Below are 72,089 nucleotides of genomic sequence, written 5' to 3' on the forward strand. Positions count from 1 at the left end.
ATGCTCCCTGAAGCACCTTAGTTGGATTGGCTTGATGGGCACTTCTTACTGTCAAGCTGTTCCCACAACTTCTCAGTAGGGTTGAGAGCCAGTGACTGTGTTGGCTACTCCATTGTAGACCGAATACTAGCTGACTCCTTCCCTAAATAGTTATTGCGTAGTTTGGTGCTGTGCTTTGGGTCATTGCTGTGCTTTGGGACATTATCAAGTGCCGTCCACATAGTATGCAGGAGTCATTAACTCTGGCCCTCGAAGCAGTTACACAGCTTTTTTTTTTTTTTGCAACCCTCTAATCAGGGACTTATGTTGACTTGAGACACCAGGTGTGTCCAATTAACGATGAGGTAGAACAGAAAACCAGCAGGCTCTTGCCCTTGTAGGGTAACAGATGATGATCCCTGGGGTATGGCATGGCGTTGCAAAATGGGGTGATAGCCTTCCTTCTTCAAGAGCCCTTTTACCCTGTACAAATCTCCCACTTTGCCACCACCAAAGCACCCCCAGACCATCACATTGCCTCCACCATGCTTGACAGATGGCGTCAAGCACTCCTCCAGCATATTTTAATTTGGTCTGCCAGTCACTAATGTTCTTCTTTTGCCCATCTTAATCTTTTCTTTTTATTGGCCAGTCTGAGGTATGGCTTTTTCATTGCAACTCAGCCTAGAAGGCCAGCATCCCTGAGTTGCCTCTTCTCTGTGAATATTGAGACTGGTGTTTTTTTTTGCGGGTACTATTTAGCTGCCAGTTGAGGACCTGTGAGGTGTCTTTCTCTAACGATGCTCAAATGCATTTGTCCTCCTTCTGGGTTGAGCACCGGGGCCTCCCACTCCACTGTAGATTTTCAGTTTCTTGGCATCTTTTCACATGGAATAGCCTGCATTTCTCAGAACAAGAATAGACTGAAGTTTTGTTTTTGGTCAATTTTGAGCATGTAATTGAATCCGCAATTGCTGATATTCCAGATGCTGAACTAGTCTAAATAAGTTTTTATTGCTTTTAGTCAGCACAACAGTTCAGCTTTGCTAACATAATTGCAAAAGGGGTTTCTAATGATCAGTTAGCTTTTTAAAATGAACTTAGCAAACACAATGTGCCACTGGAACACAGGACTGATGGTTGCTGATAATGACCCACAGTGCACCTACACAGAGGCGGAGCTTTAATGGGTGCGATGGGTATACGGCACCAATGGCAGCCAATCACATCTAAGAAGCTCCTTATGGTTGAAAAAATTATAGCAAACTGTAAAATTATATTATGATTAATTTGCTACATACTTATTTAGTTGACATTGATCTATATTTTTTACCATTCCATAATGGATTTGTATGATTGACTAATCTGTGACTGTTGGACTGTAGCCAGCATTGCCGATGGGACAGTTTCCCACAATAATTGGGCTATTTTTAATGACTATGGTTTTTATGTGGAATCTGCGGGTGATTGGGCCTATATTGTCAGTGAATCTGGCAACCCTGGGTATAACGTCGGATTTTGTCGTCTTGCTTGCGATCTTAACAGTGGGAATTAAGCAACTAAACATAAAAATGGAAAGTATATATGTTTGCCACTCAGAGGACAGAAAAGCAATCCATTATCAAAATATCCGCAGCTGAGGTACACACCGCTGCACCTACAGTTAGGTCTGGAAATAATTGGACACTGATACAGGTTTTATTTGGGCTGTTTACCAAAATATATTCTAGTTACTGTTAAATAAATATAGGCCTAAAGTGCAGTCTCAGCTTTAATTTGAGGGTATTCACATCCAAATTGGAGTAAGGGTTTAGGAATTACAGCTCTTTAATATGTACAGTAGCCCCTTTTTCAAGGGACCAAAATTAATTGGACAGTTGAGACTCCAGGAGGTAGGCATATCATTATCGAAGTCTACCATAAAGAGAAGACTTCACGAGGTGCAAACCATTCATAAGCCTCAAGAATAGTAAGGCCAGATTTTGCCAAAAAACATCTAAAGAAGCCAGCCCTGTTCTGAAACGACATTCTTTAGACAGGTGAAACCAGTAATAGATAATTCTGAACCGAACTGTATGTAGATATTTCCAGCTACAATGGTAATTTACAACATTAACAATATCTACAAACTGTTTCTTATCCATTAGATTTTATTTCACTTTCAAAAACCTTTTCAAAATGACCCCATTTAGGTCTTTGGATTGGTAGTGGGCATATATGTAATTTAATGTTCTGGTGAGATGTGCTGTATTTTCTTGTTGTTACAATTTGTAGTCGGTGATTAAAAAAAACTAAAACATTTAAAGTGTTGCCTAGGCCCTCTTGAGACCCTATTCTGCCAATTCTGTCAGGAAGGAATGGGGAACACTGCAATCCAGATGACAGACAGTGAGTCAGAGAGGTCAGAACATTTGAATTGACCTGATCCATTAAAGGTTCTAGTTGGAACTGATTCTCATTAGCTTTTGTATTGGAACTGGTTCTTTGGGATTCTTACTCTCTGTAAAGTTTGATCCCCTGATCAAATTTTCATGACTATGCTGTTCATGGTGCGGTGACTCATGGTATTTATAATGCACATATTCCAGGAATCTATGCTGCATGAGCACAGTACAATTTCCAGTAGTCTCTAAATGGTGTGGGCTCTTAATTTGATCAACTTTTCTTACGATGTCGGTGATTCAACAGCAGTATTTTTTAAATGTAAAAAAGGCTTCCCGAGATTAATTGGTCAAAGTTACTACCTTGCAGTACAGCTGTGTCATTGAGGCCTGGTCTTCAAAATACTACTGTTGTCTTGGCACACAGAGTGACCGAGGGTCCAGCAGAGAGTGGTGCGTTTTGGCTCACAGTCGTGGGGTGAATGGGTAGATGCTGGACATGGCTGTCATGTCTCATCACTTTCCAGAGACTCCTTGTGGAAGGTCTGGCGCCTACATGCTCAATTCTGGTTGGTGTTTGCGGAATTCTTCCTTTAGTCTGTGTACTCCCTGGTCAAGTGAGACATGTAATAAGCAGATTGGCTTGGTTGGATGTGCTTTGGAGGACAGATCTTCAACTCACCTGAACCTACTGTGAGGTTGTTCAGATGAGACAAAGCCATAGTTCCGTGGTTGCCATGGTGCTGTGAAACAGCCTAGGCAGAGAGTTCCACGGCCACAGTGCCAGTTGGACATCTTAAACGTAGTGAAATGTGCTGCCTGCCTGTCTGCCTCCAGAGGACTCGTCTCTTTAGTTGACCACATAAATCCTCCCTCTGCTCAGTCAACATGGGCTCCTCTTGACTGTCATTCTATCTGCTGTATTGAAAAACCTCAAATCTGGGTGGGGGTGTGCGTGTGCATAACACAGGGGGGTAGGTTTTCTATTATTTTATTAGGTAGCCTTTTCTACCTTAACACTCAACCTTTAAACTCTGCTGTCTCAAACCGTCCTCATCAGCAGCCTTCATATTGGTGGTGTCAATGTGCCTCTGTGTTGGGGTACTTTGTAACTCATTTCTTTACGGCAGCAGGATGAAAATGTCATTTTGGATAAAATGGTCTGTTCATTGGCTTAAATTGTGAATTGTATTTGTATTTTTTTATTTGCCTAGTTTAGGGCTTAGTCTAGACTCAAGTTTACTGCAATCATTTTCTAACTTTGGACAAACACGTGATGTCACAAGGAGGTCAAAAAAAGACCAAATACAGGGAGGGAAAGAGAGTGAGAAACAAAGGGAGAGAGAGGCATGTATATGAGGGACAATATAAAAGGGGGAAAATTCACATCTGCTATCACTGCTTTCCAAGACTGGGACCGCTGAAAGGGCTCAGCAGAATTACACAGAAGGCCAGGACACTGAGGACACTACATGAACTGTCTCTAGCTCTGACGATTCCTATCATCGGACCTCGACCTACTTAAGCATGCGGGATCAGTTCAGTTGCCGGACAGCCTTTGCATGGTGCCTGGTGTTTCTGGTGTTTGCTCAACAGGTAATAATGCCACTGCACATTTGTTTTAATCATACCTGGGCTTGTTATCTTATTCACCATGTAATCTTTTTTCGCTTTTTTTAATATAAATCGGTTTAACATATTTGAACATATTGGACCTTACTAAGAGTTTTTAAATGGGGTTATGCAGTTTTTTTTGTTGAGAAATATTTCTGCTATTGCCCTGCTATTGTAGCTTGGTAAGACAAAATTACAAGTTATTGAAAACATTTATTTAACCTTTTCTAGGGCTAGGTTAGCTAAATGTTTTCATCCAGATTGTATTTGTAATTTGTGCCCTTCTAAATGACAACTACATAATACAGTTACTAAATACCAAAAAACAAAAGGGTTTAGTAATGTTGTATTTAATTTTAATACAGTATGTTACATTAAAGAATCCATCTTAACCAACCTCAACAAACTTGATATGAGTTGCTCCCCAATGTCCTTTTATTAGAATAAATTATATTTCTGTATTATGCTATATAGACCACAGTACATGGCAGTGAAACACAAATTACAATATACCCAAAGTAGAAATACTGTCTTAAAAATAGGCTTTCTAATTTTTCAATGCCTGATCATTTTAGTAAGTTTAGCTGCAGAAAAGATTTTCTGGAATTTTTATACTATCCAGCATTTACTTTTTAATTTATAGTTATGTATGAAAACATTTTATTATAATTCAATAAAATAAATTATAGCTCATTCCAAGTTAAAAATGTATCAAAGAAACAAACTGTTATAGTCCAAGTTTTAGTCATTAATCTCAAACAATCATTGGCATGTCTGTGTCTGTCAGGTGTTTGCAGGCCCATTTCCCTCTGTGGATTTTCAGCCCAGCTCTGGTCGACTCCGCCCGAAAGGTCAGGGAGTACTGAAGAGGATAGCCCGTATGACCCCTGTGTGGAGGATCATGGGCATCAAACCCTATGGGGCATACTGTCATAACAACTATGAGTGTGCCACTGGAATCTGCAGGTAATTTATCAAACGTGCCTAGGCAACAGCTATGGATAGTTATAATGAATTATAGTGGATAGATTAGCTTGGAAGACAATCGAGATTCAGCAATGATTCATTTCATTACATGTCTGTATTCACTTTCACAATTTGGCTCCAAGGCTATTAGCTTCAAGAGTCCTAGCATGTCAGTCAAACACTGAACATGTCTCTGTCTCTGATTCATTCTAAACTCTCTCCTCTCCTGTTCTCCAGAGATGGCCACTGTAGGTTCCAAAAACCCATCAATTCATAGAAGATCCCACCATGTTCCCAGACAGATCTCTATAGACAACCTTCCTTCCTTCTGGATAGAGCTAAACCTGCAGACATTCTAAAATATATGCATGGAAACATTTGTTCTTGAAGGTTTTGCTCAATTATGAGAATAATTTAAAATATCCTAAAGAATATACAGTATATTCCTTAGGATTTTGCAAAAGCAAAGGGAATTTTGGATCTTTTAAGTTGGCTTAGAAATAACAAGTGCAAAAAACAAGGCTTTTATTTAATATTTTATGGTTAATTAAAAAAGGGAGACATTACTTCGAAAATATACTCCTTAGAATTTTCCTTAGGCAATTTGATTGATGAGTATTGTACTTTTCTGAAGTAAATCACATGCAAATGTCATTTGCATATGGATTTTGTTTTTATCATTTATTTTTTATGTTTCTACCAAGATTTCATACAGTGCTGTTAAGGAATCCAAACCAACAATATTTTTTTTGCGTTTGATGGTAGGAGGCATTGGTTTGCCAGTTGCCGTCTCCTTGTTGATTGCATCTGGTCATTCCATGCATGGTTACTGTTTGATTTGTCGTCTAGGTATTTAGCCTTGAACTGTGTCCTGCATATGTAATCAGTACAACCTGATTTTATAACACAGGTTTTGATTGGCACAATGTGCATACTTGATAGTGCTAATGATGTGGTGATGTAGACCATTCCTTATCAAGTTGCAGGTGTGATGGTATGGGATGTCAGACTTTGGAACATTTTGGTGAGCAAAAAAGAAAAGTGAGGGAGGGAGCAAAAGAGAAGGAAGAGGAAAAAACAAGAGAACCTGTAGTGTCATTGAACTAGAGATAGGAGAGGGAGGGAAAGAATGAGAGAAAATATATGGAGCAAAGGTTACTTGCAATGATTTATCTCACACTTGCCCTCTAGGGTTGATGTTTCACATTTTACACTTCATGTTTTACATTTACATTTTAGTCATTTAAGCAAGCTCTGTTACCCAGAGTGACTTAAGGTAAGTGCATGCATTTTAAGACCTATGTGAAACAACCAAACAGTTTAGTAGAAATGTATCAACAATGGTCAGTGCTGGAAAGAAGACCACAAAAATAATAAACATGAAACCTAAAACGTTAACAAGAGACAACAGACAGGTGGTGGAAGTTAAACTATGATCAATACAAGCTCGTCAAGATTTAAAGATCGTTAAAAGACTGCTATCCTAGCCCACAAAGGAAACTGATTATAGATTACACCATTAAGGTGCCAGGACAGAGAAGAGTGTTGTCTGTGTGGATGGGGAACTGCTCAGAAGAGCAGTCTTGGTGGTGTGGCCCATTTTGAATCCTGACTGGTTAGGGTCAAGGAGACATGACAGTGTGAAACGTCCTTTGATTAACGTTCTTTATCCAACTCTGCTCATCATGTTTTTATCTTTGTGGAAAAATAAATTGTTTTCAGATATGCACATACTGTATTGAGTTAAACAAGTGTTTATATAATTGTTTGTACTGTGTAAAATCACAAGTGTTACATTTGGCTGTTCTCTTAAATATGTGGTTTGATGAGCATCAAAGATTTGCTTACTATTTACCAAGAACACTTTTTATACCATTTATCATCACAACATAGTTGCCATGAATACCAATGTACTGGACCTCTGGTCATGAGTCAAGACACCATGTGCAATTCAAAATAAATGATTTATTTTAAATTAACACTGTGGCAGAGTTTAATTATATATGACCCCCATTTCAAACAGAAACAAATACTATGAAGATAATTACATAACTTTGACAATTGAAATTCAGTTGTTTCTAACTTCAGTGTCCAGTCCCAAACACTTGCAACACCACTGCAGAAGTTCCAAGTACTTTAAAGGCAACCACCGAGCGTCCCTTAAAGGCAGAGTTCATAACTGTCATAAACCAATTTCTATCATGCCTTGTATTTACATTTTTCCCCCTGATAAGCAAACCGATCAACTCTCTATTTAGGTTAACTTTTCTGTTAATGGGATACATACCCAATTACTAAGTGGTGAAGTAAAGAATTTTCCATTATAACAGAAGCCACCACAACTCATTAGTCATAGTAAGGACCTGCTTACTTAATAAAAGGCACGAGCCATTATGATTTAGATGTTGCACTCTGCTATCCCAGCTTTAACAGGAAGCTGTTGGGTTGCCAGGAAAGAGAAAAGTCTTGACTTGGCTGAGTGGAAGCGGCCCTCAAGTAGCGTTAAGCAGTGGTTAATTTGAGCCGGATCCTGCTGAAACAAGATCCAGCAACTCTCAGATTTTCCTCAGTTTTTTCCGGCATCTAATTTTCACAGATCTGGTCTGCTGCGCATGACTTGAGTTTTTCCATCTCTGTGTTTGCTTTGCACTGTAAACATTCTACTAAAAGCGTTAGCTTTTTCCCCATTTGTGCTACTGTGCTATAGCCTATTCGTGTCGATTTGCCAACCAGATCCATGTCTGTTGTGTGACCAAATGTGTTCCGGGACCTCCTGATTTACAATTTAAGCACTCAAGGTAAGGCATCAAAAAGACCAGAGCTGACCGGGTAAAGTGCTTGAGTAAGGATATAGAAGAGCCAGTGGCTTGAGTAGAGGAACTGGTTGACATGACTAAATTGTGGTTGGATAAGTTGCAGGGGTTTGATGGTACAAGCCGACATTGAGTTACCTGTATTAGGACCTTTACTCTCCCTCCACCCTTTCACCACCCTCTTCTTACTGTTGGATTCTAGGATCGATCTGGGTTAGATTAGGGACCTCTTGTAAGCTTCAAGCATGCTGGTTGCCTCACACAGTGTTGTCTTCTCAATCTGCACTGCAATTATAATCTCATCTGATTCCCTATTTAATGCACAACATTTACCATATGTAGGAAATATGTTGGGATTTGGAAAAAGAAATTGGGACTAACTGTTCCGTAGACCTGTGGAGGGGCTCATGGAAATGTCGAGTCATCTCATATTCTTACTGGTTGGTAGGTGATCAAACACTTATGTCATGCAATAGAATGCAAATTAATTACTTAAAAATCATACAATGTGATTTTCTGGATTTTTGTTTTAGATTCCGTCACTCACAGTTGAAGAGTACCTATGATAAAAATTACAGACTTCTACATGCTTTGTAAGTGGGAAAACCTGCAGAATCGGTAGTGTATTAAATACTTGTTCTCCCCACTGTATATACACATACTAAATACTTGTACATTTTCTGCCCTCCTCTATTTGCACTTCTGGTTAGATGCAAACTGCATTTCGTTGTATTGTTCAATGACAATAAAGTTGAATTTAATCTGGATTCTGTTATGCTGAGTCTCTACACCTCTGACGTTCCATCACTGCCCAGGAATCAAACCAATCCTCTGCTTTAATTTTTATTGACTTGGCCAAAGCTTTACACACAGTAGACCATTCCATTCTTGCAAGTCGATTAAGGAGTACTGTTGTCTCTGAGAGGTCTTTAGCCTGGACTGCTAACTGGCAAAATTTTGAACATCTGTCTTTATCTAAAAAATAAAAACTCAGTTCCAACAGCTCAGTCATCCGTTCAGGGTATTTGCAGATGACACAGACATATACTAAACTATCATTCAGTGTGTGTGTCTGAGAGATGACTCAATATTCCCATTTGCACCTTCATGAGACTACAAACCAATTAGTCACGGATTGAATCCCAAATCACAACCTGTTTCCTACCTATGGTAAATACTGTATTAAATAGGAAATTAGGTGCCAATATAACTACAACACAGACTGGAAAGACAAACCAATGAGTCAGGAACCTGCAAGCCTGAAGCTTAGAGGTCATCCCCCTCTCCAAACCAGATCCATCCTGCAAATCATTAGTGAGGACAGAGGGATAGAAGGCTAAAGGAGTGAAGAGGGTCAAAGCAGGTCCTAATCCAAGTAATTCAATGCTTGCTTGTGCTATCAAACCCCTGCAATCTATCCAGAATTAATTAAAGTTTAGTCATTTAGGAGACACTCTTATCCAGAGCGACTTACAGTTAATGCATACATTTTATGAAGCTTAGTGGAGCACCCAACTACATAGTAGAAAGTATAACCTATTCCATTATTTAGTTATTGGCAGAAGTCAGTGCCGTGTAGAAATTGTAACAATGTCAATAAGGTCCTCTGCTCACGCCAGTGGCGTTCAGTTAAAGCTCACATCTACTACAAGATTATGATGCTTGCCTATAGAGGGGAATTGCCTTCCTGCCTTCAGCCAATGCACAAACACTATATCCTTACTTAAGCACTTTGCTCTGTCGCCACTAATCTATTGGCTGCTCTCACCTACACTGAAGACTTCACTCCTTAGTAACTGGGTGTGCATCCGGCTGAGGCAGCTACAGTTGCACTGGACTGACCTCTGGACTGTGATGCTCCAGACCATAGGTCTTCAACCCTCTCCTGGGAACCCCCCAGCCATCTCACAGTTTTGTTTAAGCCCTGAACTAGCTCACACGATTCAACAGGTAAGGGCTTGTTGATTAGTTAATTAGTTAATACAGGTGTGTTAACTCTGGGACACATCTAATATATGGAATGGCTGGGGTGTACCCAGGAGAGAGTTGAAGACCTATGCTCCAGACTTTGCTGATGCCTGCACGTCTTCCATTCCATGCATCAGAATGCAGCTATTCCGCAACAGCAGATTGTCAAAAATATTTCCCAGAATGCCTAATAAGCCGGACATTGCTAATTTGGAAGTGGGCTGCTATTTTGATTGCTTCATGGAGCAGGCTTTTTTAGAACAACAAAATAACAGACTCTTCTCAAACTTACGACAGCCTTGAAAAGATTAGCAGGATGAATGTAATTCAACTGATATTTATCATTCTCAGCCACACACAGAGACATGTTGTTCGTGGCCATGAGATTGCAAGCCTATCAAAGCCCAAGGCAAAGCAGTTGTTTCAGGACAGAATTAAGTTGTTTAAAACACAGTCACCAGAGCACCTCAATATAGCCTGTAGCCATAGTATATTGGTGAAAAGGGTTCTCAAGAGAAATACAAAAGAGCTTTGATACAAACTCCACTTTTGGAGATAAAGATAAAATATATAAAAAGATATCTAAGAGGTTCCTGCATGCAATTTCCACTGTCCAAAATGTAATAAACAAAGGGAAGTGTTGATGTCAAGAGAAGATCTGGAAGACCAAGAAAAATTGTAGGGTAGTTACCAAAACCTCCATCAAGCGTTGCACAAACATGATCTGAATGAAACAGTCACCAGAAGGAAACCTTATCTACAAAACCATCACAAAAGTCAATTTCTGAAGTATGTAACACAAGTGCTGTCATCTGAGGTATGTTTGAAGGATTAAAGGAGAAGCATTTGAAGAAAATAATACCATACCAACTGTAAAGCACTGGGGTGGATCTATTATGCTCTAGGGTTGTGTGGCAGCCAGTGGCACAGGAAACAGTAAGGGGAGAGGGGAAATTGATTCTACGGACTATCAACAAATCCTGAAAGCTAAAGTCCCACAGTCAGTCAAGGAGCTGAAGCAGAAGTTAAATATTTCAACAAGATAATCCAGAACATACTTAAAAATGTTTTACCATGAGTTACTTCTAGTACCATAAGAAAAAAAGCTTTGGAATGGCCTTCACACTCCCCAGACATGAACTATTGAAAACCTGTGAGTAGATTTAAAACAAGCAGGGCGTGCAAGATTGAATAAGAATATTTCTGAAGTGTTGTGTAAGGTAGAGTGGGGAACACATTTCTAAAGCAAGAACAGAAAGGCTGTTAGCTGGCTTCACGTTATGTTTGAAAGCTGTCATTTCTGCCAAATGGAGTGTTACTAAGAACTGACATGTACTTATATATGGTGCCCAGATGTTTGCACATGCCACATTTATTGCTTTAATTAAATGTTTTACTCTTAAATTTAGCAAATACATAGTAACTGCATTAACATTTGCAGAAATGTGTCAACTTTAAGTTTGTTTGCGCAGAGGTTATGAACACAGAACATTTTTCCTTATGCTCTGAGAGTCCCTCAGACGGCATGTCATATACCTTTTACTCAGAAGTGGCCAAGACCCGGTTACTTAGGAAGAGTCTTGGTGGTAACTCTTACATTTCACAGTCATTGTGTCTACTGCGCTCCTGGGAGCTTTTCATCTAAACTCGCAATCAATATTAAATCTGTAATACATGGAGTATACACTCACCTAAAGGATTATTAGGAACACCATACTAATACTGTGTTGGACCCCCTTTGGCCTTCAGAACTGCCTTAATTCTACGTGGCATTGATTCAACAAGGTGCTGAAAGCAGTCTTTAGAAATGTTGGCCCATATTGATAGGATAGCATCTTGCAGTCGATGGAGATTTGTGGGATGCACATCCAGGGCACGAAGTTCCCGTTCCACCACATCCCAAAGATGCTCTATTGGGTTGAGATCTGGTGACTGTGGGGGCCATTTCAGTACAGTGAACTCATTGTCATGTTCAAGAAACCAATTTGAAATGATTCGAGCTTTGTGAAATGGTTCATTATCCTGCTGGAGGTAGCCATCAGAGGATGGGTACATGGTGGTCATAAAGGGATGGACATGGTCAGAAACAATGCTCAGGTAGGCCGTGGCATTTAAACGACGCCCAATTGGCACTAAGGGGCCTAAAGTGTGCCAAGAAAACATCCCCCACACCATTACACCACCACCAGCAGCCTGCACAGTGGTAACAAGGCATGATGGATCCATGTTCTCATTCTACGCCAAATTCTGACTCTACCATCTGAATGTCTCAACAGAAATCGAGACACATCAGAACAGGCAACATTCTTCCAGTCTTCAACTGTCCAATTTTGGTGAGCTTGTGCAAATTGTAGCCTCTTTCCTATTTGTAGTGGAGATGAGTGGTACCCGGTGGGGTCTTCTGCTGTTGTAGCCCATCCGCCTCAAGGTTGTGCGTGTTGTGGCTTCACAAATGATTTGCTGCATACCTCGGTTGTAACGAGTGGTTATTTCAGTCAAAGTTGCTCTTCTATCAGCTTGAATCAGTCGGCCCATTCTCCTCTGACTTCTAGCATCAACAAGGCATTTTCGCCCACAGGACTGCCGCATACTGGATGTTTTTCCCTTTTCACACCATTCTTTGTAAACCCTAGAAATGGTTGTGTGTGAAAATCCCAGTAACTGAGCAGATTGTGAAATACTCAGACCGGCCCGTCTGGCACCAACAACCACGCCACGCTCAAAATTGCTTAAATCACATTTCTTTCCCATTCTGACATTCAGTTTGGAGTTCAGGAGATTGTCTTGACCAGGACCACACCCCTAAATGCATTGAAGCAACTGCCATGTGATTGGTTGATTAGATCATTGCATTAATGAGAAATTTAACTGGTGTTCCTAATAATCCTTTAGGTGAGTGTATAACAAAATGTGGAGAAGGTGAAAGGATCTGAATACTTCCCGGAGGCAAAGTATATGTTGTACAATACAAAAGAGAACCTCACATGACAGTTTTTCCCTTTTCTTGGCAAGAACAGTATCTAGATCCAGTCATTTATTTAATACTTGCGATGTCTGGTTAATTTGTCACTCACATGCCTTAATGATATTACAAATGGTTACCACTGTAACTGGACCAGTAAGAAGTGTTTTGTATGTACTCTGTAATATACAAAGGCTTTTCAGCCAATCAGCATGTATAGGTTCAGATATCTGATTTATGATATCCAACAAACCTTGGCTTTCAGTCAATCAGCGTCCAGAAACCAAACTAAGTCTGTAGTGTAAGGAAACAAAGTTTTATTAAGTTGAGGAGTATATGTCTGCCGCCACCAAGTGGCTAACACAATGTGGTGAACATGCATGCTGACTTCTCTTTTTCAGCACATGGCATAGGAGAGGTTTCTGCGGTAGCTTAGTCTATTTAGTTTAAACTTTATTACCTACAGTTTATTGAAAGATTTGAGAAATATTGAAGATATGTGATGATATAGATGATGATGTTGGTATTGCTTGCTGGGAGGAACAGTTTTGATAAATGGCTCCCTGTATAATACAGCAACACCTTATTGCCTTTATAAGGAAACCTACTTGTTAGTCAAATGTTAGTGCACTAGGATCGTCCCTAAACACAGACGGATGAACACAGACAATGTATACAATGTTTTCTTAAAAATATATTTTTAAAGCTAGCCCTAACGTTTTATATACTGTTAAACTCATGTCTTACCGCAAACTTAAATCAAGACCAAAAAGCTATAATATTTGTTTAAATTCTGACTTTGTGGCAGTGTACAGGGGATGTCGTTATGGAGATAAACCCACTTGTTATATAACCTTAAATACAACTGGAAGAGCTAGCCCCTTCTGTCCTTGCAGACACCTAAAACGTATTTCTTATACATCTGTTAACACGCCTCAATTATCATAACTATATAACTATACTATATCACAATCATATCTTAATCAATTTAGAATGCATTACTATATTTTGTTATTTGGTTGTTAGTTTGACTGTTACATCGTTGAATGTTTTCGCTCTCTTCCTGGTTGTAGTTTGTCCCATGTTAAAGAGGTGACAGTTCCGATATTTTTTTCTCTGCCGAAACCTGCTGTTAGTATTAATCCTATATCGATGGTGCAGGCAAGTTAGCTCATCTCTTTTCTTTTTTTCCCCACAACATTAATCTTATGACTTCAATGATGTGATAATGCAACGCAGTAAAATCCGAGGAGAGTTTTATCCGACAGTATCAATTGTGTTCATATTCTGATGCCATTGTTGCTAACCAGAAAAGTTGAGAAACTACCCTTTCGAACGTTTTTGGTCGCCTCTAAACTCGATTTTTTTTCACGGTGTTTTGTAACTTGGGATATTTGTAAAGTTATGGCAAGTCAAAAAAACTACTGACGTTCATCTTTTTCTAAACCACGGGTTTGTATGAATATTGTTAACCCAACAACATGAGAAGTCGAAGCAACTCGGGGGTCAAACTTGACAACTACGCTCGGATAGTACATCAAACCATACTTCAGTATCAAGTAAGTTGGCGTTCTAACTATTTTTCAGAACCATATGCCATTCAGTCTGACATTTAAACTAAAGGAACTGAAATGTCCATCACGACCTGACACGCTAACTATTGTGGAACACACCAGATCGCAGAATATGCATGTTGTTTACATACGTGTTCATATAAAGAAAGTATTATTGAAAAAGTATCTAATTTAAAACGATAAATTGTGCCTTTTTATTCACAGACACACACACACAGAGAGAGAGAGAGAGAGAGAGAGAGAGAGAGACAGCTTTGTAGTGCATAACACGAGGACCTTAGGGGAATAACAATGGATTTACATTTACAATCCTATTTGACCTAACCTTAAAACCAGATTTCTAAACCTTAACTTAATTCTAACCATAACCCTAAACATAACCCCTAAACTGAAAATAACCTTTCCCAAAGTCAGGATTTGACAAGAGGTTTTCCTTGGTGTGACACTTGGGAAGACTTATGAGGAGTTCTGGTCCTTGCTAGTAATTACACTTGTTCCCCACCAAAGAACGCACTGGGGAACATTGCTGTGTTCGTGTCTGCAGTAAGGTTGCCTATCAGTGCTTCTTCATGGCTCAGAGGCCTCCTATGCCCTATTTAGAGCACAACTTTTCATCACTGCCTTATTGGCTATAGGGTGACATTTGGGTTTCATCCTCAGAGTTCCTTCCTACGAGTCAGGTTTCACTCACTGGGCATGAAGGAACAGTGGACAAAAGCAAATATAGTGCCCTTTGTACTGGTAAGGAAATGTAGACCTCTACAGTGAATGTCTGGAACATGCTCACCATAATGTGGTAATAAGGTCAGATAGAACAGGAACACTGTCCTAGAGGTAGGACTAATTGTCAGCCACTGTCATCCACAGAACACTTCACCAGGTCTAAGGAGGATACACTGCAATATTGCAATAAAAAAAAAACAATAGTGGGGTTAATTTGCTTTAAAAGTACCTTAAATCTACCTTAAAGAGCCTGCAGCATTCTGGACAACGGTACTGTGGATGGATTGGGCCATTAATAATTTGTACTCAGGTGATTGGAAGAGGGAAGTGGAGGGAAAGACGTGTCAATTCCCCATAATCTGTTAAATGTGGTGGAAGTGATGTTATGATTTAGACTAGCTATGCACTTATGAGTTTTATAAAATAAAGTGCAACAAGTTGTTCTTATGAGATGTTTTATTGGAGAGCAAACAATTCCTGTTGCTTTCACATCATTGCTATAAATCATACACAGTAATAAATACAGGCCATGTGGATTCAACTCTTACCCTACAAGGTCTGGAGCCTGCTGGTTTTCTGTTCTACCTCATCATTAATTGCACCCTTCTGGTGTCCCAAGTCTAAATAGGGTCTTGTCCCAATATCCTCACTTGCGCCCATGTGTCCCTCAATTGCGCATTCTCGCTAAGGGGTGCAAGACGGGTCACTAGTGTTTATTCTTGTAGGGTGTCCCAATTCTGTAGTCTTGTTCTCCCGGGGTGATCATCAGCACCCTCTTGTGCAAGTGTGCATCAGACCTGATTTTACTATAGGCTATTATCCAGAATTCCTGTAGTGTTGTGCCGTTTCGAACAGTTGTTTTGGCGCAGGTAGGACAACCGGGTTGAGTGGCGACCGTAGAACTGTCCCAATTCTGCTCTTAACAGCTTCGGGCCATTGCGCACTTACGCCGCTAAGGGCACTTTCAAAAGGTGTGCACTTTGCGGAAGACCATAGAGCGTATTGTGGATATTGGGACAGGACCCATGTCCCTGATTAGAGCTGCAATGAAAAAACGTGGATCGGATTTGTTGGTCCAGCACATCCCACCAATGCTCAATCGGATTTAGATCTGGGGAATTTGGAGGCCAGGGCAACACCTTGAACTGGTCATCATGTTCCTCAAACATGAACAATGTGTGCAGAGTGACAGGGTGCATTATCCTGCTGAAAGGGGCCATGGCCATCAAGGAATAATGCCATTGTAAGAAATTCAGCCGTTCGTATAGTGCTGAAATAGTGATCACGTACCCGGTCGTTAAGGGAGAGACTAATTCAATTATTTATTGCAGCATTCGATAGTCTATTGTTCATGATGTTACACACTCAATCTTAATAACTCGATCTCACTGTAAAGATTGCTAGTCATTCTATACATTGAAGGGTCGGTCTACCTATCACAGATTGCATCTCGAACCGCCATGCCAGATGGTCAACGTAAACATTTCACATTCCGGAGGTAATCAGAGTGCGACCTACTGAAAGAGAATCTAAAGAAAGATGTTTTTGTTGTTCTCATTATCTAGGCACATTGAACTTTCTATAAAACATGTGCTCATATGATTCTACAACATGAAGGGGTGTACCTGGTCTGCAACAATGTTTAGGAAGGTGGCACTTGTCAAATTGACAGACCCAGGGTTTCCCAGCCGAACATCGCCCAGAGCATTAAACTCCCTCCACCGGCTTGTTGTCTTCCCCACATTTCATCCTGGTGCCATCACTTCCCCAGGTAAACGGCGCACACATACACGGTTGTCCACGTGATATAAAGGAAAACGGGAGTCATTGGACCGGACATCATTCTTCCACTGCTCCAAGGTCCAGTTCCGACACTCACATGCCCATTGTAGATGCTTTTGACAGTGTACAGGGCTAATCAAGGGCAGTGTGACCGATTTGCAGCTACGCAGCTCCATACGCTGCTGGGTGCAATGCATTGTGTTTTGACACATGCCTCCCGTAACCATCGTTAACATTTTGTGTGACTTGTGCCACAACAGACCTTCTGTCAGTTCATCGCAGATGGTATAGCCTCTGATGCCCTCGTGCATCGATGACCCTTGGGCGCCCAGCACCCTGTCGCCAGTTTGTGGTTTGTCCCTCCTTGAACCACTGTCGGTAGGCACTGAATATCTAGTTCCTGCTGACCGGGAGCACCCCACAAGCCTTGCCATTTTGGGGGATATTCTGACACAGTCATCCATAAGTTTGGCCCCTCTCAAAGTCCCTGAGGTCTTTACTCTTGCCCGTTTCTTCTATATCCAACACACTGACTACGAGAACTGATTGCTCGCTTACCATCTAACCTACCCAGACTTTGACATGTGCCCTTGTTTGGAGATGATCAACGTTATTTGCTTCACCTCTGAGTGGTCATGGTTTGGCTCATCAGTGCATACCTGATATCTAATTCATTTTAATAGGCTGCGAGAGAATGCATAGCCCCTGCCGGCCAATCCACCAGAAGAGCAATCAGAAAATGGTATCGGCCTGCCCAAAATAAATCCCTATTTTGGACATGTATGGTTGCCACTGGTACTGAGTCAAATGTCTTCATTGATGATTTAATTGGTAACCGTACAAATTCTGAGAAAAATCTTGTCTTTTCAGATGCAAGCAAATGCCCCATAAGCTCATTGGACCATACTTCATTAAGCAACAGGACAATAACCCCAAACCCACCACCATAGATACCAAATACTTTTCAGTGCCAAAAGCTGGAAAGTTCTTAACTGGCCAAGTCAGTCACCCGATCTAATTCTGATTTGGCATGCCCTCACAGTGTGAAACCAAGACTGAAGTCATCCTGAAACAAGCAGGGAGAAACTGCATTGTCCGGTGTGTTCAGTGGGCCACAGATTTTAGGCAGGCATTGCTTGCCAAGGATATGTTACCAAATACTACAGATTAGTGCAATCACTTTCTTTCTCTGATGAGAGTGGTGAAACTCAACCCTGTCTTTTACATTTTCACTGGTTGTTGTGATTGTTGAGGGTGCGCAAGTGTCCATTTCCAACCAAGCAACCTAACCCTGACCAAAATCATTGTTTTACCATTGTTTAAAAAGGCAAGTTGATTGAGAACAGCAATGACCTGGGGGGAATGTTACGGGGAGAGGAGGATCAATTGGAGTAAACTTTCTTGCTCAGGGACAGAACAGCATAGCTTTCCCCTTAGTGTTAGGGCCTTTCGGACACTAGTCAGATGCCCTAACCACTAGGCCAAATGAAACAACTGACTTTCAGCTTTATTTCAAGGGGTTGAAAGAAAAATATTATTTGAAACATTTAGGAATTGCAACCATTTTCATACACAGACCTCTTATTTCATGGGCTCAAATGTTATTGGACAGATCAACACAATCATAAATAAAATGTTCAATTTTAATAGTTTTTCGAGAATCCTTTGCAGGCAATTACTGCTTAAAGTCTGGTATGCATGGACATCACCAAACGCTGGGTTTCCTCCTTTGTGATGCTTTGCCAGGCCTTTAATGCAGCTGTCTTCAGTTGTTTGTTAGTTTTGTCTTCAGCAAGTGAAATGCATGCTCGATCGGGTTGAGATTAGGTGATTGACCCTGTCCTTGTAGAATATTCCACTTATTTGCCATAAACTCCTGGGTTGTTTTTGGTCATTGTCCATCTGTAAAGTGAAGCGGGCGGCTGAATCTGAGCAGACAATACATCCCTGTACCCTTCAGAATACACCCGACTGCTTCTGTCACATCATCAATAAACACTAGTGACCCAGTGCCATTGAAAGCCGGGCATGCCCATACCTTCACACTGCCTCCACCATGTTTAACACATTATGTGATATGCTTCAGATCATGAGCCGTTCCAAGCCTTCTCCATACTTTCTTCTTCCCATCATGCTGGTGCAGGTTAATCTTAGTTTCATCTGTCCAAAGAATGCTGTTCCAGAACTGAGCTGGCAGTATTAGATGTATTTTTGCAATGTCTATTCTGGCCTTTCGATTGTTGAGGCTTATGAATGGTTTGCACCTTGTGGTGAACCCTCTGTATTTTCTCTTGTGAAGTCTTTTCTTCATGGTAGACTTGGATAATGAAATGCCTAAATTGTGGAGAGTGATCTTCACTTGGCTGGATGTTGTGAAGGGATTTTTCTTTACCATTGAAAGGATCTTACGATCATCCACCACTGTTGTTTTCCATGGACATCCAGGCCTTTTTGTGTTGCAGAGGTCACCAGTGCGTTCTTTTTTCTCAGTCAAACTGTTGATTTGACCACTCCTAATGTTCCTGCTACAGTATTTTTTATTTTTTTTGCTGGCTAAGGATGGCCTGTTTCACTCGCTTTGAAAGCTCCTTTGACCAATGTTGTGGGTTCACAGCAACAGCTTCCAAATGTGAACTCCACACCTGTAATCAACTCCAGACCTTTTAACTGTTTTATTGATGAAGAAATAATGAAGGAATAGCCCACCCCTGTCCATGAAACAGCTTTTGAGTCAACTGTCCAATTACTTTTGGTCCCTTGAAAAAGTGGGGGCTACATATTAAAGAGCTGTTATTCCTAAACCCTTCCTCTAATTTGGGTGTGTACCCTCAACTTAAAACTGAGAGACTGCACTTTAAGCCCATATTCATTATTTAACTGTAGCTTGAATATATTCAGCCAAAATAACAAACTTGTGTCAGTGTCCAATTATTTCCGGACCTTACTGTATCTGCAGACTGCGATGTTGTGTGTGTTGCTGGGCAGCTTCAGTGTGGTGCTTTTATTATTTTCACTTTGCTTGGTAAGGTATATTGCTGCTGTAACTTGATGGCCCTCACATCCTTCTCTTAGAGTGTATCCATCGTTTTCCGCATCATGATGTCTTTGAGGAGCAGGTTCAATACATTTTAGTCACAGACAGTGGGTGTGATAGGAGGGTAGGCCTCCTCCACTTGAGACCAAGCAGCCTTCAACTTTGCAGCATTGTCTGTAACCAGCGCAAATACCTTCTGCGGCCCAAGGTCATTAATGGCTTACTTTCGTCCACAATGTAGGGGCCTGTGTGTCTGTTGTCTTGTGTCGGTGCTCTTCTAGACCACAGGTTGAGGGGTGGAGATGCTGTTCGTAATTATTGCAGTGAAATATGCACTCTATAGTTGCTTGACCTTCACATGAATTTTGTTGAACTCTGCATCCAGCAAATGAGTAAACAAAGAAATGTAACATTTATGGAAATTTGAATTAGCCCTCCTGAATTAGCATGTTTAACCCTGCAACAACCCACATAGAAGCAAAAGCTTGCTGAAAGTGTTAAAAAGAAACAATATAAACTACTTTGCTTTAGGCCACTATTTGCTAGTTAACTGTAATATGATATGTTGTATAAAATATATTCACCCCTGTAATGTAATCAAAACGTACCTGAAAGTCTTTGGCTCAGACAGTCGAGTGGTGCGGGCTCCATAGTGCAACATGGATGTGAAAGATTCTGAGATTCGTCTGTACATGTGAATGGAGAAGGCGTGTGATTGGACAATGCGCTGTGCCTTTGAAAATGTGCTATGCCTGTGATGGGACAGTGCGCTGTGCTTTTGAGGGGACAATGTGCTGTGCGTGCACAGGGTTGCATTTCTACTGGCAGGTGAAGTGAATAACACTGATTATATCGCAAGTGGACCTTCTGTCCTCAAAGTTGATGTGTTGGGAGCCGGAAAATTATGCAAGCGTAAGGATCTGAGTGACTTTTACAGGGGCCAAATTGTGATGGCTAGACAACTGGGTCAGAGCATCTCAAACTGCAGCCCTTGTGGGATGTTCCTGGTCTGCAGTGGTCAGTACCTATCAAAACTATTCCAAGGAAGGAAAAGTGGTGAACCGGTGTCAGGGTCATATACGGCCAAGGCTCACTGAGGCACATGGGGAGCGAAGGCTGGCCTGTGTAGTCCGATCCAACAGATGAGCTACCGTAGCTCAAATTGCTGAAAACGTTAATGCTGATAGAAATGTGTCAGAACACACAGTGCATTGCTGTTTGTTGTGTATGGGGCTGCATAGTCGCAGACCAGTCAGGGTTCCCATGCTGACCCCTGTCCACCCCCGAAAGCGCCTACAATGGACAAGTGAGCATCTGAACTGGACCACAGAGTAATGGAAGAAGGTGGCCTGGTCTGATGAATCTTGTTTCCTTTTACATCATGTGGATGGCCGTGTGCATGTGCGTCACTTACCTGGAGAACACATGGCACCAGGATGCACTATGGGAAGGAGGCAAGCCGGCGGAGGCAGTATGATGCTTTGGGAAATGTTCTGCAGGGAAACCCTGGGTCCTGCCATTCATGTGGATGTTACTTTGACACGAACCACCTACCTGAGCATTGTTGCAGACCATGTGCACCCTTTCATGGCAACGGTATTCCCTGATGGCATTGGCCTCTTTCAGTAGGATAAAGCACCCAAAGCGCCACAAAGTAAAAATGTTTCAGGAATGGTTTGAGGAACACAACAACAAGTTCAAGGTGTTGACCTGGCCTCCAAATTCCCCAGATCTGAATCTAACAGGTCCGATCCATGGAGGCCCCACCTTGCAAATTACAGGACTTAAGGGATCTGCTGCTAACGTCTTGGTGCCAGATACCACAGCACACCTTCAGAGGTCTAGTGGAGTCCATGCCTTCGACGGGTCAGTGCAGTCTTGGCCCCAAAAGGGGGACCTACACAATATTAGGCAGGTGGTCATAATGTTATGTCTGTTCGTTGTAAGACCTTGGACCACACCTCAGGACTACCAGGCCCGAATTACTTGTAGCTGTCCCTGTCCAAAGTTCATCTGGTTGTGTTGCAGATCAAGTTGCTGACAATATCTGACGGTTTTGGCTACCACTCCGCTGCCCACCCCCAGACTCTGGATGCAGCCAACATGCATTTATTAATTATTACAATTTGTACTCTTAAAATGTTCACCCGGTACGGCCAGAAGAGGACTGGCCACCCCTCAGAGGATGGTTCAACCCTGTTGTTGCTTGGTCTTTGGGGTTTCAGGCTTTGTGTTTTGTAAAAGCACTTTGTGACAACTGCTGATGTAAAAAAGGCTTTATAATATATATTTGGATTGATTGATTAGTTGATTAATCTCTTCTGATTATCGCATTTGTCTTGACAGGATCAAAACGAGGGAGGCTTAAGATAGCTGCTTTATATCTTCTCATAAATAAACTATTTCAGTTGTCTTCTATCTTCAATTTAATCTCCAATTTGAGATTCCAATCTCAAATTGGAATCTCTTTCAATCTGACTCATCTCTTAATATAACATCTGTGTTATGTGTGTTTACAGAATCTTGATAACATAATGCAGACTGGGATAGGGCCCTGTGACTGGAGTAATTTCTGATTATTGACCAACTGACCTTTTGCTTGCAGGACCCAGTGACTGGTCTCCTCCCGGCCAGTGGAGAGCAGCCTGATGCATGGGTTAGAGACAACGTCTACAGCATCCTGTCAGTCTGGGCTCTCAGTCTGGCCTACAGGAAGAATGCTGACAGAGATGAAGACAAGGCCAAGGCCTATGAATTGGAACAGGTACTGTTGATTATAGTAGTTTTTGTCTGTTTTTTCAAAAGCAGAAAGGGACCAGGCTAAGGCCTTGGAAATGAAACAGGATAATAATTCTTTAGTGTTAAGGGGAGGGGCTGAGGGTGAATTCAATGTGGAGAGCTTATTAAAGGACCTTTACTGGTTTTATGTGTCCCAAGAAGATGTAGACCCTCCCTACATTGAAGGCATAGCTTTTAGGGTAGCGATCATAAGGCATGTAGTAAAATCCCTGCCAAAATAGATTAGGATCTATGAGATTCTTGATAATATAATATCTTATGGGGTTACTAGTAGTAGTGCAGGTCCTTCCAGCTAGTTGGTTATTTAAGCAATGAGCCCGTGTGTGGTCAGTGGTTTAGAGTTTCATTTCTTGGATGGAGCGACGAGGCGATGAAAAGGGCAAAGTTGAACCTGTTTGCCTGCTGATCGGAGGGGTGTAGTGAATTACTGGTCTGTCTAACTTTCTGTCTGTCTCCCTCTCTTTCATTGCAGAGTGTGGTAAAGCTAATGAGGGGTGTTCTACAATGCATAATGAGACAGGTAGGTATCACACATATGAGATTCATATGCCCCTTATTGAAAATGCAGCTTTGTTTAATGTGCTGTAAAGGCAAACCATTTTCCCCTTTAAAAAGATCTTGTAACAAACATTGGAAAAAGAGGGATAGCACTGAAAGTATACATAAAAGAAAATTTTGTCTGTCCTGGTTGCACTAAAGTGTACACCTCTCAACTAATACTTATGGAAGCATCCTTCACTTTGGTTACAGCAGAAAGTATTTGTCGATAGAGTTGAGAAGGACAGTTTTTATTTTTTTTATTCATTCTTCTGCTTTGATAGTCATCCAACACATCAGTTTATTTTCCACTCTGGCTGGCAAAGATAAACACTTATCATAATGAATGTTCATCCAGCATTGTTTATACTAAGGTGTTTCTAAACAAGTTTCATGAGTATATAAACTATCTATGCTAATGTAATCAAATCCAAAATATCAACCTTTTTCCAGAAAGTTATTTCAATTTTAACAGAATGCTGTTTTTGATCCCGTAGCTGGACAAGGTGGAGAAGTTTAAGTACAGCAAGAGCACAGTCGACTGCCTCCATGCTAAGTACAACACCAGGACATGCGCTACCGTTGTCGGGGACGATCAATGGGGGCACCTGCAGGTGGATGCTACCTCCTTGTTCCTGTTGTTCCTCGCACAGATGACAGCCTCTGGTAAAGTTTGTGCGGAGGCGGTAACATTAGTGTGTATTGCGTGTGTTGGTGCCTGTATGTTGTCACATCTATTGGGTTTGATAGCATTTAATGACCCCATTTAAGACATTACTGTATGTCTTCAAAATTATTCTTTATGTTCTCATGATGCAATGTATTTTATTTTACACTGCAGGACTTCACATCGTGTACACTCAGGACGAGGTGGATGTGGTCCAGAACCTCATGTTCTACATCGAGGCTGCTTACAAAGTGGCTGTAGGTTTTTCTTCAAGCTCTGTGTAGTGCTTATGAACTGTCATAGGACTTAAATAGAGGTTATCTGCGTTCCTTGCAACTGACGAAATAGCTGTATGTTTTTAAGTGCTGGTTATGAGCTGTCATGTGTGTTAATATAGTGGTTATATTCTTTCATTGGTTCAGCTTATTTGGTGGCTTTACATTTCTATCCAAACTACAGTAGCGTTGACCGAAAGGATGACATAACCGCCTATGGACGATGTCTGACAGCCATCGTTGATGGCGTCACCATGTCGAAAAACAATGTTTTACTCTATTTCAACTTGACTTGCGCTGCATGGGTCCACCAATGCCCTAGCGTGCAGCGCAGTGAGTGACCAGCAGGGCAACATGCCAGTTGGTTTCTTTCCTTCAAACTGAACTCTGAACCACGAAGCCAGTTCCACTTGTCTTCTTAAATGCCGCTGTCTAAGCAGAGCCTGATTTGGTCTTGTGAAACTAGGTGCCTGCATTTAACGAAGATGTGGAACGGAAAACCAGCAGGATCCAGTCAGTGTAGGCCCGGGGTTCCCAAACGTCTTTTGGCCGACCGACCCCATTTCGATATCTAAAGATCCTTGCAACCCCAACCATGTGAAGAAAAATTATATAATCATATTTTTTATTTGAGGCTATAAGAGTCAATTGTAAAAGATTCTCCCTTGACCCCATTTTCATATCAGGTGACCCCACATGGGGTCACGAACCCCTAGTTTGGGAACCTCTGTTGTAGGCTAAGAGTTTGAATACCCCTGGTCGGTTCCCATATTTCACTATTTGCCACATGTCCTTCATTTTTCAAAACGTACAGTTTGTGGTATTGGATTATTAACCTAATGCAAGAGAATAATAAAGATTGTAAAAGAGTGAAAGCGGAGAACAGCAAGCATCACTAAATATGTAATTGGGTGTCACCCCATTGATCACAGAATGTACACCGCTTTCTTGGAATAAAACAAAGACGATTACATTGTCTATTGATGATGTTTGGAAAGGTGGTTGGGATCATGTGTAAACCCAGACATCGCTGAGCCTTAATAGAAACTACTAGAAGTGAAGAATCTGTTAATGACACATGACTAGCGTCTATGTAGTAGTTACATACAGCATATTATATAGGGCTCTATAGTACTGTAAAATGCCTCTCAAGTTGTTAACTGTAATCGAAATTTGATGTGTCGGTTTTCTGCTTAGTCATTCTGCTATGTACAGTTGTTATGAACACTTTATAAATGCTCTATGAATGTTTGTATGTTTCTCTTTCAGGACTATGGGATGTGGGAGAGAGGCGACAAGACAAACCAGGGGATCCCTGAGCTTAATGCTAGCTCCATTGGCATGGCTAAAGTGAGGTTGCTTAAACACACACGTACACACACACACGCACGCCACAGAGAAGGGTTTCAAAAGGTCCTTATTCCCTGCGGTCACAAAAGGACACGCATAATGATTCACACCTGTGTGTCAGCCGACCTTTATCAAGCTGCGTTGGAAATAGAGACAGATGACCTGATGGTACGACTAGCGCCTTGCTTCCTAAACATAATGGTCACTCCATTTGTGTTAACCGGTCTCTTCCCATACTTTCATTCTCCTCTGTCAATCTACTACTCCTTTCGCTCATCCCGCCTTTTCTGTACACTTGGCCATGGTTACGTATTTATTGGAATGCGATTAGTCGTTTCTAAATGTAGAGATTTCTTTTCAATGCAGAATCAACCTTCTTTGCCCTTTCGTCAGCTGCTCACTCACTCATTCACTAAGTCACTCCCTTGACCGGTTCAAGACGTGATCTGGTTAGATTTAAGAAAGAGGGGCAGGCGGGCGCGACCCCGGTGTATTTATGGTTAAAGACTTTTTTAAATGGCACTCCGTTCAAACAGTAATAAAGCAATTGTGGATGAAGCAATAGACCCGTTTCACTCCACGTTCCATCTAATCCCACAATGCACCTTAATTTTACGCTTCTTATTCTGTCTTTCTCTCAACGTCTTGCTGCCTACATTTCTCCAACCCTTTGCCCTGTCCAGATTCATGTCCGCAACAAATGGACTCATTCATTCTCACACACACACACACACACACACACAGCAGCTGAGAATGCTGATATGGTGGACTGCAGTTGGGTTTCACAAATTTTTTCCGTCAACACACACACGCGCACACACAGTTATTCCTAGTATAGTGACACTGGCCTAAACCTTCAATGGCGTTCTCTGGTGTCAGATTCCAAGCATTGGCTACAGGAGCTTCTTAGAAGTTCATCTTGCTTTGAAATGAGATGTTACACTAGTAAATCAACATTGTAAATAAAATAACTTTTCAATCATATTAGAAATGATACAACCGTTTTATTATACTTTCAATGTTTAATATACTGTTAGATAATTTTATTAGTTGTTTAAAGTTTGTGTGTGACAGAGTTTGTGTAAAAGTCATTATGTAGTTCTGTACATAGCCTTTTGTGAGGCCTTTGAAGACCTTCTGAAGGTTATGTAACCATTGTGACAAGGAAATGTAGCCTTTATGTCAGAGTTGCGTCCCTAGAAAGGTGTTATTTCCACAGGCAGCCCTGGAAGCCCTGGATGAGCTGAACCTGTTTGGAGCTAAAGGAGGACCTGGTTCTGTGGTGCATGCTCTGGCTGACGACATACAGCACTGTCAGGTACACACACAGATGCACGCACACAGACACAGACACAGGCACACGTTACACAATACACGCGTGCACACACATGCTACATGTAACACATGCACACGTTACATGTTACAAGTTACACATTACACACACACACACACACACACGTTACACATAACAGAGACACACATGCGCACGCACACACACCCACACACACACACGTTACACATTACGCGCACACACAAACACGTTACACATTACACACAGATGCGCGCACACGCACAAACACACGCGCACACCAACATGCTACATGTCACATGTTACACATTACACGCATTGCGCACGCATGCATGCACGTGTGTGCACACTTCATGCATTACACGTTACACACACATGCACTACACATCACACACACACACGTTACACATTACAGAATACACAATGTCAGTTTATCAAGGGATACTCTTTTTTGTCAAATTTGAATGTACACTTCTCTCTCTCCTTCTCTGCCCACTTACTTCCTCTCCATTTTTTCCATTTCTGCAGTCTATCCTCAACTCCATGCTTCCCAGGGCATCTATGTCTAAAGAGGTGGATGCTGGAGTTCTGTCCATCATCACATACCCAGCTTTCGCTGTAGAGGACATCTCTATAGTCAACACCACCAAGGAGGAGATCATATCCAAGCTACAGGTCAGGACAGTGTTATGTGCTATGCCATCTTTTTTGTTGATCACATACAGTATGGCAGGGCTATTTAGTTCATAGTCTAAAACATCACTAGCACTGAGCAGTATTAGACTAGTTTGGCTTAGCATAATTCTTTGTTTTTCTCCGTTTCTCTTTTCTAAGGGTCGATATGGATGCTGTAGGTTTCTCAGGGATGGACACAAAACCCCTAAAGAAGTAAAGACATGTACTCTCTGTGTATCACCCTTTTTCATGTACATCTTTCTGACAGTTTTTCTCCTTCTTTTCCAACGTGTCTCCTCAGCTGTTATTGCTCTCTCCATCTTTTCTCTCCCCACCTTCTCTCTGCGAGTGGATTCATACATTATCACAATGCCCAGTTCAGCCAGGCACACATTAGATTACATGCGTGTGCAGCGATGGGAGCTGTTCAAACTGAGTGCTTTAGTCAGGGTTTTATTGGACTCAGCAGGTAATGTGAATGTCACTATGGAAGCTCTTTCTAAAGTGCAACATAAATTGTTCCTAATATAGTTTTTCGGCTTTTAATGTTACTGCTTCGTAGAAATTTTACATTTGTAAAAGTCTATAGGCTTGCTTCATTTAGTCATGCTAAATAAAAACATGATTTTTATCACATTTATCAAATGCAACATGCAAATTTCTTCTGCAGCATCTTTAATCTTCCAGGTCTTGTTTCCAGGTACTTTTTTGTGTTGTTAGTTTCAACAGCGCATGCAGTTTAATTTCTCCCCAGTCAATTAGAGATATAAATTGCCAGTAGTCTAAATGACAGGCTTTTTATTGTATGAGGTTTTTGACATTTTTGTAATTTTCTATTTATGGCTTTTGGCATTTAATATTACATTTTAATACTTTATGTGAATCTTATATTGTTTATAAATACTGTAGTTCTCTTATTCTTCCATTCACTTTCAAATCCTTCCATTTCATCCCTCCCTTCTAAAAAGAAAAGTTCCTTGCTTTGATGTTGGTTCCCTTATTTGCTCAGAAACAACATAATTCTGAAACTATACTTTTTAATATCTTTCGTTGTTCTTCCTGGCTTCCCATTAAATTAAGGAAACTCTTACTGTTCCCTTCTTAATTCTGTGGTTCTATTTCCTCTCTCGTCCCAGGACCCTAATCGTCTGTACTATGAGTCAGCTGAGTTGAAGCTGTTTGAGAACATAGAGTGTGAATGGCCTCTGTTTTGGACCTACCTCATACTGGATGGAGTCTTTACCAACAGTCCCGAACAGGTACGTGTACATGGTAGGTTATAAGGTCTTAGAACACTGTTAGCAACTGCTATGACTGCTCATAAACTATTGGGTTTCTTTCTCAGGTTGAGGAATACAGAGAAGCTCTGGATGGGATTCTAATTAAACAGAAGAATGGGATCCATCTGCTACCAGAGCTTTACAGCGTTCCACCTGACAGGGTAAGGCTGGATCAGATGAATCGATCAATCGATCTGTCTGTTGCCAGAACTTAGTGTTCGTCCTGTTAATATAAATAGTAATTTACCCTTTTCCCACTCAACTGACCTAAATGGTTGGAAACAAGTGCTTAATGAAATCAATAATTCTCTCAAAGTGTGTCTACTTCCTAAGTTAGCTGTCTGACTTTAGTATTCTGCTTTCTGGAACCCTCAACAGGTGGATGAGGAGTATTTGAACCCACACTCTGTGGAGAGAGTCCCCCTGGGGAAGCTCCCTTTGAAGTGGGGACAGTCTCTGTATGTCCTGGGCAATCTACTAGCAGAGGTGAGAGGTCACAGACTGCTAGCTTGTGTTTAGCAGGGTTGGGGTCAAGTCTTTTTATTCCTGTCGCTTCACAAAGTAAACCAAAAATGATATCCAATTGAAAACCATAGGACAAAATTGGATTAGACCTCCGCTCTGGTAGCTACAGTAGAGTGTATAATAGAAGTCTTCATAATGTTATATGGTTGTCACATTTTGCTGCTTTGAATCAAAACAGGATTATATATAATAATTTCTTGCTCCACACTTCCAGGTCAAAAAGGTAAAACCTTTCCCATATTAATAAGATAATAGCAGTAGCATGTATTTTATATATATATTTTCCCTATTTATAACTCTGGCGAGGATTTGAATCAATATAGCTTCTCATTAGTCAGAAGTGAGGGGCCAATAAGGCCAGGTTGTGATAGCCAGGTTTTGAATGTAAATGAATGACCTCTCCTGATCTTCACTGTTCTACAGGGTTTCCTGGCCCCTGGTGAGATAGACCCTCTCAACCGACGTTTCTCCACTATCCCAAAGCCTGACGTTGTGGTGCAGGGTATGATGGTTTTGTCTGTGATTTCAGTGCACATTAGCCTTACGTGTTTATTAGCCTGCCGTTGCATTTCTAGGTACGATCGCTTTGTGTCTATGGTCACCTAACGTTCCTGTGTGTTATTAGTGTGTGTAAACCTGAAATGGTCAATTTGACGGCCCGTCTTTTATGTCTAAATCAAAGATTGATAGCTTTGCTGATTGATTTTAATGATTGTGGTTGTTCTGACTTCTCTTCCTCTCCCATAGTGTCTATTCTGGCAGAGAACGAGGAGATCAAGGCGTTGCTGATGAAGAACGGGATAGAGGTGCAGACAGTAGCCGACATCCACCCCATCCACGTCCAGCCTGCTAGGGTGCTCAGCCACATCTATGCACGCCTGGGTAGACCATTCTCAATCACTGTCTGTGGAGGGAGAGGGACTGATTGACTGTTGAAGGACACATCTGGGCGCTTGTAGGCCAGGTTTTCATGGATCCCTTCTCTTCTCTCTCAGGGCGTAATCAGAGGTTAGGGCTGACCGGTAGACCATACAGGAGGATTGGATGTCTCGGGACCTCTAAGTTCTATGTCATTCGCAAAACCATCTTCGCCTTCACACCACAGGTGGGTTCAATACCATACTATGCCATGAGTGCAAGGCAAATGCACGTGAATTCCCTAACAATAATCTTTTATTCATATCATTTACCCATCTTTTAGGTAAAAATGCACTTAATGCATGACTTAACTTGAGCGATAGGAATAGTTTTCATTTTATTTGTTTTTATGAATTATTTTATTACCTGTGTTATTTTACACAGACTCATTTTTATCACAGGTGCCAAAAATTTGATGTGACAGTGCATAGTACTGTACAAATGTATCACCTGCAGAAACATCACACCAAAATGGGCACTGATAATATTTAAATATTTTGTCATCCAACCATTCCTAAATTTGGGAGAGTTTGTCCCTCTCTCTCCAGTTCATAGACCATCAGCAGTTTTACTTGGCGTTGGACAACCAAATGATTGTGGACATGCTTCGTACAGACCTCTCCTACCTCTCCTCTCGTTGGAGGATGACTGGAAGACCCACCGTCACCTTTCCCATATCACAGACCATGTTGAGTGAGTTACAAAATGTGTGCGTGTGTGCGTGTGTGCGTGTGTGCGTGTGCGTGCGCGCGCTCATTACCATTTGTGTTTCAGCTGAAGACCACTCAGACCTAGACCCTGCGGTCCTGGCCACTCTGAAGAAGCTACAGGATGGGTACTATGGTGGAGCAAGGTTGGTTAACAACCCTCCCCCACACCCACTTATGTAATGGAACTTCTTCTGCAGTTGGGTGCGTTAATAGTATAATTCCAGTTCATCTAGATGCAGGGGGATGGAAAGAGTGAGTGCAGTTTGAAGGTGGTCTGTTCCATTAGGTGTGATAAATAGAAAAAAAAAAATAACGGTTGAAAAATATCTCATCAGAGATTCCTTATAGCTATGAGGGAAACAAAACGTGTAGCCAGAATTAAAGTTCGGCATTCTCAATTACCACCGCTAACGTTAGGTTCACTCCGTTAGGTTCACTCCGTTAGGTTCACTGGGTTTGATGCAGTCAAGACCACTATCGTGTAATAACAAATAATAGTTCATGACAACTATTGCATATTACATAACAAGCAATAATTTTCACTAGGCCAGGAATCAGCTAGGTTGCTATCTTTCCTGGTCCCAGCTCCTCTTAACTCACGGTCCCACACCATGCAGTCCCTTCCCTGTTGCCTGCTTTAGTATCTGCTCTGCTTCTGTTAAATGTTTCAATTTTTGAACGTCCACACCCTGTCCATCAATCATTATTTCTGCCATTTCTCTGTCTCCTAACTGTTTCCCTTTCTCCAGGATCCAGACGGGGAAGCTCTCTGAGTTTCTGACCACTTCCTGTTTTGCCAAGCTTAGCTTCCTGGATGGTGGTAAGCATGCTGGAATGGCAGGACATGACGATGAGGATGACGAAGACCATGGCTTGACCTTCGATGGTGGTGAGCAGTAGGCAGGGAAAAAGAGAGAGAGAGTGGCTGTATCTTGGCTATGTTTTTCTGGTCAGGTCTGTGGCAATAAGCAGACCACTTTCCACTTACCTCACTCATTCTGGTCACCAATTTTTTTGCCACTGAGATGTTTCCTGCTGGGGCATACCCTTCACCAGGCAGGGGCAAGAAATGGATCGGCGTGGACCAACCTAAAGAAGAAAAATTATGATGGTGATGTTCATGGCTGGCTCTAGCCTTTTGGGGGCCCTAGCCAAATTAGATTTTGGACTGCTTTTCGCTTATGCCTAGAACGGGCCCAGGTAATGTTGCTTTGAGTGGGCTCGGTTCTGGTAATGTCTCTAGAAGGACCTGACGTAGTCCTGAAATGACACATGTCCAGCCACAGTTTCAGGAACCGGAAGTGTCAGCAACTATCAGTAACAGATGGAGACACTGTAGCATGCAAATTAAAATCACTAAATACAGGCAAACTACAGCTTATTACCAAACAGAGTTTGTTTCTACGCTGACGTTATGATCACTCACAACCCTGGCGTTGAAAGTGCTGTGCTTCACCATCTGTACCAGGTGGGACCTAAACTAAAATTTCGTATTGATGTAATGTGTAAACAGTAAGGTGGGTTTTAATTGCACAAACACAGACGGGACTGGTGGAATAAAAAGAAAACTGATCAGGAGCGGGAGTACAGTATGTGTTCTTTATGTGGATCTCACCAGACTTCAACTCCAACTCTGGGTGCTTTTCATGAGAGGAAGAAAAAGGACAAGGAAACATGACATGAGTGCTCCTAATCCTGTCTGTGTCCTGTAGACCGGACTGGAGCCTGTTTGAAGTGATGCTAGCTCCCTTGCATAATCCTCTGCTTTGGGCCTTGGGCAGTGTGGATTCGCCTTTCTCTTAGCCTCATGGTTGAGCCTGTCAGTCCTCTGGTTCCTCCCAGAGATGAGAAGGGTCACTTGTTTTTTAGGGGATAAGGAGACAATTATCCCCACTAGCGCCCATGGTTGTGGCTGATTGCCAGATACTCACCCCGAGCGGGGCTGCTGCTGGGTCTACAACAACAATTAGAACTACCACTTTTTGTACAACTATGAACAACATCTGGAATCTAATCAAGTTTTATTGCAATTATTGAATTATATATCAACAGCTGAGACATGTAATGTTATTTGTTTTTCAACCCCCTAGATCCTTTTATGTGGGGTAACTCTTTACCCAGTTTGCTCCAACCCTTTATATTTCACCATTTGTTTATAGCAAACTGTGGATAACTATACGGCTCATGGACCTGCATGTCATTTGGATACTGAGAAGGTGGAGCCCTTTGTTCTAGTTCCAATCCGTGTTTTATTTCTTCTTGCCATCGACAAAATTACACATTGGATAAAAAAGTCCCCTGAACCAGTTTTGACTCAAGGACAAATTAGTTATGCCATTATTTATATTCTAACATTTCTATATTTTTCTTTTTTTTGATGGGCCTGGCACATCAGTCCATAAAATATGGTTTGCAGATATTGATTTTATACACCGATCGGCCATAATATTATGACCACCTGCCTAATATTGTGTAGGTCCCCTTTTTGCCACCATAACAGCCCTATCCAGTCGAGTCATGGACTCCTCTTGACCTCTGAAGTTGTGCTGTGGTATTTGGCACCAAGACTTTAGCAGCAGATCCTTTAAGTCCTGTAAGTTGCGAGGTGGGGCCTCAGACCTGTTTGTCCAGCACATCCCACAGATGCTCGATTGGGTTGAGATCTGGGGAATTTGGAGGCCTAGTCAACATCTTGAACTCGTTGTTGTGTTCCTCAAACCATTCCTGAACAATTTTTGCTTTGTGGCAGGGCGCATTATCCGTCCAGGCCACCACCTTTCATTTCTCCGTGGTCCAGTTCAGATGCTCACTTGCCCATTGTGGGCGCTTTCAGCAGTGGACAGGGGTCAGCATGGGCACCCTGACTGGTCTGCGGCTATGCTGCCCCATACGTAACAAATTGCAATGCACTATGTGTTCTGACACCTTTCTATCAGTACCAGCATTCACTTTTTCAGCAATTTGAGCTACAGTAGCTCATCTGTTGGATCGGACCACATAAGCCAGTCTTTGCTCCCCACGTTCATCAGTGAGCCATGACCCTGTCGCCAGTTCACCATTTTTCCTTCCTTGGACCACTTTTGATAGGTACTGACCACTGTAGACCAGGAATACCCCAAAAGGGCTGCAGTTTTGTAGATGCTCTGACCCAGTCATCTAGTCATCACAATTTGGCCCTTGTCAAAGTCGCTCAGATCCTTACTTTTTCCTGCCTCTAACACTTTCACTTTGAGGACAATGTTCACTTGCTGCCTAATATATCCCACCCACTGATCGGTGCCATAATAACAAGATTATCAGTGTTATTTACTTCACCTGTCAGTGGTCATTATGTTATGGCTGATCTTGCAAACAGTGTCAAGACAACATGTTATAAAATGTAGTTTGACCACACGGTGGTGCTGAAATGGAGTCATGTTTATTTCTTGATCTGTGTTACTCATTGATGTGATTTTGTACTTGTGCTCAGGTATATGGGCATCTGTACCATATAATGGCATCTCAAAAACCCTATAATATATATATATATATTTTTTATTAATTAAAATGATCAACCTTGCAAGCAGTTGCAAAAGGAACTTTATTCCAAATACCCTTTTGTGCTACGCACCTGCCCAGGTTCATGTAGGTGTGCGGTGTTGTTGCTATCTCAAAAACCCTACCAACATGTCAAATAGATGTTTATAGTATGTTCCTCATAGCTCAATTTGAAACACAGGATTGTGGGTTTGTTTCTCATGGGGAACCTGAATGAAAATGTGTACACTCACTACTTGTAAGTCTATCTGGTAAAATAATTAAATGTCAAGGAAGTTTTAAATACATAGATACACGATTGCAGAGAACGTGAGGTATTTATTTAAAGAAAATGTATATTTCATAGATTTTTGCAGTCTTAGTATGGATACTTTTTAAGCTATTTTAATCAAGTCTTACACATTGTAACTTTTGAAGGCTGATATATATTGTCCTTTCAGAATATTTGAGGAAAAAAGTCTTACTCTTCTTTACCTTTCTCTCTCCCATTTCCCTTTCTTCTCCATCACTAGAGGCTGATGATCTTACTGAGTACCTGGACCAGTTGTTGACCATAGCAAACCCCAGCAGAGGGTTAAAGGTCAGACTTATTTCTGTAATTTATGGATATTTTGACAATTTTGGACGTTTTAAAACCTGACCTTATATGTTATGTCAGTCACAAACATACAGGGTCAGATTTTCAGACATATTGAGCTAAGTGTGCTGGATAAATTAAAACCTATTATTGCAAATTGTATGCTGTTTCTTGATATAGTTAGATCTGGAAATAATTGGACACTGACACAAGTTTTGTTATTTTGGCTGTTATATAATATATTCAGGTTACAGTAAAATAATGAATATGGGTTTAAAGTGCAGTCTTTCAGCTTTAGTTTGAGGAGATATTCACTTCCAAGTTGGAGGAAGGGGTTTAGGAATAACAGCTCTTTAATATGTAGCCCCCTCTTTTTCAAGGGACCAAAAGTAACTGGATAATTGACTCAAAAGCTGTTTCATGGACAGGTGTGGGCTATTACTTTATTTCCCCATCAATTAAGCAGGTGAAAGGTCTAGAGTTGATTGCAGGTGTGGCATTTGAAAGCTGTTGCTGTGAACCCACAACATGTGGTCAAAGGAGCTCTCAATGCAAGTGAAACAGGCCATCTTTAGGTTGCAAAAAGAAAATCCATCAGAGAGATAGCAGGAACATTAGTGGCCAAATCAACAGTTTGGTACATTCTGATTAAAAAATAACATACTGGTGAGTTCTGCAACACAAAAAGGCCTGGACGTCCACGGAAGACAGCAGTGGTGGATGATCGTAGGATCCTTTCCATGGTAAAGAAAAACCCCTTCACAACATCCAGCCAAGTGAAGAACACTCTCCAGGAGTTAGCCATATCATTATCCAGGTCTACCATAAAGAGAAGACTTCACAAGAGCAAATACAGAGGGTTCCCCACAAGATGCAAACCATTCATAAGCCTCAAGAATAGAAAGGCCAGATTAGACTTTGCCAAAAAACATCGGCCCAGTTCTGGAACAGCATTCTTTGGAAAGATGAAACTAAGATCAACGTACCAGAGTGATGGAAAGAAAAAGTATGGAGAAGACTTGGAACGGTTCATGATCCGAAGAATACCACATCTGTGATGTCATGGGCATGCATGGCTTCCAATGGCACTGTGTCACTAGTGTTTATTAATGATGTGACACAAGACCGAAGCCGCCGGATCAGTTCTGAAGTGTACAAGGATAAATTGTCCACGAACAAACATCAACTGAAGACAGCTGCAGTAAAGGCCTGACAAAGGAGGAAACACAGCGTTTGGTGATGTCCATGTGTTTCAGACTTCAGGCTGCCATTGCCTGCAAAGTATTAAACATTGACATTTTATTTATGATTGTGTTAATTTGTCCAATTACATTTGAGCCCCTGAAATAAGGGTACTGTGTATGAGAATATTTGCAATTCCTAAACGTTAAATACGATATTTATGTTCAACCGCTTGAATTAAAGCTGAGAGTTTGCACTAGTTAATTTGACCATTGGAAACGAGCTATTGTATTAAAATACTGCCATGTGCGATTTATAGAATTTGTCATCTGCTCTAGGATTAGGTTAACTTGTAATCAGAGTCTGGAAAACCGTCCATTTAAACTAATTAGTACGTGTTCCATGTCTTTTCTGGCTGATTAATTGGGTTAAAGGTCAGGAGTGTTTCCAGACGGCGGCAGATGTTCAAGGAAGCAGCCACTAAGACCAAGGACATGTTGTCCCTCATGCAGAAGGCCACAGAACTAAACCTGCTAAGTGAGGAGACTCTAAAGAACTCTAGGGTGTTCAAGCCACCCAAGCCTCTGGCGCACATATTGCTGCAGCAATGGGTTTGAATCCAGTTCGCAGCTTTTTTAGGACCCATTCTCCTCTGTCTTCCTATTTGATGTATAGTGTAAATTGTCAAATTAATGTCCTTGTTCAATTTATAGTCCGAGCAATGTTTGTCGCCTTCTAGGTTCTGTTCTAAAATAATATTTTTATAGTTAATTATAGTTAACTATAGTTTTAAAATACTAAATGAGTTCTCAGATGAAGTTCACAATTTTTTTTGGACCGGAAGAACAAAATGGAAAAGGGCAGTTGTGTTGAAAGCAAACTTTGACCACTTTTCTCTCTCTCTCTCTCTCCTTCCACCTCACACTTTCTACCTCTCTTGTTCCCTTCCTCTGTCTTTCAGATGCAAACATGTATTTGCCCACCAAGCTGTTTCATTCTCCTCAGCCCTCCCTGCACCTCAACCTTACAGACTCAACTTTGCCTCACACCGGTCAGGTAAGTAACTGTGTGTGGAAATGTGTGTGTCTTTTTGAGTTAAACTCTCAATTCAGAAAGTAAACCAAATATGTTATTTAATATGGAAGAGGTTTGGATTTGGAATTGGAATTTCAGTGTATGGAATTAACTGCAATTGGTATGGAATTGATCACAACCTTTCTGGACATGTGTGGTATGTTTCAGTCAACTTCAGTATACAAGCTGCAGAAGAACAACGTTGGAGAGGTTAAGAAGTGGCCTTAGTAGTTTGCAGAATATGGCCGGATTTCTGTGGTTTGTGCATCACTTGATGCACACTTCGGATTTAATATGTGTAGAAGCATCTTGTTTTCTGGTTGCTCACTCTCTATGCTCCTCCTTCTCCTTTCCCTCCTCCACCACCTTTCATTGTATGACCATCAGGCCATGGTGGCCTCGGAATGTCACCTGCCCTTAGATGCCAGTGGGGGCATAGACTACAATGTTCTGGTACAGCTACTAGGAGACACGCGGAGTCTTCAGGACCAGGCGGACATTTTGTACATCCTCTTCAAAGACAAGTCAGTCTGCTTCTCTTCTTTTTAAACTTTTGGTTTTGTCTTTTGTTTCTTTCTTGCATTTCTTTCTTTTTTGGTGTGTTTGTATTTTTTATTTCTTCTCTGTCATTTTTGTTCTTCTGTTTTGTCTCGCAATTGTACATCATTAATTAGCGTTACTTAACAGACCTGCTTTAATTTTAACTTGAGATGTTTCATGGATGGTCATCCCGTTGTGTTTTTGTGTGTCTGTTTTCCAGGGGTATGGAATGGGACACCAGGCTACATGGGACGGGCTCTACAGTCTGCTCCCTGTTGACAGACCTCTATGAAAAGGCAGGAGACCTCAAACACTGGGGTCTCATACGGATGATCTCTGGAATGCTGAAGAAGAAAGTAGAGGAACTTGACTGGGTAAACACACAAACACAACGTCTCTTTCCACTTTGCTTCATGTGAGTCAATCCAAATGGTTGATTAGTGGCGGTTTTGATTGGTTGCTAAGACTGAGCAGGCATGGGTGGTTGATAGGTTGATGTGGACTGATCTGGTTTTGATTGGTTTGTGTCCTCAGGCCTGCTCTGATTTGCTGGCCCACCAGAAGCATCTAACAGTGGGTCTGCCTCCAGAACCTCGGGAGAAGACAATCACAGCGTCAGTTGACCTTTTACACATCGTCTCTGCAAATTAACTGTCATTTTGTCTTTACTTTGCTTTAAATTTGACCACCAAATCTGAGTGTTACAGTTTGACTTGCCTGATGAAAAATATGTGAAGCATACCATCTGTTTTGCACTCTGTCCATTTCTCTTTCTTTCTCTCTCAGACCGATTCCTCCAGACAAGCTTGCCAAGCTGATAGATGAAGCCAGTGAGAACAACATCACTATAGCCATCCTCACACAGGTAGGCACGAACCATCACTGTCCTCACTCATTTGGGCGGGGGGGTGGCTTTAAACAACATCCCTCTCTATAACTCTCCCTCTCGTGTCTGTCCACACACACATGTCTAACAGGAGATCATGGTGTACTTGGCAATGAACATGCGTACCCAGCCAAACCTGTTCAGTGAGATGTTCCGCCTGCGTATCGGACTCATCATTCAGGTGATGGCCACCGAGCTTGCACAGTCTCTCAACTGCTCAGGTAACGGCAACGCAGACGAAAACAATAAGCAACTTGGAGATCAAACTCTTGTATCACACAGAGAGGTTGGGGATTCATGCTGGAAATGAATACCCAGATATTGGGTTCAGTTGGGATTTTTGAAACAAAATGTCTAAACGGGTGTGGGGTAACGTCAATATTGAGTTGATCAGGTGCTAGCTAGGAGCCTGTGGTGTATGATAAATGTGAGATTTGTTGTTGACCTTTTGTAGAAGGAAAAATATGTACTCTCAGAATTGTTCTCAAGTTACTCATGAATGGTCTACTACCGGTAACCTACAATTGACCTGTTCGAGATCCCTGCAGTTTACAGATTTAAGAACATAGTTGCTTCACAAATGTATGTGTGTTTCCACGCCTCAATGCATGCATGTGTATCCTGTAGGAGAGGAGGCTACAGAGAGTCTGATGAGTCTGAGCCCATCAGAACTGAAGGTCCTACTGCATCACATTCTCAGTGGGAAGGAGTTCGGAGTGCAGAGGAGTGGTACGCAGCGTTTTTAAACTGTGGTTACATCCCTAAGAGCTGTTTTGACATCTCTATGAGCGGCTGTCGGATTATTTTATTCTCAAGATCATTGACTGATTAAGGTAACCTAATTTAACAGTGTCACTAAAAGATGATACATTTGTTTGTAATATCATTTGTATCATTTGTAATAAATAAACAAACAGATATACGTTTTCATAGTGCAGATTTTTTTTTTAATCTCTAGCTCCAATAGCTAGGGTTGCCCCTTTGAAAGAATTTTTGCCCACTCTTCTTTACAGTACTGCTTCAGCTGTCTTATTTGAGGACTTCCTTACAAGAATGGCCCACTTCAAGTCCCCCCCCACCGCATTTTAATTGAGGTCTGGGCTTTGACTCGACCATTCCATAACCCTCCATTTCTTTTTGAGTTCATTTTCGCATTTTGAGAGAAGTTTACAATTTTCTTCAAGAATTCTGTGGTACAATATGGAATGATGGCCAATTGGTTGGGCCCTGAGGCAGCAAAGCATCCTCCAACCATAATGACACTGTCCATGCTTTACGTTTGGTATGCCCTTCTGTTCAAAGGCTGTGTTTCCATTTCTGCCATACATGGCATCTTGCATTGCTTGGCAGTGGCTTTGTAACCCCTCTCAGACCAAGGGATTTAATAGTATTTCTTCTGAGGGCCTCAGATATGTCTTTTGATCTTGGCATGATGTTACCACACACCCATGTGGATAAAACCAAGTTTCTAATCCTTTCGAAGACAAGTTGCTCTCTAATGTATTTCTGATAATTTGCACCTGTTTAACATGTTCGCCATTTTATATGATGGTAACAGTACTGATGGACTAACTATTTCTTCCTTAGGAAATAGCATTTTTTATTATTTTATTTGCACAAATTATTTCATTTTTTTATTTGTTAAAATGAGTTACCTTTATCAATAAATGTGGTTGGAATTTAGCTCATATTTAAATAAATTAGATTATTTCCAGGGGTTTTCCTTTCTACACACATACAGTGGATTGTGTACCTAAGTTTTAACCAACCTGGACTTAACACTGCTATGACTTGCTGTTACCTAAATCCTGCATTCTTTCTCAGTGCCAAAAGTAGAGTAATGTGTATATCATTTTCTAAGCTATAAAATATTGATTGTGTTTGTGTGTTCCAGTGCGTTCTGTAGATGCAGGTGCCAGTCCTGCAATCTCAATCCACGAGATGGGTAATGTAGGTGCCACCAAAAGTGAAAGGGCGGGCATCAGCAAGCTGAAGAGTGACATGAGGATGGTATGTGTCATTTGGGCAATCTGCCACCACCACATCTGAAACAACACGCAGTGACCCTACCACTTTTTCTGTAAAAATGCAAGTCTGGCCTGGACAGATGTAACCAATTTCAAATCATCATTAGCATCGAAATGATAGTGTATTTAATTTGTGTTTTTAGCCTTCCTACTGTTTTTATGTAATAAAAACTTTAGTTACCAAACAGAAAACAACGAGCTATGAGTATGTGTTATGTCAAATGACTTCCTCTAAACAACTTTTAAAGACACTAACTACGTCACACAGTTATAAAGCTTTGTCAAATTTGTCCCAATGGACTTGAATGCTTCCTCACAAAAGGCATTTGGTAGATGTTCATTCATCCGCACACCAAATCAGATTTGTCAAATTGGACAATCTAGTTTTAAGTCTATTCTAAAGATTATGAGACAGATCCCTGGGAACGTGACATTGCTTTCACAGGCACAGGCACTAATATCAGTCATAAATGGCTATGCCCTGTGATCATTTTTCCATTCCAGTTGGAGGAACGCAGGTTATCATGGTTGGAGCAGATACAGGTGACGTTGCTCAGGGTGGTGTTGCTTGTTACTGGGTGTCAATTCACTTGGAGCACTGATGTTTACACGAAATAGTCACATAAAAACATGTTAATTCAGGTAAAAAAAAATCACATTGCCATTCATTTTAATGGTCAGGAAATCCCAATATGGTTTAATTGTGGAAAAAATACAAAATGTATGTTTGTTTAGTTAATCACAATGTGGTTCAATTGTGGTCTTTCAATGGGGTAATTCGCTTGATACAGGGTTATATATTATCATCATGGAATGTTGGATCTGTATGGTGATGGAGATCATCGGTTCAAATGGTGGTTTGAGCATTATTGTTCACCCCAACACACCTCACAGACACAATACTACTGGTGTTCTAAATTCTCTCTCCTTTCCTTAGAGTCTAAGACCACACTCTCTAGACATGGATAACATTGGATCTGGGGTAAGATAACAAAAAATAATAATAATAATATATATATATATTTATCTGAATCCTCAGCCCCTCTGTAGAATCTTGATGTATAAATGGAACACAGAATGCTGGTGAAACCTTAATCGGGGAGGAGAGACTCATAGTAATGGCTGGATTAGAATAAACACAACATTAATTCAATGTGTTTAATACCATTCTATTTCCTCCATTCCATCTATTACAATGAGCCGTCCTCTGCACAGCAGCCTTTTCTAGTATCTAGATGTATAGTTTATCTACAGTGCTGTGTGGACATAAGAACTCCCCCTGTGTCTTTTTGTGGACATTTGGATATTTAATACATTTCAACACAATTCACTAACATTTTAATTATAACACTTTTAAATACATTTTATTACATTTTTGAAAATACCCATTTCATTGTGCAGAGTGAATTCAACATATTTCATTATGTGGGAGGAATGCCCACTCTCCATTACGGCTTCAACTGTGTGTTGGTTGAGGAATGTAATGTACGCATGTCCCAGTTCAATTCATTTCTGTGGGATTTAGATCTGGGCTTAGACAAATTACGGAAAAAATTATTTCGGTAGCACTTTATTTGGCTGGAGGGAAATATCGAGGTAATAACTAGGTTATTACCAGCAAACAACATAGAAACAAAGAGGAAACAACTGGATAACGACATGGTAACTACACATCAGTAGTAAGCATGTTTCTGTGGAATATTTTCATTGAGATGTCAACACTAGGTGAGGGCATGCTAGTTACCCATTTATCGTTTGTTTATGCTGAAATAACAAGAAAACTGTACAGAAAGTTCCACGAAAGAATACAGAATGAAAACCGCGTCAGAATGTGTCACTTACCCATAAACAGTTGATATATTGCACTCCAGTATTTCATTTACTTCCTGACATTACTGTTACTTCAGCACAACTCAATTAAATTCTCCTGTATTTAAAATTCTACACTATGTAGTTTTACTGCAATGCTGTTGTATGATTAACATGCAATACAGTATTAGCCTTCAACATTTAAACGGTTAAATGTTGTTAACCTTTTATTTCATGTATATTTCGACTGTACATACCTGTTTCTTGGATATTCATTATTCTTACCACAAACCTTCATATTGTTCATATTCCACGATTCTCTCGTCTTTTCACTTTATGTAAAAGTTGGTTATTATTGCATTTATTGATAGTTATTGTATAAACGTCATTCACTAATGAAAGAAAAAAGTGTTGTTTTGCCTTCAAAGAAAAAAAGACGTTCTTATGCCATGAAATGAAATAGCTTTGGCAGACTCGCTAGCAATTAATCAATACTTATGACTATTCCAGTAAGTTAGTAGATACCGGTAAAGCTTGTTACTGGCTAATATGCTTTTAAAACGGCCAGTGGCAAACACAATACATAGCCGCTATTTGTGGTGGAGGTAAACTTAGTAAGAAACGTTAGTCAGTTTAACTGTATCAATGTCATTCACGAATGGCCAATTAACTATTAAAACGGCCAGTTGTCATCAAAAGACTTCTGATGCGCTTTCTGATGTCTTTTGATGACAACTGAAAGTGCATCATTTAAAAAAACACTGAGAACCTCACTTTCCAAAATCCTCCTTTCCAACTATGGTAAACTATTGTCACAAACATAATTTCGTCTATTCTCATTTTTGTCAACCAAAATGAAAAGTATTGTTTTTTCTGTTTCTATTCAGTCAGTTATCGTGTTGTTAACTGCCACTGAAAAATAGGAATTTCACGAATATTTTTGTCACTCTGTTGACGAAATGAATACTGTCATTCACATATTCTTCATTGGTTTGTTGCAGTTGTCGTTATGTTGTTTGTTTCAATATGCAAGAACAAAATGCATGTATTGATTTAACATTTTCTTTAAATACATTTAAAGCAAGTTTTCATTTTACATTTTGAAATAGAAGATCCATGTTTTGCTTCATCCCCACTGCAACCTGTGTGTGTTTTAAGCAGAATAAAGTACTGGTCAGTTGCTTGGAAATTGGAGGGAAGATCTTTGCTTTAGTTGCAGGGGCAATGCCTGGCTGTTACACTGCAACTCTGCAGAAAGTAAAATGGAAACAGTGTTGAAATTACAATAAAATTATAATAAACAAACAACTGGTAAATTGCAAGGTATTAGAAAGGAAGAGCTTTGCTTTAGTTTGCAGAGGCAATACCCGGGCGATACACTGCAACTCCACTGAAATTGAATTTGAAACTAAGTGGAAAGAAGAAAGCTACTTCTTGTAAATTGCATAGTAATTGGATGACATCCATTTGCATTACAACTACACAAGGTAATATAGAGCTTACATGTAAGAAAATTGGATAGTTACAGCAGCATAGCTGTAAAATTCAGACCATTACTTTAGTGGCAACAATATGAAGGTCTGTGGAAAGAACAATGATTTTCCATGGAACTGGTAGGTACACTTGAAATACACATGAAATAAAAGGTTAAACATGTTTGAAAAGGAAGAAGGCAAATGCTATATTGCATGTTAATAATACAACAGCATTGCAGGAAAACTGCACAGTGTAGAATTGTAAATACATGGGAATTTAACATTGAGTTGTGCTGAAATAACAGTATATTCAGGTAAATAATAAAATCCAGGAGTGCAACATAACTGTTGATGGGTAATTGCCACATTATGACGTGGTTGTAGTGGTCTTCATTCTGTATTGTCTTTTTCCTTAAAGTTTCATTTTTATTTCAGCATAAACAAACAAACGATAAATGGTAGCTAGAATGCCGTTACCTAGTTTTGCCACCTCAATCAATCAATCAATCAAATGTATTTATAAAGCCCTTTTTACAACAGCAGTTGTCACAAAGTGCTTTACAGAGACACCCGGCCTTAAACCCCAAGGAGCAGGCAACAGTAGTGTTGAATTTTAGTGGCTAGGAAAAACTCCCTAAGGTCGAATTTTAGGAAGAAGCCTAGAGAGGACCCAGGCTCAGAGGGGTTTCCAGTCCTCTTCTGGCTGTGCCGGGTGAGATATTAAGAGTCCAATTGGAATAATAAATAAATTTCTCTGGGCTAAATCCAGAGTCTATTTGATTTTAGACTAGGTCAGAAGTATGACCAGGTGGACAAGGACAGGGACAGCAACGGGCCCCCCAAACCAGGTAATCCGCAGGTGTGGACCAGGACCTCATCACCTTCTAAAATTTAAAACTGGAGGAAACTGAGAAAAGTTAGTAGTACATCCCTCATATCCCCCAGCACAATAATATAGCAGCGTAACACCTTGGAACTGAGACGGGGGAGTCCGGTGACACTGTGGCCCTACCCGGGGGAGGCCCCGGACAGGGCCCAACAGGCAGGAAATCAATCCAACCACATTGCCAGGCATCAACCAAAGGGACACCCACCAACCGCAACCCGAGTATTGCTAGCGGCGTACAGCACCTCAGTTACAAAGCTTTTTTCCCTATAACATTCCTAGCAGTTACCTACTATTTTTTGCAGAAACATGTTTACTATTGCTGCTTATTTACCATGTCGTTACCCAGTTGTTTCCTCTTTGTTTCTATGTTTCTATGTTGTTTCCTGGAAATAACCTAGTTATTACCTCTTTATATCCATCCTGCCAAATAAAGTGCGACCCTAATTTCTTAGAATTAACCCATTCTGAAGTGGATTTGCTCAAGGCATTTTTGATTGTTTGCAAGAGCCATTTTTAGTTCAGCCTCAGCTATTTAAAGAAATGCCTTCAAATGTTTTACAGTACATTACATCAAGTCATTTGGTAGATATACAGAGTAACTTAAAAAAGTGAGAACATGCGTATTATTTCCCAGAACCATGTTTCAATGGTTGGTGGGGCTGGTGTGTGTGTGTGTGTGTGTGTGTGTGTGTGTGTGTGTGTGTGTGTGTGTGTGTGTGTGTGTGTGTGTGTGTGTGTGTGTGTGTGTGTGTGTGTGTGTGTGTGTGTGTGTGTGTGTGTGTGTGTGTGTGTGTGTGTGTGTGTGTGTGTGTGTGTGTGTGTGTGTGTGTGTGTGTGTGTGTGTGTGTGTGTGTGTGTGTGTGTGTGTGTGTGTGTGTGTGTGTGTGTGTGTGTGTGTGTGTGTGTGTCTTTTTATCTATATATCGCAGTGCAGCCAAACAACACTCCCTTATTGAGGGGAAGTTTCCTAGACCTCTAGCATGATTTTTTCGTTTTCCCAAAAACCTTTGACATAGCCATAACGTTGCACCTGACATATACACTGCTCAAATAAATTATTATTATTATAAACCTCAGGGATATCAATCTGTCCAGTTAGGAAACCTAAGCGATTGTGAATGTCACCTGTTTTGGTGAAATTGAAAGTGACGACAGGTGCACTGGAGAGGCACCAGCAAGACAACCCCCAAAAAGGGAATGGTATTGCATGTGGTGGCCACAGACAATTGCACTCCTTATCTTTCTTGACTGATTCTTCTAGTTTTGCATTTTTTCCTTGACACTACTGGTAGCATGAGGTGGTACCTGCAGCCTATTCAGGTTGCACAAGTAGTCCAGCTCCTCCAGAAAGGCACATCCATTCATGCCGTCGCAAGAAGGTTTGCTGTGTCTCCCAGTACAGTCTCAAGAGCATGGAGGAGATACCAGGAGAAGAGCCGCTACACGAGGAGAGCCGGACAGGGCCGTAGAAGGGCATCAATCCAGCAGCAGGACCAGCATCTGCTCCTATGCGAAGAGGAACAAGCAGAGCATTGCCAGAGCCCTATAAAATTACCTACAGCAGGCAACTGTTGTGCATTTTTCTGACAAAACTGTCAGGAAAAGACTCCATAAGCGTGGCATGAGGGCCCAACGTCCTCTAGTGGGACCTGTGCTCACAGCCCAGCACCATGCAGATCGATTGGTATTCACCAGAGAACACCAGAACTGACAGGTCCGTCATTGGCGCATTGTTCACACTGAGCACGTGACAGACGTGAGTCTGGAGACGCCGTGGTGAACGTAATGCCACCTGCAACATCATCCAGCATGACCGAGAACCTCATGACTGGGATGAAATCCTCAGACCCATCATCAGACCTTATGCTGGTGCAGTGGGCCCTGGGTTCCTCCTGGTACAGGAGTTCCAATTGAGAACCTCTGGGATGTTATGTATCAGTGCATCCAACGCTGCCAAAAAGTGACACACACTGTCCAGGAACTCTGCCCTGATCCAAGACTGAGAGGAGATTCTCAGGACACCATCCGCTCTCTCATCAGGAGCATGCCCAGACATTGTTGGGATTGCATACAGGCACGTGGGGGCCTTACACACCACTGAATCACATTTACTTTCCATTATGAGATTCACAGATGTTGGAACATCCAGTGGTTTCAATTGTACATTGGGGAGGACAAGTATTTGATACACAACCGATTTTGCAGGTTTTCCCACTTACAAAGCATGTAGAAGTCAAATTTTTATCATAGATACTCTTCAACTCTGAGTGACGGAATCTGAAACAAAAATCCAGACAATCACATTGTATGATTTTTCTGTGTGAGTTTGAATCCAGCCCTCAGTCGGTTGGTGATTTTTGTTTCCATTGACCATTGTTACGCCATTTTGTTCTAAACAAATTACACAATGTACAGTAACAATTTTGATCTTTAATATATCTCCTTCATCAAGACCCAATGTGTGATTTAAGTGTCCCCTTAATTTTTTTGAGCAGTGTATTTTTTTTATATATTTAAGATATATTTTCTGCTCTGTTTTTGGCAACATGTTGAGGACTCTTGATCCACTGAGCATTTCTGAACAGCTACACCAGGGTAAAAAAAATTTGTGTTATTTAGCCCACTGCAGTAGTAGGTCAGAGTATAGAGAATATAATCTTTATGAACTGTGTACAAACTTTCTTGCGCCATTGTATTTCCCATTTTACAGAGGTACAAGCTCCCTTCAATAGAGTCTCTGGACATCCCAGAGAGCACTCCCATAGTCAAGGATACGAGGCACGGCCAGTGGCTCCGTAGGAGGCGTCTAGATGGAGCACTCAACAGAGTCCCTGTAGGCTTCTATCAGAAGGTCTGGAAGATTCTACAAAAGGTCTGTGATCAGCTCATATACTTAGTGTATGAATGAAGTGTAGTACTGTTCCTTGGCAACAAAATATGTCGTCACAAGTTGAATGGCAACATGTGGAAGAAATTCTGTCAGACTCAAGTGAATTAAAAAGCAACAAAGCTTGCTTGCTCGCTAGAGCAATTTACATACTGTATTTCAGGGGCTACGTAGATGGAAGACGTGTACACAATAAAACCAAAGTCATCATCGGCATGTGAAGTGATTATATGTTGTAAAATTAAACATAAACATCAGTTTAGGGGTTAAAAACCATCATATTTCTAGCAGTTGTAGGTTGATTTGGCTCTGACTACCACTAGTTAACAAGCTGAGTGGCAGTGATAGAGACACAAACTGAGGATAGTTATACCTAATGTATAATGTTATAATGTAGGGATGCTGAGAGCCAAGGGAGATGGCAGGCAATGACCAGCACAGTCAACTTCTCAATTTTCTATGATTGATTTTGTGACACACACCCTGCCATGGCCATATACAGTAGGCAAATGGACATGTTCTAGACAAGTTTGCTAATACTATGTACTGGATGATTTAGTGATCTGGAGTGCAGGTATATGATTTAAGTTGAATGAAATATGTTGTTGTGTTGGCCTCTATCTTCAGTCATTTAAATACATAGCAATGGCGCAGTAGTGCGCAATATTCCGATTTCACCATCAAAGCACTGAAATCATAGTGAAAAAACATTTTATCCACTGATTATTTATTTATTTTATGATTTCAGTTTTTGAGGATGTATTACCCCTTTCTTATTTTGAAGCAGGCATTTTATTGTACTGTGTACAGCACACTATCGTTTCTCCTTGCAGTGTCATGGTCTGTCCATTGAGGGATTTGTTCTCCCATCTTCAACAACAAGAGAGGTAAGACATAATCCCTAGCACTGATTAAGAAGTTCTTGAAATGTTGAGTATTCATATAAAATAAAGAATACAACTACTGACCGTTGGATTTTGATCTGTTTTATATATATTTCAACAAATATATATTTCAACAAGAGTCAACAAACTAATGTAACATTAATTTAATAGGTAAATATTATAAAGCATATACAACTGCATTGCAAGTATCAAAGCTAGCAGTTCCCAGAGACTTGAGGTTGAAACAGCTAAGATGCATGCAGGGAGGCTGGGGAGAAAGCAGACGAGAGCGTTTCTCAACCATCCCTCAGTTATAACCCAACATGAGGATTTGTTTTGCACCCCTACATTACAATTCCAATTTAAGATTTCTGGGTAGTATATGTTTAAAGCATTTACCAAGCCTTAACAACTAATGCATTATTTTCAGACAAGGTTTGTGTCATTTGACTCCATGTGAGCACTAACTATGGACAGTATCTTAATATAAAAGCATACGTATTGCTCAATGTGTGTGGCTTCACATTGAGATAAACCCCACTGACTTGTAATCACATACATGCGCAAAGAACGTCATACAGCCTCTAAATCAATGGTCCTATTTGTATCCTTCCAGCACTCCTTGTAATTAATGGAAAGGACTTGCAATAGTGTGACTGCTATCAATGAGCTTAATTCAGGATACATACTGCATACCTCACCATCGGAGGATTCTCCAGTTACACAGAAGCCCTGCTGACCCTGTCCCAGCAGCATAAAAAATGCACCAACTTCATTTTCCACATATCTCTGTTCAAAGGCTGGTTACACCGTAACCAAAACCCAGTTTCAGGCAGGAGGCCACCATTTAAACAAACTGGTAGCACCAGTAATCACAGAATGATACAAGCATGATTGAGTCTGTTTTAAGTTTTAGATTGCAGGACATTTTCTTAGTACTTTTTTCTTGTCAGTTGCTCATTGACTGCTATGTGAATGTAAATGTGAAACACCATAACAGTTTAGGCCTGCCTTCAGAAGGTCTCACCCCCTTCCATCCCTCCTTCTCAACTCTCCCCTCAGGCTTTTTCTCCCTCCATCATGCCCCATCCTTCATCATCACCCCACTATTCAACCCATTCTCTCACATTCCTCTCCATCTTCTCTCCCACCCCAGATGACAGTAGATGAAATCAAGTTTGCCGTGCACGTGGAGACCGTGTTGAACCGTGTGCCCCAGCCGGAGTACCGCCAGCTGCTAGTGGAGGCCATCTTAGTCCTCACCATGCTGGCGGACGTGGAGATAGAGAGTGTCGGCAGCATCATCCACGTGGAGAAGATTGTCCATATTGCCAATGACATGTTCTACCATGACCAGGTGGGCTCTTTGTTTGATACACTAAGTGGTGGGCCATAGCTCAAAACAGTGACATTTATCGCCATTTACATTGACCTTTTTTTGCAATGGTGTATTCAGACTCCTGACCAATACTATAATTTTTCTGAATTACCAATGATGCATAGAAACTTCAACGTTCTGACACTCAAAATCAATTATTGTAAGTTAATTAATTTTGTTCAGAAATATTTGTAAGAAAAATATTTAAATTTAATATGTTGCTTGCGTATATATGAAATCCCTACACAATATTTGTCTGCCTTTTGCAGCTTTAAGTATTTTTAAGAAACAGCTTAATGTATTGTGGTATGTATGTACCTGCTTTGCACACAGCATCAGACTTATTTTGGCCCAATCTACTTGTAAATGTTGTTTGGACTATGCATGTGGACCAACATTTTGTAGTGCCAGAGATTCTCACATTTCCTCATCTTGTTGTATTTGCATGTATTTTGCACAATTTATTATTCCTTCAATTTTATTAAGATGCTTAGTCCTTTTCCAGTACAGGATAGCTATGCACAGCTCTTGATATTGTTTACCGTTACTCCACACCCTGCCACGGACCTCTATAACTCCTGCAAAGTGAATGATGGCCTCTGTGTCTCCTGGAACAAGTCTTCTTTTTTAAAGGCTGAGTTTTGAAGGACAGCCTTTTTACGATTTGCCTGGGTGGTGTGATGTAGCTGCCTCTTCTTGATTATTGATCAAACTGTGCTAAATGGGATATGCCAAACTTGGATATTGTTTTGAAACCTTTCATAATTTATTAATCTCTAACTTCTGTAAAATACATTCTGTTCTTTATTTTCCTTCAGTTTCTTAGCATTACCAATGTTTCTTGGTGTTTTAATCTGGAAAATGTGACAGCTATTTTAATGGTTCGGAGGTTGAGGCCAATGGTAAGGTAGCTGTTTCCTTTTGAGGGCAATTTCTTTTACCTGTGTAAACTGGGAGCTTCCACTGCACAGACCACATATGCAAGCAACATATTTTTTATTTGTCTATATTAAAAGTTTGCTGTATTAACAGTTCACTAGCATAGCTTAATCTAAATAATTTGGAGCGATTCCCATTCAACTGGTTTTTAGTCCAGGACTAGACCTAATCTGTCCACAAAACCAGCTCTTGGAGTTTAGCCAAAGGAACTAAAAATACCTAAATGAGGCAATATTTTTAAATGGCACTGCAAGAAAAAACAAGCTACTCTCTCACTATAGAACATTCATTTTGAAATCTAAAGCACATACAATGCAACAGTCCACCACCTTCACCACAACCTCTGGTTGTTTTAGTTTGTTCTACCATGACCAGATGGATTCTGTTTGTTTGTAGTAGGACTACAGTGTGTGTTCTTTCTTGTCCCCTCTCTCGATGTACAGAAGGATTTGGGAGCAGAGAAGCACATCTTAGAGAGGGACCCCTCCACCGGAGTGTGCCGCCTGCTTTATGATAGCGCACCAAGTGGACGCTTTGGCAGCATGACTTACCTCACCAGGGCTGTGGCTGTCTATGTGCAGGACTTTCTGCCTGGGGGCTCCTGTGCACTGCAGTAGACACTAACATGTATGCACGCACACACACACACACACACACACTTGTCTGATCTGCGCAGGCATAAACAGATTGTGTTGACAGAAAAGCCTTTCTTTTAGTGTTTGTTGGAAAAACCAGCGTGGCAACTTTTTGCATCCAACATGGACTAACAGTGACTCTGTTTGCACTACTGCTCACATGCCACCCTATCAATAGCAAATGGTTATCATAGCAAGTTTACAGTTATGTTTGATGCTTTGATTTGTTGAGATGACTACCAGGAATAATGTGAGTAATTTATCAAAATCCCTATCGAGGTCTGATGTAGCCTGTGATCTGAAGTTGATGAAGATTGTAGCTTAGTGTTTTCCAATCCTGCTCCTAGGGATCTAAAAGGGCAACCATTTTGTTTTTTGCACTAGCTCTTAACAAGCTTGATACAACGGCACAATTTGTACCTGCTAAAATATGCACCCCTTTTGTTTCCTCAGGACCAGAATTTAAAAGCACTGCTGATGTCACCTGGGTTGTATGGAATTCAGATGTTTTTATTGTGAATTTTTCAGATATGCTTTACCTAACAAAAGCCTTGCATATTAGTAATAAAGGTAATATGTTTTGGGGATTTACTTAGTTTCTGTTTGTACTACTTTGTATCATGCAAATGTGAATGTTCTAACATAATATGCTACATAGATTTTATTTGTTTGGTAATTCCAAAAATATATAAATTTTGCCCTACAAATGTTTTCTTTAACATTTATAATGGTTAAGACTAAAACTTATGTAACCTTGCAAGTATTAGATCAGTATAAGAGTATGTAATTGTCAACAGAAATGAATGTAACTGATGCTGTATGTGTCCCAAATAGTGCTTTTTTATGTTGTAGTGCACTACACTATAGGGGCACCACACTGTAGGCTTGAAATAGTCCATAAATAGCAACTTATCAAACAATATGCTCAGTGTTTACTCAAAACACACACAAAAAGATTTCACATTTAAAAACTAGAATTTGGATTAGAATAAAAATTCTGAAATAGAAGGCACCTTGTGTGAGTTCATCCATTTGTTGATGTAAGTCAATGCTTAGGATAAATGCTGGTTATCAGCTACGGTTGTACTGTTTGTCTATATACATTTGACAATATAATTACATAATCTATATCAAATTGACTGTTGTTGTGAGGAACCATTGGAATGTGATTTTTGTAATAAGTTAAAATGCATATTATGCTATTGATAAAAAAAAAAAAAAAAAGGTTGATTATCAATAGTGTTGAGAGTAGACGTGTTAAATATGCATGCTGCAATTCTTGGTCACTAGTTGAAAGTGTCCTAAAAGGGTGGGTCCACAAAGATTTGTGCATTATCATGCATATGCCAGTATGTGCCCAGTGTCATCGAAACCCCTCACTATCAAACTTGGAATTGCATGATTGAGGGAGGTATGATGTGTATAGTTTATGAACATATTTCTTTTATTTTAGCTTTTATTTTAACAGAGAAAACAGACTGAGGCCTGGATCTCTTTTGAGGCTGTGCCCTGTGAAGACATGTTTATATGTAAATTTAGGCACACAAACAAAATAAAAACATGTCAAAACATACAGAATAATCACACAGACAACATATTGATCCCCAATTAGATTTTTAAAATGGGCAAGGGACACCAGAGTTTGGTCTGGAATTAGTTCCATAGATAAGGAGCGAAGTGCCTGAAAGCAGCAGTACCCAACTCTCTGGAGTCTTTAATGTAATCCACATCTGTGATTTGGTTTTGATATTTGTTAGTCTACTAGCAATTAAAGATGACATATGGAGGTAATTTTAAAAGAAGTGCTTTGTAAATAAACAAGAGAGCATGATGTTCATGCCTCACAGAAAGAGAGGCCCAACACTTATGTTGATATAGGATACAGTTATGCGTTCTGTAACTATCACTGGTGATAATCCTGAGTGCACAATGGTAAATGGCATCCACGGGTTTTGGTGGGGTTAACGAAGCATGCATCTAGATGTCAGCATGATCTGATATAGTAGTTAAGCCTATTGTTGTTTGTTGATCTCGCCAATACAGCTGCCTCGCAGCGTTCAGCTTCTGAAATGCTCCTGGTGGGGTATGACACCACATGGAGGATGGAACAAAATCATGCGGCGCAGAAGCGACCGGTGTAAATCCTGCATAAGGGCTCAGACCTGACCCCATGGACCATGACAGCCTGAGTTCTATAAGATAGTCATAAAACCATCAGCAGGCATCAGTGCCCAGTCCTATAGATGACAGTTTACTCAAAAAGATAGCATGATCTACAGGATCAAAAGCTTTTGACAGGTCTACGAACAACACAGCACAGTGCTTTCTATCATCTAGGGGATTAGCAATATCATTTACAACAAGCGTGGTAGCAGAAAGAAAAAGACTGTAACTGCTTGTTGACTAAAGACTCAAGGATCTTTGGCAGACAAGGGAGTCTAAAGATAGGTTGATAATTATCCAAGTCACTCCTGTTACATCCCTTATGTAATTGCAGAACGAGAGCTGCTTTCCACACCTTGGTGATATTTCCTGTACTTAGAGTTAAGTTGAAGATGTAGGTCACTGAACCAGCAATGAAGGGTGCAGAACAATTAAATAAGCACTGAGTTATCTGAGTTGTAGGTGCATAAGGCTTTTTTAGTATCTATGGTATGCAGGGCAGTTAGGACCTCTGCCTCTGTCAATAGCTGGAAACCAAAAACAGGATTACCATTTACCAGGAAAACTAAAGGTTGACAACACGATGAGAAATCAGCTGCCTAGCCAGGATCACATTTGCCACTTTTTCATTCAAATATAAAACCAGCAGAGATAAAGGGCTTATTAAAAGCATTGTTTCACTTAAAATACAGGAGCCTGAGGTAATTTGCTTGGTAGAGAAATTGTGGAATTCCCCTATTTCAATAAGTTAACAGTTTTCCAGAATTTTTCAGGATCTCCAGCAGTCTTTCATAGCACTAAGGAAGTAGTTAGATTTAGCTTTTTTGACAGCTGCAGTACATTTATTTCTCAATTGCCTAAATAGCAGCCAATCCGCTGAGGCACCAGTTTTCTCCACCAAGGCCCAAGCCTGATTCTTTAGCAGGAAAGGGTTTGATAATTCTGGAGAGAACCAGTAATTAGTACAATTTCTTACTCAATGATTCTTGAACAGAGTTGAACATGTTTATCTGACAGAGAGGTAAAAATACTAAAGAAAAAAGCAAGGGCAAGAACCGGTTCCAGAAATAAATCAAGAACCAAAGTTAGCTGAGAGAAGTGTTTATAATTTAAAAGGAGGTCATGGTATTTCGGCCTTGTATTTCTAATAGATCATTCCATGTTGTCTGAACTTTGGTTGAAGTAGATGCGCAATGGAGAGCTGTATGGAGGACTAAATGTGCCATAATATGAAATAAATAAATACATAAATATTTAAATAAATATAAATAATTAAATACTTAAATATATAAATAAATACACATTACATTTGCATTTGAAAGTTTTGCGTAGTCCAAATGCAATAGACATTTCATCTAGATGCTGTAAAATTGTGTTGTCCAAATGCAATAGACATATCATTTAGATGGTGGGAAGTTGTGCTTTGTCCAAATGCAATAGGCAAGGCAAGGCAAGGCAAGGCAATTTTATTTATATAGCACATTTCATACACAATGGTCATTCAAAGTGCTTTACATAAATATCCATTTGACAGAGGAACTGTTACAGAAATAAGAAATAATAAAAACCATTAAGAATATAAAATCAAATACAGAACAGTGAAGAAATAAGAAAAATTAAATCCAAATGTAATAGACATTACATTTGGATGGTGTGAAGTTGTGCGTCGTCCAAATGCAATAAATATTTCATTTGGATGGTGTAAAGTTGTACATCGTCCAAATGCAATGGGGCAGTACCTAACCCATTTGATAGAGCTGTCCTCATTGGACTGCAGTGTTTTATGCTTGGAACACTGTGATTGGACACTTGAGTGCAAACTATCCCATGAGCGCTGTCAATCAAGTAGCACACAAGTTCCATTGTTTCCTTGTCCTTGTCAAGTGGATGACCGGAGAAGTGTTTGTGTCTTGGTTGAATAGCTCATTAGTAGGCCTATGCCTTGACCAGTTAGAGTCATTTGTAAACGTCCATAAAGATAGAGATTTCACCTTAGTAATGTTTTTTTGTTGGCGATAAAATAGAGACGCAAGGTGTTAAACAGGGAGTTCGGCCAGGTTGCGCAGGCTGGACAAAAAGCACACAACTCAAGTCGCGTTCTTCACTTCCCGTTATAGTCGGATTTAACATTCATAATAACACATCACTCCCGACACCCCCTCCAATAAATTAAATAGGCCTTAATGTAGCAGGCAGACTACAAGTAGACATTGGCCTACGCAATCTGACATGCTGTATCCAGAGCAGCCGCCTACTGAAAACGCTTTTTCCCTTCTATTCTCCGTGAGTTGGGCTACGGGATTACTGCGTTTTAGTCACCATTTATGCATTCAAAACAAGCGCGCAGGATCAATAAGGTATATCTGCAGACCGCAAGTCGGGGGCGTTACTTAATATGGGGGTTCCTGAATATTAAGTAACACCCACTGATGTTTGCCATTGGTCAGTTTGGGTACATCCTGGTTTGACACGTTTGAACACTAGGTGTCATGTATGATGTCATTACGTTGAGTTTACTAATGGAGGAAGAGTAAACTATTGTTACAACTTTATCTCAGAGTCCATGTGATTTCATTCAATGTCATTTGTCAAGATATAACACTAGGTTCAAGCGGTTCAAGCACTGATATAGAAAACAAAAGTGTATTTGCTTTGACTACTGCACTCTAGTCTGATTATGCTTGTACCAATTATGTAAAATAAAATGGTATTTTCCAATAACATTTAATTGTATTTTGTTTCAGGATTAAAATATTTTGATAACAAACAACTGAAATACATTCATTTGAAAACTGAAGTGCCTCTAAAAAAGTTTTGGTTACAGTCAAGAATTAGACATGGGTGGTTTAGAAAGCTGCTGAGTGCAGTTATAATACAGACACATGCATACATACACATGCACAGTCATACTCACTATGCCTGCCATGGTCAGTTTTTCTTTGAGTAGCCATTGCTTGGTTATATGTGATACAGTAGAAGGCCATCATTAGGAGGTTGATGGTTGAGAATTCTGCTTATTGCAGTTAAAATATAGTTGATCTGAGCTCTTCATGTTACAAAGTGAAACAGGCCTCCCTTTTGCACAAGTTTATACAGTATTACCATTTATGTATTTTCCATAGATTCAACATATTAGACAAATGTGAACATGCTGTGTAAGGTACATTGTGCGGTGGACCTGTGAGCAACAACTTCAGTGACAGCTAAACTGTTCTGAAGGTCCTTTTCTGAGACCTGTGAGTTCTGCTGTATAGATCTGACCAGTTTTCATACAAATCATTGTAATGGTTTCTCCTTCCTCTGACTTGCATTGTTCAATTGAACAGCAATCTTCTAGAAAGTTTAAATTGGTAACTGGAAGTGTGGAATTTTCTATAGCCTGTTGCAGAAAGGTGGCAAGTTTCAATTTGCATAATTTAGAGGTCAGGTCAACATCTGTTTGCAGAACAATACATTTATCCAGGGGTGCCTGGAACAAGCACAATTTTTATTATATAGTAATGACGTGGTCATGGACATAAAATATTGTTGGGAGGAATATGTGTTACATCTAATTTAACCCTTATCCTAAAAGTTGTTTCAATAGCATAAATGACAAGAAGAACAGGTCAAAAAGAGCAAAACATACATTATTGAAAGTCAATTAATATAGCCCAAAATCTTAAAGTTAATGGCATGACCTAAGAAATACAAAATTAAATGATATGCCAGTTAGACAATTAAACATTTAATTACCCCATTAAATATTCTAGAGTGGTGAAGAGTCCATCCTCTCTCAAGGAGTGTGGTTCCAGAGCCCAAGCCGTGTGTAGAGGTGATCCTGACTACCTCTAGTCGGAACCTCAGAACCTCACGCACGATCTCAGGCTCTTTCCCCGCCAGCGAGGTGACGTTCCACGTCCCTAGAGCTAGTTTCCGTGTCCAGGGATCGGGTTGTCTAGGCCCCCGCCTTCGACTGCCGCCCAATCCTCTCTGCACCGACCCCTTATGGTCCCTCCTGTGGGTGGTGAGCCCACGGGAAGGCGGCCTCACGTCGCTCGCTCTTAGTCTGACCCGTCGCCTAGGACCTGTTTGCCTTGGGAGACCCTACCAGGGGCCTATAGCCCCAGACAACATAGCTCCTAGGGTCACTCGGGTACTCAAACCCCTCCACCACGTTAAGGTGGCAGTTCAAGGAGGGGACTCTTCACCACTCTGGAGTTGCCCGTGGTGAGAGGCGGCGGGCTGGTGTGGGTTTGCTTATAGCTCCCCAGCTCAGCCGCCATGTGTTGGAGTTTACACCGGTGAACGAGAGGGTCGTTTCCCTGCGCCTACGGGTCGGGGATAGGTCTCTCACTGTTGTTTGTGCCTACGGGCCGAACGGCAGTGCAGAGTACCCGACCTACTTGGAGTCTCTGGGAGGGGTGCTGGAAAGTGCTCCGACTGGGGACTCTATCGTTCTACTGGGGGACTTCAACGCCCACGTGGGCAACGACAGTGACACCTGGTGGGGTGTGATTGGTAGGAACGGCCCCCCTGATCTGAACCCGAGCGGTGTTCAGTTATTGGACTTCTGTGCTAGTCACAGTTTGTCCATAACGAACACCATGTTCAAGCATAAGGGTGTCCATCAGTGCACATGGCACCAGGACACCCTAGGCCGCAGGTCGATGATCGACTTTGTTGTCGTTTCATCTGACCTGCGTCCGTATGTCTTGGACACTCGGGTGAAGAGAGGGGCGGAGCTGTCAACTGATCACCACCTGGTGGTGAGTTGGATCCGATGGCGGGGGAGGAAGCTGGACAGACTCGGCAGGCCCAAGCGTACTGTAAGGGTCTGCTGGGAACGTCTGGCCGAGTCTCCTGTCAGAGAGATCTTTAACTCCCACCTCCGGCAGAGCTTCGACTGGATCCCGAGGGAGGCTGGAGATATTGAGTCCGAGTGGACCATGTTCTCCACCGCCATTGTCGAAGCGACCGCTCTGAGCTGTGGCCATAAGGTCTCCGGTGCCTGTCGAGGCGGCAATCCCCAAACCTGGTGGTGGACACCGGACGTAAGGGATGCCGTCAAGCTGAAGAAGGAGTCCTATCAGGCCTGGTTGGCTTGTGGGACTCCTGAGGCGGCTGACGGGTACCGACAGGCCAAGCGGACTGCAGCCCGGGTGGTTGTGGAGGCAAAAACTCGGGCCTGGGAGGAGTTCGGTGAGGCCATGGAGAAGGACTATCGGCTGGCCTCGAAGAGATTCTGGCAAACCGTCCGGCGCCTCAGGAGAGGGAAGCAGTGCCCTACCAACGCTGTTTACAGTAGAGGTGGGCAGCTGCTGACCTCAACTGGGGATGTCGTCGGGCGGTGGAAGGAATACTTCGAGGATCTCCTCAATCCCGCCGTCACGTCTTCCATTGAGGAAGCAGAGGATGAGGGCTCAGAGGTGGACTCGTCCATCACCCGGGCTGAAGTCACTGAGGTGTTCAAGAAACTCCTCGGTGGCAAGGCACTGGGGATGGATGAGATCCGCCCTGAGTACCTCAAGTCTCTGGATGTTGTGGGGCTGTCTTGGTTGACACGCCTGTGCAACATCGCGTGGCGGTCGGGGACAGTGCCTTTGGGATGGCAGACCGGGGTGGTGGTCCCTCTTTTTAAGAAGGGGGACCGGAGGGTGTGTTCCAAGTATAGGGGGATCACACTTCTCAGCCTCCCCAGGAAAGTCTATGCCAGGGTTCTGGAGAGGAGAATACGGCCGATAGTAGAACCTCGGATTCAGGAGGAACAGTGTGGTTTTCGTCCGGGCCGTGGAACACTGGACCAGCTCTATACCCTCTACGGGGTGTTGGAGGGTTCATGGGAGTTTGCCCAACCAGTCCACATGTGTTTTGTGGATTTGGAGAAGGCATTCGACTGTGTCCCTCGCGGCGTCCTGTGGAGGGTGCTTCGGGAATATGTGGTCCTGGGTCCGTTGCTAAGGGCTGTCTGGTCCCTATACGACCGAAGCAGGAGCTTGGTCCGCATTGCCGGCAGTAAGTCAGACTTGTTCCCAGTGCATGTTGGACTCCGGCAGGGCTGCCCTTTGTCGCCGGTTCTGTTCATAATGGACAGAATTTCTAGGCGCAGCCAGGGGCCGGAGGGTGTCAGGTTTGGGGACCACACGATTTCGTCTTTGCTCTTTGCGGATGATGTTGTCGTGTTGGCTTCTTCAAACCAGGACCTTCAGCATGCGCTGGGACGGTTTGCAGCCGAGTGTGAAGCGGTGGGGATGAGAATCAGTACCTCCAAATCCGAGGCCTGGTCCTCAGTCGGAAAAGGGTGGCTTGCCCACTTCAGGTTGGTGGAGAGTGCTTGCCTCAAGTGGAGGAGTTTAAGTATCTAGTGGTCTTGTTCACGAGTGAGGGAAGGATGGAACGGGAGATTGACAGACGGATCGGTGCAGCTTCTGCAGTAATGCGGTCGATGTATCGGTCTGTCGTGGTGAAGAAAGAGCTGAGCCGCAAGATTCATCATATTGTATGGCCAGGTGAACACTTCCAAAACACTGTCCAGTTTACTCTTGCTAAATAAATGATGTTCCTTGTCTCTTTGTCTCGTCAAATTATATTGTGTTTTCTGGATCTTGTAATTTTTGTTGTGTGGAACCCAGCATTAGCTGATGGTTTAAAGACAGCTAATAGGTATCCTCATCAACAAACATAATTAACAGGGAAGCTCAAAATGATCACTAAGTCCTCTTTTGTCTATTTCTTCCATGAATGTTTCAGTGTCTTCAAAATTATTAAACATAAACATGATTGGGAGAGAGCTTCTTGTTCTTCCTCTAGAGTTGAAGCCTCTCTGAGCATCTGCAGAGAACCCTGTATTTCCTCATCATTCAGGGGTGAGGACTACCCAGTCTCAGAAAAGGTCCATGTTGGCATTTACCCAGGCAACAGCATCCCCCAGCTCAACAACACATCTTTGGAACTGAAATGAAAGATCACAAAAATCACATAGAAGTAGAGGTGTACAAAGTGCAAAGTAAAAGTACTCAACTGTGTTCGGCTTCTAATTAAGATCTAAGTAACCAGGTAAAGCAAGCAAATGTATTTATATAGCACAATTCAATTCAAACATATTATCATTTATAAATTAAAAGCACCACTTTGAAATCTATTCTGTAACTGACTGGAAGCCAATGCAAAGATTTAAGAACCGGAGTGATGTGCTCTTTTCTCTTGGTCCTGGTTAGCATTCTGAATTAGCTGCAGCTGTTTTAAAGTATTTTTGGGGAGTCCAGTTAAGAGGCCATTACAGTAGTCAACCCTACTAGAGATAAAAGCATGGATGAGCTTCTCTGGGTCTTTTTGGGGCACCAAGCCTGCAAATCTTGCAATATTTTTTAGATGATATAATGCTGTTTTGGTGACCGTTTGAATATGACTGTTAAATGTGAGGTCTGAGTTTTATCAGAACACCAAGATTACGCACTTGATCCCTGGTTTTAAGGGCCTGAAAATCCAGCTCTTTACTAATACTTATTTTTGTTGCCAAACACATTAATCTCATAAATGTACACAATTTTGGGAGTTCAAAACTAACCAGTGATCAGTAAAATAAACTCTGTTTAGGTAATTTAGCTCATCCTTAGCAACTTCACAAAACCGGTGAACACAGCCAAATACTATTTTTTACACCACTGCATAGAAGATGGCCATGACAAATTATTATTTTGTTTACATTTCTAAATAATGACAACATAGTGTCAATCAAGTCTATGCTTGTCAATCATGTCTAGTCGCACACGAACAAGTTCCATTGTTTCCATGTCTGTTATGGATACATAATTGTGTCCCTTTGAGGACTCTTTTAACATTAGAACCGCCAAATGCATATGCCAATTGGCAGTGGCGTCGTTAGGCCCCGGATCTCAAATTGACCAAAAATAATAATAATAAAAATTATCACCTGATCTATTCATCTATAATTCCGATAGCGCATTATGACAATGTAGACATGTGGGCCGCTATCGTCTATATAGAAATTTTCCACGTTTACATTAAAAACCCTGTACTTTCTGTCCCGGTCAGGGAGGGGGGGCTAAGCCCCGAATGTTTTGTGAGCCTTGCGACGCCTCTGCCAATTGGCGTTAGAGTTTTTCATTAAAATAGAACTGCCATTTTGAAAGCTACACTTTCCTCCTTCCATGACTTTTCCTAAATAGGCTTTTCCATTACATTGTTCCGTTCCATGTAAACTGACCAAGAGAAAACTATTGAGAGACTATATACCTGTTGGTTTTTTTACCCTGTTTTCCGACTTAATCCAGCCCACGCGACTCAGCATTGATACCCAAATGGTACCCAGGCGCTAATCACCCCTCGCTGAATGCATGACGTCAATTGATAAATGCGCGATAGTCCCAGATTAATTGAAACTTAATTAGGCTATAATTGAAACATAATACAAATGATGTAGGCCACTTATCACATGGGTTTCCGTTTTTCAATAGAAGATTCTGCTTATTGTGTAGGCTAATTCATCAAATGTAAATCAAAAATGAAAATCTACATTATTTTAGGAGGGAATGAGAAACTAAATAACACACAAATCCTATCATCTCTTTCTGAATTTTCTCTGCTTAGTTAACTGAAGATGAATATTCTACAAATGTATTAGGCTAAATAATTATTCACAAAATGAAATTCCAAAGATAGCTTCTCTTTTTCTACTAACTCCTCACGGTTTTTCGATAACTTATTTATGTCACCTATTGAAACATATTACACTCTCCTAAAGGATTATTAGGAACACCATACTAATACTGTGTTTGACCCCCTTTCGCTTTCAGAACTGCCTTAATTCTACGTGGCATTGATTCAACAAGGTGCTGAAAGCATTCTTTAGAAATGTTGGCCCATATTGATAGGATAGCATCTTGTAGTTGATGGAGATTTGTGGGATGCACATCCAGGGCACGAAGCTCCCGTTCCACCACATCCCAAAGATGCTCTATTGGGTTGAGATGTGGTGACTGTGGGGGCCAGTACAGTGAACTCATTGTCATGTTCAAGAAATCAATTTGAAATGATTTGAGCTTTGTGACATGGTGCATTATCCTGCCGGAAGTAGCCATCAGAGGATGGGTACATGGTGGTCATAAAGGGATGGACATGGTCAGAAACAATGCTCAGGTAGGCTGTGGTATTTAAACGATGCCCAATTGGTACTAAGGGGCCTAAAGTGTGCCAAGAAAAAATCCCCCACACCATTACACCACCACCACCAGCCTGCACAGTGGTAACATGGCATGATGGATCCATGTTCTCATTCTGTTTACGCCAAATTCTGACTCTACCATCTGAATGTCTCAACAGAAATCGAGACTCATCAGACCAGGCAACATTCTTCCAGTCTTCAACTGTCCAATTTTGGTGAGCTCGTGCAAATTGTAGCCTCTTTTTCCTGTTTGTAGTGGAGATGAGTGGTACCCGGTGGGTTCTTCTGCTGTTGTAGCCCATCCACCTCAAGGTTGTGCGTGTTGTGGCTTCACAAATGCTTTGCTGTATACCTCGGTTGTAACGAGTGGTTATTTCAGTCAAAGTTGCTCTTCTATCAGCTTGAATCAGTTGGCTCATTCTCCTCTGACCTCTAGCATTAACAAGGCATTTTCGCCCACAGGACTGCCACATACTGGATGTTTTTCCCTTTTCACACCATTCTTTGTAAACCCTAGAAATGGTTGTGCGTGAAAATCCCAGTAACTGAGCAGATTGTGAAATACTCAGACCGGCCCGTCTAGCACCAACAACCATGCCACACTCAAAATTGCTTAAATCACCTTTCTTTCCCATTCTGACATTCAGTTTGGAGTTCAGGAGATTGTCTTGACCAAGACCACACCCCTAAATGCATTGAAGCAACTGCCATGTGATTGTTTGATTAGATAATTGCATTAATGAGAAATTTAACAGGTGTTCCTAATAATCCTTTAGGTGAGTGTAGTTTTTGAGGGCAAAAACAAGGGAAAATAACTTTCTTCCCATCATGATTTACTTGCCAGAGGATAGCTTTTGCGACCTTGATGGAGCAGATGACCCTTCCAGCAGACTGTACACAATTATGGTTTTCTGTCTAATGTTGTAAAAATGATGAAGCATTTTCTGTGTAAGGGTTTTTGTGATAGGTATGTGTGTGTGAGGTAGTTTTCTATTTTCTGACTGAGAGATGAGGTATTGAAAAGCTAAAACCAGTGGATTGCTGTAAGCCATATCTTTAACAACAAAAAAACCTTCCCTGTCATAAGAATGGTTGTACTGTAGGTCTACACACAGACTTCATATGCCACAGAAAAACAAGGAGATGGTATATATTGACAGAAGAGCTATGGCCACACCCACACAAATAGTGATGTACAGTTTAAAAATAATTTGCATCCCTACCAAAGGCAGTTAATCTATGATAGACAATAGTAAGCAGTGCATTTTTGATGTAACTTGTAATATTCAAAGATAGTAAAGGTTTGTCGGTTTGAAATACAAATGTGTTTCTTTTGCATATCCCAACTCTCCCTGAGGCACCCTTGAAATGTGGGGTCAGCCATTACTGACGGCAACACTGGAGCAATTAGTGTACTGGCTGCGGACCACAATGGAATTAAGTCTTTGTGTTTATATTTTTCATAGTTTATGATATGAGTATTTGAGGCCAGGTGTAACATTATTTATTTTAAATTGTTAAATACAACCCATCAATAAATTACATGCCTTGCTTAAGGGCAGCTTAATAGGCCATATTGCTGGCTCAGGATTCAAACCAACTGTAAGCTACCAGTCGCCTCAATATTTTAATCGATAGACATAGACTCAGGTCTACACCCACACACACTCAGGACAGGCGTATGGGATGCTCCTTTCATGGCAAAGTATTCAGTCAGCTGTTGCTTGTGCTGTTTCACTGAGGCAGTGATTTCATCAGCCTCCGTCACAACTGCGTCAGCGGCAGTGATTTCCGCACGAGGGGTGGGGTGCTTGGAAGAAAAAAAGGAGGGGTTGAGAAAGAGTGAGGGAAAGGAGTGGTGCCTCTTCAGAGATGCTCATAGCGCAGAGTAACTACAGCATCTGGGTGAGACTCGCGCAGGGAGGAGAACTGAGAATATCAACTCTTGCCTCGCTAAAAAGAACCCTGCGTTTGAATAATTTATCCGAAAACAAACATATTAAATAATTGAAGGACTCACATTATCACATACAGCAGCTATTTGCTGTCAAGGAGATACACCGAGTAGACCAAGAGAACGGATTAGTGAGCAGGGTTGTTGGGTAACGAAAGGTTTGTACGGCGCTGGAATAACCCGAAGCCGCAACGGTTTCAGCACCTTGGACAAAGCACGCTATAACGAGCAGGAACATGGCTCCAATGGTCGCGGAAGAAACGCAGTTTGGTAAGTAGCTGTACCATTTAAGAGGAGTTGGCCATCAAGGGGGATGGAAAACTCGGCTAGATCCCAAGTGTCATTTTTGGTCTGTAGCCTAATGCCTAGGGACGTCGCAAATGACTGCCTGTCCAGTATATACACTACTACGTTTGACCAAGGCTGTTCAGTATATGGGGAACAGGATGCCATAAGGGATGTTACCGTAGAGTCTAGTCATTTACCCACCCACCCGTAAATGTCCATCTGTCTCTAAACCCTCTGCACTGCGATGTCGGTTGCAATTTTTTTCTCTTACATTTTTTTAAGTAGGTATTGAAGTGAAGTAATACTGTTCGCTCTAATTTCCCGTGCTGTACAGATACTATCAGATTACTGTAGTCTGCTGTATGTCTTGACGTGGCATATTTAGGAGTGTTTTTCAATAGTTTTTATGTACAAATGCATGTGTGCGCCCACGTCTTTGTGTATAGGCAAAGGGGTTGCCCTCCACCTTTTTTCTGACCTGAAAATAAGATAAGAAAACAGTCTTTTGGTTTTTCTAACTAGCCACACGTTACCACCCATTCAAAATAATTGTCAACTTCGTGTGGATTTCGTGAATTATGTCCCAATTCGTTGTCTACCACCAGCAGCACTATTATACCTATTAATAGTGTGTATCTGTATGTACTTACTGAATAAATGTGATTCTGATGTCCCTGTCAACTATCCAATTGTCTCACATTATATTTCACATTCATGATTTAATGAATAATCAAGTAATGAATAATAATGATTTCTACATTTAAAAATAAGTTATGTAATCAATATATTATCATATTGCCATAACATCATAAAAAGACCATGTTGTGTCAAAATAATGTTCCACAAACATTTTAGGTAGGGATTGCAGATAATGCTGTTTGTCATATAACTAGAATGACATCACTGTAGACTTCCTAAATGACACCTTATAGTGCAATATTTAATTTACCAGCACCCATAGGGAATTGAGTACCATTTGTGACGCAACCCTGGGCTACGCTGTTATTCTGTTTCTGACTCAGCCAATTAGTCTGTCAGTCAGTCTATTATTAATAATAGCAATAGCAGTGGGTGTCTGATGAGGCTTCTTGATGCATTAATATTCAAACGTTTTACAGAATATTCAAACGTTTTACAGAGAAAGCTAATGCTTATTGAACATTCTCACACACACACACAACAAATCATCCCCTCAGGATGAGCGGTTTACAAGACAAACGTTTTCATCCATCTGTTTTGGTTTCTCTCTCAATCTCTTTATCTCTCTCTTTCTCCCTTTCCTGTCTTCCTCCCCTCTCCTTATCTATCATTCCCTCTGCAGCGGAAGTGCCTGTGAGTGTTGCTGTGGTGAGTGTGTTCGGCCTCATCTCGTGCGTCTCCATCTTTGCCTGGATTTGCTGCCAGCGTAAAAACACCAAGTCCCAGAAGACACAGCCCTACAAGTTTGTTCACATGCTCAAAGGAGTGGACATCTACCCGGAGAGCCTCAGTGGCAAAAAGAAGTTTGCCGCCACAGCAAACGAAAACAAAACGGACGTGAACGGAAACAGCAATAGTAAACAACCGACACAACAACAAGCAGCCTTGAGCCCGACCAGCGGCAGAACGTCTCTCCACCTGGACCTGGAGAAACAACGAGACCTGAACGGCAACTTCACCACCACCAAACCCCTACACCCCAGTGCTCATAGTCACACCAAGGTCCGTAGCTCCCCAGATCTGGAAGTTCCCTCCCCTTATCCAGGGTTTACTCAACCTGGGGTTAAAGACCAGGCCCTTGCATCCCCCTCTACGACCACCAGTGGTAGCCTCTCAAGCCAGGCCGCCACCCCCACCATGGGAACTGCAGACCAGGACAAACCCCAGGACGAGGGCATTGATGTGGGCCTTGGTACCCTTCATTTCTCCCTAGAGTACAACTCTGAGAAAAAGGCGTTTGTGGTTCACATCAAGGAGGCCCATGGGCTGACCCCGACTGACGAGCAGTCCCTGACTTCTGACCCTTACATCAAGCTTACCCTGCTGCCCGAGAAGAAGCACCGGGTCAAGACTCGCGTGTTGAGGAAAACTCTGGACCCAGCGTTTGATGAGACCTTCAGCTTCTATGGGATCCCCTTGGTCCGCGTGCAGGAGTTGTCTCTCCATTTCATGGTGCTCAGTTTTGATCGGTTCTCCCGCGATGAGGTCATCGGGGAGACTCTCGTCCCATTGGCTGGGATCAACCTGACAGAGGGCCGTGTCCTCATGAGCCGTGAGATCATCAAGAAGAATGTCAAGGTAAGAGTAATCGGGTTCCCAGACACTTGCGCCCAAATGTGCCGAAGGTCGAAAGGAACAATGCGTCAAACGTAGCATTCATTAGGCAATGAGAATGTTGTGAGGAATTCCAAGCACAATAGGCAATTGACCTAGTCTACCAACCAATCATCACCCACAGCACATACACTACTTTCAACGTGTTCATGGGATAGCTAAGCTTAAAACTGAGAACTGTTGTTTTGATGCTAAAATTACTTTGAACAGAGCAAGGCAGTTACTGCTTCAATATAATATTATTTCACTAGCAATCTGGCTTATTTATTGAAGGAACAATGCATTTAGTTTTTGTAGGTCACTAGCCTTTTTATTTTGTAATATGAATTAGCTGGGTGTTTGTTTACTTGATAACAAAAATACACTAAAATCTACTAAAATGAAAAAGTGACAAATACATTACTCAGTGAGGTCACTCCTATTAGGGTATGAGGGAATTACTTGGTTCTCCTTCATCATCATCATTACATACAGTTTATATAAAAAGTCTACACAACCCTGTTAAAATGACAGGTTCTTGTGATGTAAAAGAATGAGACAAAGATAAATCATGTCAGAACCTTTTCCACTTTTAATGTGACCTATCATGTGAACAATTCAATTGAAAAACAAACTTAAATCTTTGAGGGGGACATTTTATAAATGAAAATCTTACAATAACCTGGTTGCATAAGTGTGCACACCCTCTTATAACTGGGGATGTGGCTCTGTTCAGATTTAACCAATCACATTAAAACTCATGTTAAATAGAAGTCATTACACACCTGCCATAATTTAAAGTGACTCTGATTAATCACAAATAAAGTTCTAGTAGGATGTAGGATTTTCCTCACATTTTCTTAGTTGCATCTCAGAACAAAAGCCATGGTCTGCAGAGAGCTTCCAAAGCATCAGAGGGATCTCATTGTTGAAAGATATCAGTCAAGAGAAGGGTACAAAAGAAATTCCAAAGCATTACATATACCATGGAACACAGTGAATCATCAAGTGTAGAAAATATGGCACAACAGAGACATTACCAAGAACTAGACGTCCCTCCAAAATTGATGAAAAGACGAGAAGAAGAGAGAAAGAAAACATCCAAGTCCGGCTGAAGTTTGCAAAAACAAACATCAAATCTCTCAAAAGCACGTGGGAAAATGTATTATGGTCTGATTAAATCAAGGTTAAACTTTTTGGCCATAATTCCAAAAGGTATTTTTGGCGCCAAAACAACACTGCACATCACCCAAAGAACACCATACCCACAGTGAGGCATGGTGGTGGCAGCATCATGCTTTGGGGCTGGTTTTCCTCAGCTGGAACCAGGGCGGGTGGAGGGAATTATGAAAAGTTCAAAATACCAGGCACAATTTTGGCACAAAACCTTCAGGTGTCCATTAGAAAGCTGAAGATGAAGTTCACCTTTCAGCACCCCTACCCCAAAAGTGCTAGAATAAAATCAAAAGGTGCTTCAACAAAGTATTCGTTCGGGTGTGCACAATTTTGCAGCCAGGTTATTGTGATTTTTTTTCACAGATTTCACTTTGTTTTGCAATTGAATTGTTCACGTTACAGGTCACATTAAAGGTGGAAAAGGTTCTGACATGATTTATCTTTGTCTCATTCATTTACATCACAAGAACCTGGCCTTTTAACAGGGGTGTGTAGACTTTTTATATCCACTGTAGGCACTGCTTGCACTTTTGAGTTTAGCCTGTGGTTAAATCTGGGTATCTATATAAGCACTTCATGAAAACTGGTGGAAGAAGGGCTTTAAAAAATAAATGTATGCACAATTCCAAATGAACCTCTCCTGACTCCACTCAACTCTCGGCCATCCATTTGCGTGTTCAAGCAGACTTTCTTCTACTAGCAGGAATGTCCAATTTACTGATGGAGCAAAAGGGATTAAGGGTGTAGGGGTTAGTTAAACCTTCTAGTGACCCCTTTCAGCAAGTATACAACAATGCAGCCTCTATGAGCGAAGTGGAATCCCATAAGGCACCATGTTATTTTTGAGCTTGCCCAGTTTGATACAAAAATTGGATAGGTGTGCCTAATGATATAAAATACATTTGTTTATATCTGATTTCAAGAACTGAAATGATTTACAAAAAATCCTAAGTTTAATGGAATTTTTAATGATATTTATTTTTTCTTAAACAAAATAATATAAGGTATAATTTGTACATTAGATTTTCATGCTTGTTTTATTAATGTGAAATGGACCATTCATTTCATCATTCATTTCACAAGTGTGTCCCGAAATGAATGCATTTTTTCATTAATATTTTCAGTTTAGTTAGCAACACGTGACCATGGAGGTCTCTCAGAGCAAATGTGTAGTGGATAGGGAGCTGTTTGAGATTCATGGGTAGTTAACTAGTGTCAAACATCAGGTCTGCTTTGCATAATAACCATTAACATAACCTTTGTTAAATCCTCTTAAGAGTTTATTTATATTTAATTTGTAATATGAAAAAGCTAGAGTAAGCGTCTAGCTAAATTGCACACTAATGCCATAACACAGGAAGAATCTCAATTTCTAATAATAAGTAATGCAGATTATACTATTCATATTTGTTTTCTGATGCATATAATTTCAAAGCCATTTTTTTAAATATAGGACTGTCAGTGCTTAGGGTGAGGGTGAGGTTCTCCCATGGATTCAGATAAAAGGCATTTTTGGAATTGTACTCAGTATCTTAAGCCAAAGAAGCATTGAGGTAATATTTGGGACTTAGTTGAATAGTGCTACAGGTACCAGCAACTGTATATTTATGACCTCTAGATAATTCTAAATTTAAAACTGATATTCTGTCCTCTGTGTCATGATGGAATATGATTGTGGATAATCAGTACTACACAGGAAGGAGACAGTTAAGTTTACTACACTGTGTGGTCTACACTGGTGAAAGTTGTAGAGAGAGAGAGAAAGGGTAAATCGATTTGAAAATTAATTGACAAAAGAAAGAAGGAGAAAAGAATGAAGAGTCAGTAATACATCAAAACGTAGAGGGCAAGACCATGCACAGACCTTAAAAAAGAAATGTGCTGAAACTGAAAAAATGGGCGGAGTTTTTGGCTAACACAGAGCAGAACGTGTGTCGGGGTGCATGATGCGCATGCACGTTGATGTGCCAGACGCAAGTCACAGTGACGGACGGCACATGTCAAATGGATAGGACACTATATAGCAAAAGGGCATGTGCTCTGCCTCACATGTGCACATGCCTGGAGAGAAAGTGATAGTAAAAGGGAATGAGCTTTGTGTGTCTGTGTGGTGTTGAATGCCAGACTTCTCTGCCATTGTGTTTGATTGTTTAACTCTCTCTGCTGCTGTGCCGTTGACTAGAAGTACCAGAAAAAAGACTCAGTCAGGTTTACAGTGACAGATGGATAAATGGATGGATAGACTGACTCACATTAGAAAAAACACATTTTCATTATTTATCTCTGTTCGCTACTCTGTTCATGTGGATTAAAGAGGAAAAGGACTGTGGTTTCAAAGGTTGTCATCAGTCTATGTCGATTTGGATAGAAACAAGGCTTTTTAGGGGATAACTCCCTGTGGCATTGTTGATCAGTATTATTAAAGAGGATCTGTGTTGAGATGCTGTCCATTGTCTTTGTAAAGCAGTCTCATCTGGATGTAAGACACATAGACACACACACACATGCACACACACGCAGAGAAAGGAGACGACAGAGACAGAAAGATGAGAGATGTACCATGGTTGGATTACTTTGTTAACATTTTGTTTGGAAACTGAATAAAGCACCTATTCAGTAGAATTCAACTCAATTGAAAACAGAAGAGAGAGCGACAGAGGAAGGAGATGAGAGAGAGAATGGAGGTGAGAAGAAGAGAGACAGAGCGAGAAAAGGGCTGTGGCCAGCTGCATGTCTGTATTCTGCTGCTGCCACCCGGGCAGATCAATAAAACTGAGAGCAGGTTTGTGGTACGTGCAGCCAACGCCTCTCCCTCCTCTCGTTCTCTCTCTTCTAAGAGGAGGCCTCCTAGGGAATAGCCACAGTAGAAGAGGCTGGAAATGGTTGTGTGTGTGTGTGATAGAGACACTGCATGTATGCATACTTGCATTTGTTCACGTGTGTGTTCTAATAATAATGTAGATATTAATAATTGTTATTGTAATATAATACAATCCATTACTCTTGTGTGACACCGGTTTAGGGCATGGCAATGCAGTGCTGAGGTGTCCACTACAGGCAGGGTGCATGCCTTGGTTGTGCTTCCGAGAATGTGTGGCTGGGAGTCTTACTAGGAGGCCCATATAGGGCTGGCAACGCCTGAGGTGGGGCGAGGTATCAAAAGTAGGGACATAATTATTCCCCTTCTGATTACTTCTTTAGATAGGTCAGGTGACTGAAAGTTGTTTCCAGGTTATTCATTGATTTAGAGAGCATAATGGGAGAAAAGCGGGTTTATGCCCTGAAATTCAATTCTCATTGGAAGTTGCGATAAGTCATTACGATGATTGTATATGCTGAAATTGGAAGAGAAAAGGGGTATTGTAGTATTACGGTATTAGGATGATTTTTTCGCCAAGAAGAGTGAATGTGACTGACTGACTACCCCTTATAACATAGTGGTTAGAGATGCAGACTGCCATGCAGGGGACAGGTGTTCAAGCCTCACCGCACT

At 41.2% G+C, this 72,089-nt stretch overlaps 2 protein-coding genes across 4 annotated transcripts in view; both read left to right on the plus strand.

Moving 5' to 3' along the window:
* Window positions 1-13,690: 13,690 nt before the first annotated feature.
* Window positions 13,691-52,568, plus strand: phka1a (phosphorylase kinase, alpha 1a (muscle)). 3 transcript variants are annotated; one of them, XM_020043536.3, is made up of 35 exons: window positions 13,693-14,242; window positions 22,402-22,560; window positions 23,068-23,115; window positions 23,630-23,798; window positions 23,974-24,056; window positions 25,344-25,424; window positions 26,644-26,742; window positions 27,262-27,408; window positions 27,568-27,621; window positions 28,545-28,667; window positions 28,754-28,849; window positions 29,067-29,174; window positions 29,637-29,715; window positions 29,961-30,095; window positions 30,209-30,318; window positions 30,680-30,824; window positions 30,906-30,984; window positions 31,591-31,730; window positions 34,891-34,958; window positions 36,572-36,674; window positions 37,099-37,193; window positions 37,599-37,735; window positions 37,972-38,125; window positions 38,286-38,365; window positions 38,538-38,616; window positions 38,729-38,858; window positions 39,265-39,366; window positions 40,532-40,647; window positions 41,169-41,207; window positions 41,602-41,646; window positions 47,548-47,709; window positions 48,558-48,611; window positions 49,765-49,965; window positions 51,369-51,552; window positions 52,014-52,568. In XM_020043536.3, exons 1-34 carry the CDS (start codon window positions 14,165-14,167, stop codon window positions 51,540-51,542), a joined length of 3,672 nt encoding a protein of 1,223 aa, XP_019899095.1. In that variant the 5' UTR covers window positions 13,693-14,164; the 3' UTR covers window positions 51,543-51,552; window positions 52,014-52,568. The 3 variants fall into 3 exon arrangements, 2 of the variants coding, with proteins under 2 accessions (XP_019899095.1, XP_010864429.1); XR_002196111.3 differs by having other exon boundaries at window positions 13,691-14,242; window positions 48,535-48,611; window positions 51,369-52,568; XM_010866127.4 differs by lacking the exon at window positions 41,169-41,207 and having other exon boundaries at window positions 13,694-14,242; window positions 51,369-52,568.
* Window positions 52,569-64,735: 12,167 nt separating this feature from the next.
* syt4 (synaptotagmin IV) overlaps window positions 64,736-72,089 on the plus strand; it is a 12,118-nt gene continuing 4,764 nt past the window's right edge. The window contains exons 1-2 of the mRNA XM_010869051.4: window positions 64,736-65,110; window positions 66,450-67,405. Coding sequence (XP_010867353.1) covers window positions 65,077-65,110; window positions 66,450-67,405 — 990 coding nt within the window. The 5' untranslated portion in view covers window positions 64,736-65,076. The remainder of the gene's footprint in view (window positions 65,111-66,449; window positions 67,406-72,089) is intronic.

Source organism: Esox lucius, chromosome 24 (assembly GCF_011004845.1).
Source record: "Esox lucius isolate fEsoLuc1 chromosome 24, fEsoLuc1.pri, whole genome shotgun sequence".
NCBI classification, from domain to species: domain Eukaryota; kingdom Metazoa; phylum Chordata; class Actinopteri; order Esociformes; family Esocidae; genus Esox; species Esox lucius.

Coding starts and splice junctions, on each gene's coding strand:
- phka1a (XM_020043536.3), top strand. CDS start 14,165: ATGAGAAGTCGAAGCAACTCGGGGGTCAAACTTGACAACTACGCTCGG. Junction 30,319..30,679: donor TCTTCGCCTTCACACCACAG/GTGGGTTCAATA, acceptor CTCTCTCTCCAG/TTCATAGACCATCAGCAGTT. Junction 48,612..49,764: donor CATCTTCAACAACAAGAGAG/GTAAGACATAAT, acceptor CTCCCACCCCAG/ATGACAGTAGATGAAATCAA.